The sequence below is a fragment of the Aegilops tauschii genome, chromosome 7 (genome assembly GCF_002575655.3).
Source record: "Aegilops tauschii subsp. strangulata cultivar AL8/78 chromosome 7, Aet v6.0, whole genome shotgun sequence".
NCBI classification, from domain to species: domain Eukaryota; kingdom Viridiplantae; phylum Streptophyta; class Magnoliopsida; order Poales; family Poaceae; genus Aegilops; species Aegilops tauschii.
The window spans coordinates 131,815,397-131,887,485 of record NC_053041.3 but is presented as its reverse complement, the minus strand read 5'-3'; the positions used below and the strand labels follow the sequence as shown (position 1 = coordinate 131,887,485).

The 72,089-nt window shown below is 45.3% G+C and overlaps 3 protein-coding genes across 3 annotated transcripts; 1 reads left to right on the top strand and 2 right to left on the bottom strand.

Annotated features, from left to right (window-relative positions):
• Positions 1–17,178: 17,178 nt before the first annotated feature.
• LOC109742109 (E3 ubiquitin-protein ligase RING1-like) lies at positions 17,179–18,859 on the top strand. Its single transcript, XM_020301186.4, has one exon. The coding sequence runs from the start codon at positions 17,786–17,788 to the stop codon at positions 18,746–18,748; it is 963 nt and encodes a 320-aa protein (XP_020156775.1). The 5' UTR covers positions 17,179–17,785; the 3' UTR covers positions 18,749–18,859.
• A 4,175-nt stretch (positions 18,860–23,034) lies between these two features.
• Positions 23,035–25,215, bottom strand: LOC109742100 (scopoletin glucosyltransferase-like). The gene has a single exon (XM_020301178.4). The coding sequence runs from the start codon at positions 24,774–24,776 to the stop codon at positions 23,283–23,285; it is 1,494 nt and encodes a 497-aa protein (XP_020156767.1). The 5' UTR covers positions 24,777–25,215; the 3' UTR covers positions 23,035–23,282.
• Positions 25,216–34,428: 9,213 nt separating this feature from the next.
• LOC109742139 (uncharacterized) lies at positions 34,429–35,626 on the bottom strand. Its single transcript, XM_020301218.4, has one exon. The coding sequence runs from the start codon at positions 35,404–35,406 to the stop codon at positions 34,699–34,701; it is 708 nt and encodes a 235-aa protein (XP_020156807.1). The 5' UTR covers positions 35,407–35,626; the 3' UTR covers positions 34,429–34,698.
• Positions 35,627–72,089: the final 36,463 nt, after the last annotated feature.

Below are 72,089 nucleotides of genomic sequence, written 5' to 3'. Positions count from 1 at the left end.
AGGCAATATTAAGTTCCAATTTCCCTTGAGGAAGGGTATGGAACACTTTCCTAGAACAAGAATTAAGCCACCTTATGAATCAATCATGAGGGCATCTTATGGATCTCGAACCAAAGATGACAAAACTTAGATCCTTGCTTTATGCCTAACTAAGGGCGTAAAATTATAGCGCTTGTTGGGAGGCAACCCAATGAATACAATTCATTTTTGCTTTTTGCTTTCTGTTTTTGTGTGTTTGCACAATTATGCTCCTGGTATGATTGTGTTTTTGTGTTTTAATTAGTGTTTGTGCCAAGTAAAGCCTATAGGATCTTCTTGGGTGATAGTTGTTTGATCTTGCTGAAAAACAGAAACTTAAGCTGTCACGAAAACAATTGTTAAAAATCACCAGAACATGATAAAATGCCAATTATTTTTGCATAAGATTAATATACAAATTACCCTGGTCGTCCTATTTTTTCAGAATTTTTGGAGTTACAGAAGTATTCGAAATAGTCAGATTGCTACAGACTATTCTGTTTTGACATATTCTGTTTTCTTTGTGTTGTGTGCTTATTTTGATGGCTCTATGGTTTTCTTTGATGAGTTTTTTCCATAGAAAAGTTGGAATACATTAGATATAATACAAAACAAAAATATGAATTGGTTTGATACAGTACTTATAGTAGTGGTTTGGTTTCTTATACTAACGGATCTCATGAAGGTTTTGTTGAGTTTTGTGTGATTGAAGTTTTCAAGTTTTGGGTAATCTTACGATGGATGAAGGAAGGATGGAAGAGCCTAAGCTTGGGGATGCCCCGGCATCCCAAGCTATTATCCAAAAATGAGCAACCAACTAAGAATGGGGATGCCCCCGAGTGGCATCCCCGCTTTCTTCCAACGACTATCGGTATTTTACTCGAAGCTATATTTTTATTCGTCACATGGTATGTGTTTTGCTTGGAGCATCTTGTATGATATGAGTCTTTTCTTGTTTTATTTTGTGTTTTAAGTCATCAATCCTTGCTGGACACACCTATTTGAGAGAGCCAAAATTATGTCATGACTTGTTAGAATTGCTCTCTATGCTTCATTTAAATTTTTATGAGCTATGGACTTGCTCTAGTGCTTCAGTTATATCTTTTTTAGCACGGTGTGCTTTAGTATTTTTAAGAAATGCTCTCTTGCTTCACTTAGATTTATTTGAGAGTTAGTAGGATTTTCAAGAAATTCTCTCTTGCTTCACTTAAATTATTTTGAGAGAAAGAAAAAGTATGCTCATGATCTTCACTTATATTTGTTTGAGCTTATGAAAAGCAACACATGAAAATTAGTCCCAAAGGGATAGATATCCCAGAAGGATATAATAAAAACTTTCATGAAGATCATTGGACAAAATAAACTTGGTTCTTAGTAATAGTTTTGAGATAAGATGATGTGATATGTGAGTTGTGTTGATGAGTAATTATGCTTTAGTAAGAATATTGGTGTTAAGGTTTGTGATTCCCTATGCAAGTACGAAAGTCAATAGTCATGCAATGAAATTATATCCTACTTGTGGTGCATTATTCGGTGTTAATTATGCTTAATGCTTGCTTATGAGATTATTCGTTTCTTGGTTGGTCGCTTCTCAATCTTTTGCTAGCCTTCATTTTGCACCAAGTATGATCTCTACTTGTGCATCCAAAATCCTTTAAACCAGTTTTGCCACATGAGTCCACTATATCTACCTATATGCGGTATTATTTTGCCGTTCTAAGCAAATTTGCATGTGCCATCTCTAATTTTCAAAATAAACTTCTCTTTTGTGTGTTTGTTTCGCTCGCGGAGCGGTGACGGGTGGCTAATATTTTCCATGCTGGATGTGTTATTCTCACGATGAGTGTTTATTCACTTGTCATTGCACGAGAGTAAGGCAAAGGTTTTAGGGATGCCCAGTCCCGAAATGCAAAAATGAATTTACTTTATGTTGTCAAATAATAAATTCCTTGGAAAGTGTTGGTATGGAGGGCAACCGTGGATACGGCTAGCCATGGAAAGTGAAAGTATGGTGGAAAAAGGAATAAACTTTATTTTCTGTTTGGGAACTGCCTATGGCATATCTAGCATGGAAAGTGTTGGGAACTCTAAGTAATTTTCATTGGTGGGATGGATACACCTCCCAAAATGTTTTTATCTCTAATTTTTCGCTTTGAGCTCTGGCACCTCTAAAAATCCCTACTTCTCTCTGCGAAGGGCCTTTCTTTTACTTTATGCAATTTTTTTTTGAATTTGAGTCTCCATCTTCTCTTACAAAAGCACCAACTAGGAGGCAATATAATCGTACTTAAGTATTGGGTGTAGCTAATATTCGAGTGTGTTTCATGAATGGATCAATGGATGAGCATGATGGGCTAGGGATAACTTATTTTAGCGTTGATATTTTGAAAGACATGGTTGCTTGTTGATATGCTTGAGTATCTAAATTATTATGTCAAAACTAGACTATTGCTTTGAATCACATAAAAGTCCAATTGTCCATGCTATAAAGAAAAGAATATGATATGACATGTTAGGCAACATTCCACATCAAAAATTCTGTTTTTATCACTTACCTACAAGAGGACGAGTAGGAGCTAAGCTTGGGGATGCTGATACGTCTCCAACGTATCTATAATTTTTGATTGTTCCATGCTGTTATATTATCAATCTTGGATGCTTTATAGTCATTTTATAGTCATTTTTTGGTACTAACCTATTGACATAGTGCCAAGTGCGCGTTGCTGTTTTCTGCATGTTTTTCACATCGCAGGAAATCAATATCAGACGGAGTCCAAATGCAACGAAACTTCACAGAGATTTTTTATGGACCAGAAGGAACGTAATGGGCCCTGGCTGCGCCTGGGGGTGCCCCAGGGAGGCACAACCCACCAGGGCGCGCCAGGAGGCCCAGGCGCGCCCTGGTGGGTTGTGCCCACCTCGGGTGCCCCCCGGACCGCCTCTTTGCTCTATAAATACCCGAATATTTCAGAAACCCTAGGGGAGTCGACGAAATATTCATCCAGCCGCCACAGAGTCCAGCACCACCAGATCCAATCTAGACACCATCTCGGATGGGGTTCACCACCTCCATTGGTGCCTCTCCGATGATGCGTGAGTAGTTCTTTGTAGACCTTAGGGTCCGTAGTTAGTAGCTAGATGGCTTCCTCTCTCTCGATGAATTCAATACAATGGTCTCTTGGAGATCCATATGATGTAACTCTTTTGTGGTGTGTTTGTTGGGATCTGATTAACTTGGAGTTTATGATCAGTTATATCTTTTTATATCCATGAAAGTTATTTGAGTTTCTTTGATCTCTTATATGCATGATTACTTATAGCCTCGTATTTATTCTCCGATATTTGGGTTTTGTTTGGCCAACTTGATCTATTTATCTTGCAATGGGAAGAGGTGCTTTGTAGTGGGTTCGATCTTACAGTGCTTGATCCCAGTGACAGAAAGGGAACCGACACGTATGTATCGTTGCTACTAAGGATAAAATGATGGGGTCTATCTCTACATAGATAGATCTTGTCTACATCATGTCATCATTCTTATTGCATTACTTTGTTTCTCCGTGAACTTAATACACTAGATGCATGCTGGATAGCAGTCGATGTGTGGAGTAATAGTAGTAGATGCAGGTAGGAGACGGTCTACTATTCTTTGACGTGATGCCTATATAATGGTCATTGCTTGGATATCGTCATATTTATTTGTAGTTCTATCAATTGCCCAACAGTAATTTGTTTACCCACCGTTTGCTATTTTACTCGAGAGAAGCCACTAGTGAAATCTATGGCCCCCGGATCTTCTTTCTCATATTTTGCCTTTGCGATCTACTTTTTCCTTGCATTTATTTTGAGATCTATTAAATCAAAAATACAAAAATACTTTGCTGCACTTTATTTTATTTGCGATCTATTTATTCAATCTATTACAACTTTCTCCCGTCCGCACGCCGTTTCTGGCGCCGTTACCCGAAAGGGATTGACAACCCCTTTAACACGTCGGGTTGCGAGGTGTTGTTATTTGTGTGCAGGGGCTGTTTACGTTGTGTTGCTTGGTTCTCCTACTGGTTCGATAACCTTGGTTTCATTTCTGAGGGAAATACCTACCGCCGCTGTGCTGCATCATCCCTTCCTCTTTGGGGAAATACCGACGTAGCTTCAAGCGACATCATGCCGTTCTGCGCAACGAGGAAAACACCATTGATCTGTCCAGTGAAGAAGATAGTGGTGATGAAGCTCTAGAGATGTTGATCAAGAGCAAGCAAGAGGCTGAGATTTTCAATGATCTGCCTCTCTTTGATGTTGATATTCTGAAAAACTTCATCGATGAATGGTTTGAGGACCAAAGCATCAGCATTGATGACCTGCAGCTGCCAGTGGACATCAGCGTCACCTTTCATGGAGCCATTGCAAATGAACTTGCACTGGCTCAGAGAATCGTTGAGCTCAAGAACAAGATTGATTATGAGAAGGCACATTTCAAGAAGAACGTTGAAAAGCTCAGTGTTGTTGATGTGCAAATCTTCAAAAAGATGTTGCATGATCTCAAGGCAGAATTCCACAAGAAGCGTGAAGAAGCCAAAGGCTCACGCGAGCACATGAAGTACTATGCTCAAAAGTGTGTGCAAGCACACAATGAAGCTGAAAGGAGAAAGGCTCTTGGGCGTCCTGGCATCGACCCCAAGATGACTGCCAAGAAAAAGAAGAAGTCTGCTGAAGCCATACCCGAAGCTCAACGGCAGGAACAACCAAGCATTGTCTTCCCTGCCAGCATGACTGGCTCAAAGCCAAAGGTCCCCTCAGCAGCTTCCCAGCTAAAAAAGACAAGGCAAGCCGAAGCCGAAGCCAGGAAGAGGAAGCTGAAGGACACCTCTGATGGTGCTCCCTCCAAAAAGAAATTGAAGACAAAGGCTTCAAAGTCTTCAAAGAAAGAGTGTGCTGCTGCGCCAGAGCCCCTCAACGTTGAACCAATCTCTGTTGCTCCCCCTGCCTCTACCAACCAAGAGCGTTGCCTGGTGATTCATGAGCCTGCTTCCATAGAGGCTCCTAAAAATGAAGAGATTCCAGCTGTTGACCCCAACGCAGTTGAAGACATTGGTCGTCAAGACAATGTGCATGATGATGAAGTCCTTCCTCAGCTTGAACCCCAATCGGTATCATGGCCTGCTCTCACGAGCAGTGAACTTATTAGCATTGGTCGTCCATTGACGCCAATTTCTCAAGATGACTCATGGGTTGAGCAGCAACAACAAGACACCCCTCTGCAAGACGAGACACCACGTGCTCCACCACCTCAAGTCACCACTCCGGTGCTTGACGATGACAACTACATGGAATAGACCACTCCCTCTCCAAAGGCGCCGCCAGCATTCCGCAGGCTTCGCAAAGGCCTCAGGTCTCCATGTCAAGCATTCTAGAAGAGGATGTGCAACACTACAGCTCAGTAGCATGTCAAGTGTTCCCTGAAGCCACCACTTCTGCGCCTGCCTCTGAGTCTGAAGCCAAATCTGCTGAAGACATTCCGGCTGCATCAACCAATAAAAGAAAAGAAGAAGAGAAAGGAGAAGAAAGAGAAGCCACACCCCCTGCCAATGATCCAGTCATTCTTGAGGAGAATGTGATCGTGCCCGACCCTCCTGTCATTGAACAGATGGAGGTTGAAAACACTGAGGCTGCCACAAACAACACTACTGAAGCCAATGACTCTGTCATGGCTGAAGACAATGCGAAGCCCGAAGACAATGCTGCCACTGACACCACTGTGCCACCAATCATCTCCAATGATGTTGTTCCTCCCCCAAGGCCTCATACCATGGAACATGCATTCAATCATGGTGGTGATCTTGTCACAGTCAAATGGCCAATCATGGTTCCACCCACTGCTCCCGGGCCGCAATATGATTATCATGTGGAGCAGAGGCCTCAGGTTCAGAAGCCAAAGCCTAGACTGCCAAGACTTACAAGTGCTGCAACAACACAGGGCTCTTTCAGCATGCTCAGCTTCAGAGAGCACAATACATTCTTTGACAACGCCAAGAACCCTTACACGAAGCCCAAGATCTCCCCTGGCAGGTTTTGGAGCCATCAGCAGCGAAGCTATTACTCATGCATATTTACAACCAGGACCGGATTTTTTCACATAAGCGTCTGGATTGTGATGCTATGGCTGGGCTGCCATGCCTTGAGGAAGCCCTTGACTACTTTAGGGACGTTGGGCTTCTGCCTTTTGTGACTGACAAGGAACACTGGAACGAAGAGCTTCCGCTGCAGTTCTATGCTACACTACACATTCGAGGCTACAACAGGGATCCGAAGACTTGGATCCTTGAGTGGATGACAGGAGAGATTCATCACGAAGCCAAAGCTCGGGATGTCATCAAGCTTACTTCCCTACCCACACCAGGTGACTTGTACGAACCTGGTTATCAGCTTCATCAGAACGAGCTGCAAAGCATTTTCCAGACGCTAGAGCCCAACATGAGCCTAATGCTGAGCATGATGAAGCCATTGCCCCAAGGCGCAGAATACCCAAAGGAATTCTTTGTGAAGGACCTTGAGTACTTGCCACGAACAGTGTACCATATTCTGAGGCATACTCTCTGGCCTATCAAAGGAAATTCTTCTGAAGCTAAACTTGAAGGCGACATGAAGACTTTGGTATTCTATATCATCAATGGCATCAGATTCAACACTCAGGATTTCTTCATCCGAGAACTTGCTGCTTCTGGAATTGATCTGTTTGGCCTGAAATTTTATGCTCCATGGGTGATGCACTTGATTAAGCTTCATTCAACCATTGACTATCAGCCTTCAGCGCGCAACCATATTGTCTTTCTGCCTGATGTTGATATGTCCATTGAAGCCATCTACCCCGAGCCAGCAAAGAAGCCACTCCACCTTCAGAATGCAGAAATCCAAAGCTTCACACAGCCTATTGAAGGGATTCATGTGCCAAATGCGGCAACCCCTGCTTATCCACTGGCTGGAAACTTGCGAGTGCCACACCATGCAAACACTAAAGCCACTGCTAGCACAATTGCTCAAAGGCCTCAGAAGCGTTCTCGTGTCCTCAACGATCGTGAGCTTCTGGTGTCTTTACATCAAAAGCAGGATAGGCATCATGACTAGCTGAAGCATCAGATGCAGAGTCTCTTGGTGGATGTTAATGGCATTCACAACTTGGCACCAATAACTCATTTTTTGCACATGAAGCCTGTCGGCGGTCCTGGAAGATCCTCACATTGCTCTGCCCTGAAGAAGATCTTCGCAAAGATGGCTTCACAGAGAGCTTCAAGTTTGACTCCAGGCCTCCACAAACTGCAAGCTGGCGTCGCACACCCTCTATTGAAGATTCTGAACATTCATCTTCGGCTGCAACTATTGTTGCGAGAGTCGTCGATGAAGAAGATGACGCCACTTCACCAACCTTGGCTGCACCGCACCACGATTCTGCATCAGGCCCGTCTGCACCACCAAACTCCAATGTCGTCCCTGCTCCATCTTCTTCCTTGGTCTTCAAATCCGTCAGCAGAGAAATGGCATCTTCATATCACAAGAAAAATCCCTCAAAGATTGCCTGAAGAAGTTTGGAATGCAAGACTGCAAAGGGTAAACGACGCCAATGCCAACCAAAGGCCAATTGGGCCCCGACGACAATGGTAAACAGTTCGGTCAAAAGGTATACCACTCCATGATTGGTTCTACTCTACTTATGTGCATCTAGGCCTGATATAATGCTTAGCGTTTGCATGTGTGCCCGATTCCAAGCGGCACCAAAGGAATCGCATCACTTAGCTGTGAAGCGGATTCTTAGATATTTGGCTTACACCCCAACACTAGGATTATCATATCCCAAGGGCTCAGAGTTTGATCTAGTTGGATTCTCAGATGCTGATTATGCTGGTGACAAGGTTGATCGCAAGTCCACATCAGGCACATGTCCCGTTCTTGGACGATCTCTTGTCTGTTGGTCTTCAAAGAAGCAGAACTGTGTATCAGTCTCCAGTGCTGAATCCGAATACATTGCTGGTGGATCTTGCTGTGCTCAGCTTTTATGGATGAAGAAAACTCTCAAGGACTATGGCATCCACCTGAAGCATGTGCCACTCTACTGCGACAATGAAAGCGCCATCAAGGTTGCCAACAATCCAGTTCAGCACTCGAAGACAAAGCACATTCAGATCCGCCATCACTTTCTCAGAGATCATGTCATGAAGGAAGACATTGATATCATTCACGTCAACACTAAAGAGCAATTGGCAGATATCTTCACAAAGCCCTTGGATGAGAAAAGGTTTTGCAAGTTGCGGTGTGAGCTAAATATCTTAGAATCCTCGAATGTCCTATGAATGGACAGACATTCTAACGCTTGTGCATGTTGATGACTTACATGTGCAACACACGAAGTAACGTATATCTCAATCTATGAAGACATACACTCTAAGTGTGAATACATTAACGTGGAATTTGACTTCGAAGCGCCACGATAATTGTGCGCCGTGTCTGAGTCTAATACTTCCTATACGGTGGGTAATACCACCACCAAACTTTTCTGAAGATTTTCATTTGGCGTCATGACTGCATAATCTTCACATTTGGTTTGTCTTCAACATTGATTTGTCCTCAAAGTTTATCTTCGCAATGTTGATTTGGTCCTTTTTGATATATATATATATATATATATATATATATATATATATATATATATATATATATGTATGTGTGTGTGTGTGTGTGTGTGTTGTCCTCTACAGCATTGACTTATAGCTATGTCTTCAAACTTGCCATTTTCTGAACTAAGTGAATGTGATCGGACGCTAACCCCTTCTGTGCTTCTTCCTCAATTCTGTCTATCTAGTCATATGCATTCTGTTGAAACGTGTCAAATGTCTTCACTGCATCCTTGTCAGTTGAAGATAAAGAGACACACATTTAAACCTGCTTTCAATGCTATATCTCTTTTGCCTGAATACCGGAGAAGCTGGAATGACCACCCGACAAACCAGGTGTGCGTGGGAACATGGAACAACTTTCAGTGAGTTGCATGCATGCCACGTGTCCATCAGATGTGAACCGCCAGGGGCACCTGCGTAATTGCGCTGTGCAGCCCTTTACCTTATAAATACTCATCCAGCGCGGTCATTATCTCCTCTTCCACCTCGCCAACTCACACAAACCCTAGCGCCACCGCTAGCTCGCGTCGACGCCGGAGACAAAGCGCTTAGCTGCGGCGAGCTCTTCGACGCCGTCCTCACGCCGGCCGCGGACCTCGTCTTCTCCGCCGCCGCCATAGGCGTCTTCCGCCGCCAAGTTAGGGCGCGGGAGATTGGACTGCTCGGCATCCGTTCCGCCTCGTCTAGCAGTTCGTCCGTAGTAAATAAATCTCACTTTCTACAGCTTTTTCGATCTGTCAAATCCATCCACTTCAACCAAAAGTGGTTTCTACACTTTCAAATCTGGATCTTTCTTTTTCTGAATCTCATATTCTGCAAAGCATGTTCACTTATGCTTCATAACTAGTTAGATTCCTCACTTTTACTTATTCATGGATTCGTACAAATTTGGAACCAACTCACTTTAAATAAGTGAATGTCTTCGCACTATGAGGTCAATGTCTTCAAACTAATTTATCTTCAAAATCTTCTGAGAATGCATATGACCTCTTTCCCTTCCCTCGCATCTCTAATGCTGTCACATGTACATGTCCATGGGAGAATCCCTAGGTTCTCATAGTCTGCATCCATTTGCAGAATTCTTACAGCATCATATTGACTCTCCTAAAGCCAGTTCTTGTTTGACAAGTAGATGAAAGCCTTTCACTGTTTTGAAGCCTCTCTGTCTAAATATTATGGCAACTGAAAAATCTGCAAGGAAGGGTGGCAGGCAGCACCGTGGAAACACTGCTCTGGATCTACCTCTCGATCTGTTTGAACTGTACAAGACAGATCCTGAGGAGAATTACAATCAGCGCAAGACCAGAATTCAGTGGATCCGAAGATATTGGGCTGAACAGTGGTTCAAGTACAATTTCGTCACTCCTGAATATGCTGAGAAGAATACTATCAAGCGCCCGTGGGGCAGTATTCTTTACAAGAATCTGCAACCCAAGTACAAGCCTGAAGCTATTGCCCAAGGCTTCTATCCTTGCAGGATCAGAGGACCTCAGCCAGAAAATGCCGACCCATCGTCTCTTCTATGGTGTCGTGACAACAATCTCTTCAAGCGCAACTTTCAGTTTGCAAAGGAGTCAGCTGCAAAGAACAGGAAGGATCTCGGACTCAACTTCAACCCTAGTCTGTCTGCTCCACGACAGGATGGCACACGTGAAGCCAATCCCAATGTCATCATCCCCTTCAATAGTTTCGATGGGCTCCTCTCTCATATTGCTGCTCAGAGGGCCACCGTGGAACAATCTACTGAGGATGCAGACTCTGAAGATGCACCTGCACCACCGAAGCAGAAGAAGAAGTCAAAAGCTTCAAAGCCCTCTGTTGCACCAAAAGCTTCGACTGTGAAGCCATTGAAGGCTACACCTCCTGAACCCAGTGTGCAGTCTGAAGACTTGTCTCGTGTCTCCAAGAAGACCAAGAAGCCCAAGAAGATTTCAGGGCATGACCTGACTCCTGCTGCCGTTCTGTGCAACGAGGAAAACACCATCGATCTATCCAGTGATGAAGCTCTAGAGATGTTGATCAAGAACAAGCAAGAGGCTGAGATCTTTAGTGATCTGCTTCTCTTTGATGTTGATATTCTGAACAACTTCATCGATGAATGGTTTGAGAACCAAAGCATCAGCATTGATGACCTACAGCTGCCAGTGGACATCAGCGTCACCTTTCATGGAGCCAATGCAAATGAACTTGCACTGGCTCAGAGAATTGTTGAGCTCAAGAACAAGATTGATTATGAGAAAACACATTTCAAGAAGAACGTTGAAAAGCTCAGTGTTGCTGATGTTCAAATCTTCAAAAAGATGTTGCATGATCTCAAGGCAGAATTCCACAAGAAGCGTGAAGAAGCCAAAGGCTCACGCGAGCGCATGAAGTACTATGCTCAGAAGTGTGTGCAAGCGCACAATGAAGCTGAAAAGAGAAAGGCTCTTGGGCGTCCTGGCATCGACCCCAAGATGGCTGCCAAGAAAAAGAAGAAGTCTACTGAAGCCATACCCGAAGCTCAACGACAGGAATAACCAAGCATTGTCTTCCCTGCCAGCATGACTGGCTCGAAGCCAAAGGTCCCCTCAGCAGCTTCCGAGCTGAAAAAGACAAGGCAAGCCGAAGCCGAAGCTAGGAAGAGCAAGCTCAAGGACACCTCTGATGGTGCTTCCTCCAAAAAGAAGTTGAAGACAAGGGCTTCAAAGTCTTCAAAGAAAGAGCGTGTTGTTGCCCCAGAGCCCCTCAATGTTGAACCAATCTCTGTTGGTCACCCTGCCTCTACCAACCAAGAGCGTCGCCTGGTGATTCATGAGCCTGCTTCCACAGAGGCTCCTGACAGTGAAGAGATTCTAGCTGTTGACCCCAATGCAGTTGAATACATTGGTCGTGAAGACAATGTACATGATGATGAAGTCCTTCCTCGGCTGGAACCCCAGTCGGTATCATTGCCTGCTCTCACGAGCAGTGAACTTATTAGCATTGGTCGTCCATTGACGCCAATTGCTCAAGATGACTCATGGGTTGAGCAGCAACAACAAGACACCCCTTTGCAAGACGAGACACCACGTACTCCGCCACCTCAAGTCACCACTCCGGTGCTTGATGATGACAACTACATGGAACAGACCACTCCCTCTCCAAAGGCGTCGCCGGCATTCCGCAGGCTTCGCAAAGGCCTCAGGCCTCAGGTCTCCATGTCAAGCATTCCAGAAGAGGATGTGCAACACCACAGCTCAGTAGCACGTCAAGTGTTCCCTGAAGCCACCCCTTCTGCATCTGCCTCTGAGTCTGAAGCCAAATGCGCTGAAGACATTCCGGCTGCCTCAGTCGATGAAAGAAAAGAAGAAGAGAAAGGAGAAGAAAGAGAAGCCACACCCCCTGCCAGTGATCCAATCATTCTTGAAGAGAATGTGATCATGCCCGACCCTCCTGTCATTGAACAGATGGAGGTTGAAAACCCTAAGGTTGCCACAAACAACACTACTGAAGCCAATGACACTGTCATGGCTGAAGAGATTGTGGAGCCCGAAGACAATGTTGCCACTGACACCACTGTGCCACCAATCATCTCCAATGATGATGTTCCTCCCCTAAGGCCTCATACCATGGAACATGCATTCAATCATGGTGGTGAGCTTGTCACAGTCAAATGGCCAATCATGGTTCCACCCACAGCTCCCGGGCCGCAGTATGATTATCATGTGGAGCAGAGGCCTCAGGTTCAGAAGCCAAAGCCTAGACTGCCAAGACTTCCAAGTGTTGCAACAACACAGGGCTCTTTCAGCATGCTCAACTTTAGAGAGCACAATACATTCTTTGACAGCGCCAAGAACCCTTACCCGAAGCCCAAGATCTCCTCTGACAGGTTTTGGAGTCATCAGCAGCGAAGCTATTACTCATGCATCTTATACAACCAGGACCGGATTTTTCCACATAAGTGTCTGTATTGTGATGCTATGGCTAGGCTACCATGCCTTGAGGAAGCCCTTGACTGCTTTAGGGACGTTGAAGCCTTTTGTGACTGACAAGGAACATTGGAACGAAGAGCTTCTGCTGCAGTTCTATGCTACACTACACATTCGAGCCTACAACAGGGATCCGAAGACTTGGATCCTTGAGTGGATGACAGGAGATATTCATCACGAAGCCAAGCTCGGGATGTCATCGAGCTTACTTTCCTGCCCACTGCAGGTGAGTTGTACGAACCTGGTTGTCAGCTTCATCAGAACGAGCTGCAAAGCATTTTCCAGAAGCCAGAGCCCAACATGAGACAAATGCTGAGCATGATGAAGCCATTGCCCCAAGACGCCGAATACCCAAAGGAATTCTTTGTGAAGGACCTTGAGTACTTGCCACGAATAGTGTACCATATTCTGAGGCGTACTCTCTGGCCTATCAAAGGAAATTCTTCTGAAGCTAAACTTGAAGGCGCCATGGAGACTTTGGTATTCTATATCACCAATGGCATCAGATTCACCATCGTCCGACAACTTGCTGCTTTTGGGATTGATCTGTTTGGCCTGAAATTTTATGCTCCATGGGTGATGCGCTTGATTAAGCTTCATTCAACCATTGACTATCAGCCTTCAGCGCGCAACCATATTGTCTTTCTGCCTGATGTTGATATGTCCATTGAAGCCATCTACCCCGAGCCAGCAAAGAAGCCACTCCACCTTCAGAATGCAGAATTCCAAAGCTTCACGCAGCCTATTGAAGGGATTCATGTGCCAAATGCTGCAACCCCTGCTTATCCTCTGGCTGGAAACTTGCGAGTGCCACACCGTGCAAACACTGAAGCCACTGCTAGCACAATTGCTCAAAGGCCTCAGAAGCGTTCTCGTGTCCTCAACGACTGTGAGCTTCTGGTGTCTTTACATCAAAAGCAGGATAGGCATCATGACTGGCTGAAGGGTCAGATGCATAGTCTCTTGGTGGATGTTAATCGCATTTGCAACTTGGCCACCAAAAACTCATTTATTGCACATGAAGCCTGTCGGCGGTCCTGGAAGAGCCTCACATTGCTCTGCCCTGAAGAAGATCTTTGCGAAGATGGCTTCACAGAGAGCTTCAAGTTTTACTCCAGGCCTCCACAAACTGCAAGCTGGCGTCGCACACCCTCTATTGAAGATTCTGAACATTCGTCTTCGGCTGCAACTGTTGTTGCGAGATTCGTCGATGAAGAAGACGACGCCACTTCACCAAGCTTGGCTGCACCGCACCACGATTCTGCGTCAGGCTCGTCTGCACCACCAAACTCCAATGTCGACCCTGCTCCATCTTCTACTCCAACTGGGAATGAGTAGATCCTCTATGTCTTCAAACCTTTTTGGTCATTACTGACGAAAGGGGGAGAAGCATATGAGGTTGATAGTCTTCAAGCGGGTCCATATGGGTGGTTGCATTATTTTTGCTAAGTTCTTACAACTCTCGTTTTGAAACTATTTGGCTTTTGAGTTGTAACACTTAAACTTGATGGTCGTCTGCTACTTTTGCTGCTACTTTGTGACGCGATGATAAATTCCGCATGAAGTCATTCCGCAGACGCCCATTTCTCATTATGCATGTCATTATCTTCGTTATTCTTATATATATGCATGAAGAATTGTCTTCGTATGTTGAAGAGGATCTCCAAAAAGTAAAACCTGCCATGTGCATTTGCATTCAAAAGCAAACTACTTATATGCACATCTTCAGGGAGAGCCTCCTGCAACATACGAAGATAATGTCTTAATCCTTAACTTTCACATACTTTTATCCCCGTTGAAAACTTCAACCAGTTTGTCACCAATCACCAAAAAGGGGGAGATTGTAAGTGCATCTAGTGCCACCCCTAGTTGGTTTTGGAGTATTGATGACAAACTTGGTTGAGGGACTAAGGTGTTTGTGAGAATTGCAGGATAACACAGATAGTAGCCCCTTATTGATTCGGCTTACCTACCAGAGATGACCCCTAAAAATGTGTGAAGACATTGAAGACAATGGTGGTTCGTGAAGACATTCACAATGAAGATTATGACATGTGAAGAAATTCACTTGAAGACTATGGAGTGCGAAGACATAGTTGTTTTGTAGTTTCCTTTTCTTCTTTGTTGAGTCATAGGAACCACCGTACTGTTAAGTGGGGTCCAAGTGAACAAAGTCAGAGTGACTGGTGTGATGCTCAACCAAAATCCTATCTCTTTGAGCGAAGACAATGAGAGCAAATGTTATCCAGAGCTAGATGAGTTAGCTTTGCTTGTAGCCCAAGTAAAGCTGCCGCGTGTGTTTGAAATCCGACCGTTGGACACGTGTCGGTTCCTTAGTGACCCAGGGTCATTTCAGACATATCAGGTCGGGTTGCCTCCTGGCTATAAATAGCCCACCCCCTACACCATAAATAGGTGGCTGCTCAGAGTTAGTGCACGGCTTTTGTCGTTTGAGAGCAACCCACCTCCGAATCATTTGAGAGAGAGAGAGAGAGATCCTTGCGAGGGCAAAGCCCAAAACACCCAGAGCCAAAGAGTGTTTGGCATCACTGAAGTCTTTCTGTCTGCATGACCTGAAGACTTGTTACACTTGAGGACTGTGAATCCTCCAGCCGGTTAGGCGTCGCGTTCTGAGCATCCAAGAGTCATTGTGGATCGCCGGTGAACGAAGTCTGTGAAGGTTTGGAAGTCTACCTTGAAGACTTACCAGAGTGATTCGACGAGGACTGGGTGTCCTTAGCTCAAGGGGAATAAGGTGAAGACGCGGTCTTCTGAGTTAAATCTCAGCCTCCCTAACCAGACGTACAGTTGTCACAGCAACTGGAACTGGTCTACCAAATCCCTGTCTTCACCAAGCAACTGGTTCCATCTCCCACTTCCCTTTACATTTCAGTTTGTCTTCATGAAGTCATTGCTTGCTTGTCTGATTTGATTGACTTCACTGTGTGAAGACTGTTTACTGTTTGGCTTCATTCTGCCTTCCATCCTGATCTTTGGCTTCATTCTGCCTTCCATCCTGATCCATACTACCTAGCTGCTGATAGCCTTCGTACTTTCACTACTTTGCTTACTTGACTTTGGTTTGTCTAGTGTAGTCTATCTTCCACTGCATATCAATAGGTTCATTTCTACTGTTTGTCTTCAAAGACCTCGTGTTTTGAAGACTTCCATAAAAATCGCCTATTCACCCCCCCTCCTCTAGTCGATAACTAGCACTTTCAGAACTACTCTTTTCTATATTATGCTGTAAGTACTTTATATTTAATTTGCGGCTTTGCTACTACAAAGAAGGTAAAGTTTATCTCTACCAATTTGTTCATTTTGATGTGAAATTCTGAAATCCTGTGGTAAAGTTAGTACAAAGTTGAGACCATTATTTTTGGACGGCGGGAGTATTATGTAATGTTTGTTGAAGCTAAGTAGGATTTAGGATTATTGGTTATTCCATGATGACATTCTGAACTACCAATCTCTTGCTTTTTCTGTTATTGTGTAGAGCAATGTTATCCATTAATATCCAGTGAACAAGTTTCTTCTTTTAACCATGCTCACAAATTCACAATGCTGATTGATGAACTCTATGCTCAATCAATACTAACCGGTTACTTGAAAAATTATATGCTCGGTTCAATTAGTTTCGTATACTTTATGTGCAAAATTTTGTATCTGTCTGAATTAACATTCAACTTATTCTGTAAGCTATTGAAAATTTTCTGATCCAAGTAATGTTCTTGTGAACATTGCATGTCCCTACCATTTTAAGAAAAAGATGGTAGCAAGTAATTCCTGGCAGAACTGAATTTCATCATTCATTTAGTAATTATTATCCTTCCAAAATTTTCTTCTTGGCCTTAACATGCTTCAGGTTTCAATATTGTTCCAAGCTCCAGTTACCCTTCGCGTTGTTCTCATGTTGATTCTGCGGACTTTCTAAATATAATTTTTTGTCTTATGATTCTTACCTGTAAACACTTTTTTGTGGATTTATGTTCTCGCATAGTTTTGCATATTCTGGAGTATATTTGACTTCTTTTACATGATATACTGATCAGTTAATATTTTTTTGGGAAATCATATCAATGCAAATTTGTATTCAAAGAATAACTAGCATATAAGATTTCTGAAATATTTCGTGGTCATGCATCACGCCCATGCCAGGAAGAAGAAATTCTCACTCTCTTCTTTTTCGAAATCTTCTTTACAGAACTCCTTTTGAACTCTTCTTTTTAAATCGGACTGGGAAGTATGCTTGCCAACATGATTTCTATAGTTGAAATCGGTCTCGGCTAGCTGTCTGGGCCTGTGAAGTGGACAATATGACACAAGTGTCAACGAGACTTTCTTGGTTGTGTAACCAATTTATGTTGTGAGGTGGATATATCGAGTGTTTTTGGCAAATATGTATTATTGATCCCCTTGCAGTTCATCTATTGAAATATTTTCATAAATCATGTACCGCTCAATGGGTGGAATATAAACTATTGTGCTCCTTCCTCGGATATTTCTCCCATACATTAAATATTTGCATCATTTTGTCAATCGTATGCAGATCACTGAACATACAGTTCATGGCCCATGGTGATTCAGTTTATTGGAAATAACTTGAGATAAAAGAGAACGCGCGTGTTTGCTTCTAGTCACCTTCTATACCCTAGTGTTTTGTTTCGACGGTGTCAAGAGATAGCTGACACCAAGAAATGCAAATTGTCTGAAATTTTAAAAGAAGTTACTATACATGAATTCAAAACTACTCCATATCAAACAATTTGATTCCTGCATTAATCGGAGCAAAGAACACTCTCGCACAGCACTTGTGTGTTGTAAAGTGCTACCGATTGCAACTGGTTGCCTTGTAGCCCGGGGTTGGCACGCAGTTAGCTTTTGCGCCGCCGGTTGCTCGCGGCTTGCAACTTGCAAGCATGACAAGGAAGTGAAGGTAAACGTGCGTCACTTGACATACCACCTCACAAGCCAGAACCGTATTCTGTATCCATCTTCCCGCGAACGCCATTCCTTCCCGCCAAGTCGTGCCATGCATCCACCATCACCCTACATGACCCCTGCCTCGATCACATCACATCCTCGTGGGTGCACGCAGCCTCTGTCGGCAGGCACAGCGGGGGAACCCGCGAGCGAGCTCTCCACCGGCCATCTGCCATGTCAGAGCCCGGCGCGAACGGCGCCCGTCGGCGGCAGCGCAGGAGGTGGCGCCTGTACTGGTGCTACGTGTGCCGCCGCGCGCTGCGCACGGTGTCGTCCCCGACCTCCGACGTCTTCTGCCCGCGCTGCCTCGGCCGCTTCCTCCACGAGATCGAACTCCCCGTGCCGCGCGAGCCCGTGCACGCGCCGACCGAGCGGCTCTTCCAGCCGCCGCCGTTGTTCCCGTACGAGGGCGCCCCCCGCCACTGGGTCATATACAGGGGCGAGGACGACGACGACGCGGCCGACACGCCAGGCCCACGTCTCCGCCGCGTCCCGTCCCCGCCGCCGGCCCCGGGAACGCACGGCGGCTTGGGCGGTGCCGATGCCGGTCCACCGGCAACCGGCATCGACCCGGCGGGGTTCTTCACCGGCCCCAACCTGAACGCGCTCATCGATGGTCTGACGCAGAACGACCGCCCCGGCCCGCCGCCCGCGCCGGCGTCGGCGATCGACTCGCTCCCCACGGTGCACGTCTCGCCGGAGCACATGGCGGACGGCTCGCAGTGCCCCGTGTGCAAGGATGAGTTCGAGCTCGGCGAGACCGCGCGCGAGCTGCCGTGCAAGCACGCCTACCACTCCGACTGCATCGTGCCGTGGCTCCGGCTCCACAACTCCTGCCCTGTCTGCCGGCAGGAGCTGCCAATGCCGGCCGGTGATGAATCTCCCGATGGCGCGGGCGCAGGCGACGGAGGCGAGGAGACGGTTCCGCCGTGGCAGCTGCTTGCCGGCTGGGGGCCACTGGCTTGGCTGCTAACGCTGGGGGAACCGGACGTGGGCGGCTGGGATAATGGATCTCGGCAGCGTGGGACGGAAGCCGACGCCGATGACACCGGCGGCAATGTCAGTCGTGGCGCCACGATTCTTCAGTCGTTTGTTCTCGTCGCTGCGTGCTTTTTCTTTGTCTCCTTTCTCGTTTGAGAAATGGCACATTGGAGACTGTCACGTGTGCATATCATTTATTCGGAAAAGAAAACCCAGGTTTCACGTGCACCACGCATGATCAGACAAAAAATTATGTACAGAGCTAAAGCTTCAGTGATTCAATTTCATGAACATGCTCCCATCGGTGCATATCATTATTCGGAACAGAAAACCCAAGGGGAGAAAGTAATCCATCTCCGATGCGAGCACTTACGGCCCTTAAATCGCACGCATACGTCGGACCCAATTGTCTGAACGTTGTAAGCCATTCAACTAGGTCATGTATTTGTCTGCAAACCAGCCCGCGTGTCCTTTTTTTCGCAAACCGGAAGTAAATCAAAGGCTTTGCGGGAGCCCGGGCATCCGCCACGTAGGGCCCGAACACCTCCCGCCCACCTACAATGTAGGCGGAGCCCACATTTTGACTGGTATGCATTGTCTCCGCGTCAAAACCCTTCCATTCTCCACCCTCTCCTTTCCGATCGTCGCCGCACTCCACCCCAATTCTCGTCCTTTTCGCTCCCGCCACCGCATGGACCCGCACAAAGAGTTGCGCGCAGGTGGAGGACCCAGAGAAGGTGGTCGCTCGGAAGATAACTCGGCGACATGACAAGCCCGCTGCCTCAAAAAGAAGGCAAAGGATGAGGCGGCCGCAAAAAGAAGGGTGACGGAGCTGGCGGGCGGGGTCGGGGTGTAGTTGCCAGGTGGGGCAGGGACGTGTGGCGCCGCCGCTGTACATGCACACGCCACACTGGCCGGAGCAATATCAGCCGCCCTACTTCTACGCCACTGAGCAGTTTGGGCGACAATAGCAGTCTCCAGCCTTCGCCGTAGGGTAGTGCAATATTGTGTCAACGCCAGCGTGGACCCGCTCCATTTTGTCGACTCGCCATCGCCTCAGCTTGTTCGATCACGGACATCTGGCGTGGATCAGCTCGGTGTCCGCTCTCTGTTCACCGGTAAGTCTCAACCGGGCGAGCCGTCGTGTGACATTGCGAAAATGCGGATGATGGAGATGATCCACAACGGATGTTGCTACGAGGATGGACAAGTGGATGATTCGGAGCCAGGGGTGCATGCCCAGCAGCCGGGTATGTACATCAAACTTGGCACGCGGCCGGGTACGTACACCCAACAACCGGACTCGCACACCGTGTAGCTATAGAAGGACAGCGATGATGACCTTGATTCGGTGGAATGGCCGACCGATCTAAAGAAGAGGGGTAGAGAAGACAGTTCCAAGATGAGGGAGGATAAACTGTTGTGTGATGCATGGTTGGCCACTAGCATCGATTCGATCCATGGCACGGAGAACATTTATTTTCAAGAACAAGCAACAACATGTTGCTTGTCATTTCCATTAAGAAGGGAAGAGTTTCAATACGGGAAAATTTTGTTTCTGCCACTCTAGAATTTGCCAAAAAATATTATGCCACTCTAGATTTTGACATCCCACTTTTGTCACTCTTCGCTTTTAACAGTTATCACAATTGCCATTCTGTGGCAAAAGCAATTTTTTTTTCATTTTTGCCACTCTACATTTTGTCAATTTTCTTATGCCACTCTACATTTTGACATTTCACTTTTGTCACTCTTAGCTTTTGACAATTATCACAATTGTCATTCCGTGGCAAAAGCAAAATAATTTTATTTTATTTTTGCCACTCTTAGCTTTTGACAATGTATCACAATTGCCACTCTGAAAATTTTGCTTTTGTCACAGTATGACAATTGTGATAATTGTCAAAAACTAAGAGTGAGAAAAGTGAAATGTCAAAATATAGAGTGGCATAAGGAAAATTGGCAAAATCTAGAGTGGCAAAAACAAAATTTTTCCTTTAATTACAAGGATTTTGTGGGCAACAACAAGCTCTTGAGCCCAACCGAAACCACACCCACATCCACAACACAATACATCTACTCCTCACACACGCCTGCCTTTAGTCTCCATGCCTTCTGCTATAGGTGTAGTTCCTCAACAGCCAGATTTACCACTGTCGGATGGAGGAAGACTTGTTGTCGAACACGCTTGTGTTGCATTTGAACCATAGTTTACGAAGACCCACGACCAAAATTGTTGCTAGATCTTTCAGCTCCACATGCTCTCTTAGCCCTTCCATAGCACACCACCAGTCCGGACCCTCGCATTCGAATCAGGAGTCAGCCTTTGCAGGCCAACATTCATTATGGGTTCCATGAGCATAAGAATTTCGAACCCTACCGCAACGAACTCATCCATGATCATGGGACAAAGCTTCTCAACCATTGATGATGCGTCATCCAAAAGGTTCATGAGCAAGTATTGCGACCATTTAAAACAACTCATCAGTCGGTGGCCAAGTGGTGCGTAAATCACCGAGCAAGTAAGTTGGTCTATGTGTTCTTCATTTGGCCGGATATGCAGCTTGTTGACTGTATATGCTCTATGTCTTTTGGTCGGATATTCAACTTGTTGGCTGGCTATGCTCCATGTGTGGATCATTTGGTCGGAGATGCACAATCTTGACATTATCCTTTTTATAGCCATCCAGTGCGTGCAACTTATTCTTGAAGGTGGAGAAGAAGAGCTTCGTCCTTATGCATTGTTGACTAAAGTTGAATGGGTAATCCAAGTGGCAAAATGGCATTGCCAATTCCATCAAGACCGTTGGCATCGGCAATGAGGAAAAAGCGGGTGATACAACTGACCCAACAAAAGAGCCGCCCAGGAAAGTTCAAAAAGTGTTCCACGGAAAGAAGTGTGACGAGGAGGAGATGAAGCGAGAAGGGGCGGCAGCCAAGATGATGGAGTGGTTCAACGCATTTTGAAGAAGGAGTCATATGTCAAGCGCTATGATGTGAAGTAGGAAAAGAAGGCAGAGTGATTTACGCTCTTGACGGCGGCTACTAAGAAGAAAATCAACATCTTGGCGAAGAAGACTGAAAAAATATTCATACATTTCAGAAAAATGTTCGTAAATTTGAAATAAAGTTTGCGAATTTTAGAAACTAGTCACAAACAAAACTTTTTGTTGAAATTTAAATATATGTGCGAATTTAACACCCATCCGAACGGGCCCCAACAACCCCACAGCCCTGACACACCAAAAGGTTTCAAATCCAGAGAACATAACATCTCCTGCACAAACTGTAGGAAAACAAATCCTTTATTATTGCTGAAGCAACCAACCGGAATCGTGGCCCATTCCGCACCGATCTCGTGTATTGTCGGAATGGTGGATCCAAGATTTATAGAGCGTGTATTACTTCAAAGACAAAATAAAAAAATTGACAGCCTAAACCTTAGTTTTTGCATGTATAATTAATTGCATACTAATCATATAATTTCTAATGGTATTTTTTTGCGATGAATTTCCAAAGGTATCTTCCACCTCTCTTTTTTGATTTGACATGGAAAACATCTCGCATCCTTTATTTGACTCTTTTTCTTTGTTTATATGGGACATTATCCCAAATGACATATGAACAAGTGTGGAAGTTATAACTGTAAATAAACCACGATCGAATCCATGGAAGCATTGGTTTATACATTCCTTTTAGTTTCGATTTTAGGGATAATTTTTTTTGCTATCTTCTTCCAGAACCACCTAAAGTTCCACCAAATCCAACTACTCCCCCGTTCTTAAATATAAGTCATTTTAGAGATTCCAATATGGACTACATACGAAGTAAATTGAGTGAACCTACACTCTAAAATATGTTTATATACATTCGTATGTAGTCCGTATTGAAATTTCTAAAAATAATTATATTTAGAAATGAAGGGAGCAAAAGAATAAAATAATTTTACTTTTTACTTAAATTAGTTTTTGTGTTCTTCGAATGGATCTCTTAATTTTTGAGAGGGTTGCTCAAACGCAGTATATAAGGCATACCCAGTAAAGCTTACAAGTTAACCAGATATGGAGATGGCGAGTAAAGTTGTTCTTTCCATTTTTATAGAATTTCAAGATTACAATGTATCTACGAAACAACAACAACGAAATAGTATACAAAGTCAACACCAATGATTAAATCGAATATAACTCATATTCCGGAAATCCAATTCGGCCCATCAAAAATATTTTTTGTAAATGTCAAAAAAGATTGAAAAAAATAGATGTGTTCATTGTCACTTCAAAATGCTACCTGCAAATTGTTAGAAGGAAAGCTTAAGTATACTCTGAAAAAAAAAACAAATCAAACGACAAATGTTACATTTATTTTTGTTTTTTTCACCGACTAAGGACCGTCATTTCGTATCGCATAAAAATTATCAAGCACGCTTGTTACATTAATAAGAACATCTATGAAAAAGAATTTTTAAATTTTATTCGCTATTTATTTTAAATTTACTATTCGCTTGGGAGCATGTGCACCCCAGAGCCAAAACGGCCCATTACAGTTTATTACAACAACACCAACAAATTACAGTTTATAACAACAACACCAACAAAGTTTCTCAACTTTGGCACAAAAGCAAACGACGGAAGACCGAAGACAAGAACTAAGCTGCCAAGCGAAGAATCCGACGTCTATCCTCCAACCACCCTTAAGTCCGTCGGCGAGCAATCAACTCCTCCATCAGCCGCCCAACATCGCCGTACGACGACCCGGCGTTGCCCACTGCCCTCCTAGCTTTGACACCGAGCTCCCTGGCCTTGCTCCGTATCGCCTCGCCCTCCTCGCCGTCGCCCATCACAGTCCCGATGGATTCAGTGACCACCTCGGCGCGGACCACGCCATGATGGGTCTCCATGAACGACGCGTAGTCGCAGGCGCCGACGCTGGCCCCGACCTGGAGCACCTCCACGACGAGCTTCTCGTTGAAGAACTGGTCGCCGAAGCGCGGCCACGTGACCATCGGCACGCCGGCGCTCACGGCCTCCAGCGTCGGGTTCCAGCCGCAGTGCGTCAAGAAGGCGCCGAGGGCCGGGTGGCTCAGGATGAGCGTTTGCGGCGCCCAGCCGCGGATGATGAAGCCGCGCCCGCCCGGCGGCGCGGTAAGCTCGGCGAAGCCTTCGGGCATCCACTCCGGTTGCGCATCGGTGTCGGCGTCTGCTCCTGCGCCTGCGTGGCTGATGACCCACACGAAGTTCTTCCCTGAGAGGTCGAGGCCGCGGGCGAGCTCGCGCAGCTCGGCCGGCGAGAAACTGGACAGCGTGCCGAAGGAGACGTACACCACCGAGCCGGCCGGTTTCGTGTCGAGCCACCGCAGGCAGCCGGCGCCGTCGGACGAGAGCTCGCTGGTGGCGCCTTTGGTCGCGCCCATATCTCCGCCTGCTGGTGCGACCGGCCCGACGAGCCATACGCGGCGGCCGAGCGCCGTGCGGTAGTGCTCGACGTAGTCCGGCTCCAGCTCGTGGAAGCTGTTGAACACCTCGCCGTAGCTCCTCTGGTCCTCGGCGTTCACGCGCTGGAAGAAGGCGAAACTCTCCGGCCTCTTGGAGGGGTCCACCATCTGGCTCCGTAACATGTCGACGCGGTGCGGCAGCCCCGGCAGGGAGACGACGGCGTCGGGGCAAGACGCCAGCGGGTTGTTGCGCAGCATGCTGTCGGTGCAGGCCCGCGCGAACATGCTGGTGCCGAGGAACGCCAGCCGCGGGACGCCGTGCTCCGCGGCAGCGTCGACGGACCACTGGAAGTGGCTGTCGGCGACGACGGCGTCAGGGCATTCGCCGGCAAAGAACTGCTCGAAGGGCTCGCGGAACTGCTGGATCGCGTGAAAGAACTTGTCGCGGTCGGCGTCGCCGCTAAGGCCCGTGGCGTTCTCGACGCCCGGCGGGAGCCCAACGTCAGGGAAGGGCACGACGGAGATCTCGATCGCCGACGGGGGCGGGGAATCCGGAGTTCCACGGCGAGCGTCGTTGGCACGGTCGACGGCCGGGCGGATGGTGGCAGCGTTGACCGGCGTGGTGAGGATTGTGCACTTCGCGCCGCGAGTCGCGAAGAGCGCCGCCATGTCAGCGATCGGGATGAGGTGGCCGGGAGCGGGAAACGGGAAGAAGAGGATGTGCAGCGGCCGCTGCTCATCATCGCCGGCCATGGCTGCGTGCCGGCCTACAGTAACCACAGATACACAGTTAACCACCACTCTCACCTGGCTGGCCGAGTGAGTCTTCGCCACGAGTTGAAATCGTCAAGCTTGTTCTGCATGTTGAGGTGCGAAATGAGACCATTATAGCAAGAGAAACCGTGGCCAGCAAGTAGCAATTAATTTAGTATAGTGTTAGTTTTAGCAACTAGCAATAAGTTATTGAGTTATATGGTTTATCGCTTTCTCTAGCCGACGAGGATGAGAAGGGATGAGAAGCCGGTCGGGAGGCCATTTCTGCTTTCTATATATGCGCACGACAGGGGGTAACCAACCATGGAATACTACACAGGAATGTAAAGTGTTCCCGGTGTATGCCATCATCACATGTTTTATTATTCTCCGAATGCCGTGAGTTGCAAGGTAGTTATGCATGTTATGTTTGGTTTGGGAATTAAGTGAAATAGATTGGTGTGATTACATTCCATATTCGAATTGGCCGGTCTCGATTGGTGTTTGGTTGGAGACAATAGGTGTATTCGAATGTTACATTCCATTGTTTGATTGAAGAGACAGAATGCAATATTCTCCTCATCTCTAGATAAGATTACTCTCACATGCATATGGGTAATTATAACTTTTTGTATGTTTAACAACAAATTATATGAGTTTTCAACAATATTTAAATTGTATTTGTGCCATAAATACCTTACAAATGCCTTCACAAGAATGAATAGTTTTCAACAACATTGAATTTCACAGTGACTTATAATCAACATATGACCTACTAACCCGTTGTCTATATAAAATTTATCGCAACAACTTCTTTGAAAACACATCACAAAGTATTAACGCCAGCAAAAAGATTCACCAATCTCAACACAGAGCACAAAGATCTAGCTCTAATCAAGCCGAGTACTAAGTATTTCAAGGAGAATGTCAAGCGAGAAAAAACCAATCGTTGATGCTTGCTACTACTGCTTGATGCCGCTGCTGCTTGCCGCCCCGGCCGCTCCCTACTTGCCATGCTACTTGCCGCTCCGGCAGTTACCTAATCATTGGTGGTGCCGCCCATGTGTGTCTACCACCTGCTAGGGATAAGGTAGACTAATCTTTCAATGAGATAGTATAAATTTTGTTGGAGAAGACTTTGATGACCCAACTACACGAATACTTGATGGCGTGCCTTAGCGGCCACTAAACCAACTCTAGTATGGTTATTGACGAGGTTGGAAACGCAATCAACCAGACCACAAAGATCAATCACTGCATACAACCGAGGAACAAGTAAAAATATGAGAAATGCAATCTGAATTACAGATGTAAATTAAAGTACTTGATTAGCATAGTGAGATTCCAATGTCGCATAGTGCAGGAGGTCTCGCCTACTCTCGTGCCTATGACAAAGAGTAGCAAACACCAAAATTTAATCAAACAAAACCCAAATCCGAACTCGCTGTCCTAATGGGAGTATTTAACGGGGGACAAAGGAGGAATTCAGCCAGAACAAGGAGGGGGTGTCAAATACACCTTAAGTCAGTATCCTCTCTAAAAACATACTCTAAAAACCGCATGTAACCTTTTACTCTAAAAATACATGGGCCTAGATCGCAGCTAATGCGACGCGACACTTATAATTGACTATGGATGAAACTATAAAGTATCTGATGACCCACATCTATAGAGGATCACGACAGTCTTCGAGGGAAGTATTTCAACCAAAATTTATTGATTCGACACAAGGGGAGCTAAAGAATATTTATAAGTCTTAGCAGTTGAGTTGTCAATTCAACCACACCTGGATATATAACTTGCTTGCAACAATTTATTAGTAGTATGGTAATATGATAGCAGCAGAAACAGTGACAGTTTTACCACGAGTTAACCACCACTCTTGGCTGACTGGCTGAGTGAGTCTTTACCACAAGTAGAAATCGCCAAGCTTGTGCTGCATATTTAGGTGTAAAATGAAGCCATTATAGCAAGAGAAAATGTGGCTAGCAAGTAGCAATTAACTTAGTATAGTGTTAATTTTCGTAACTTTAGCAACTAATAGTAAGTTATTACTTTATGGTGGTAGCTAGCTTTGTTCATATGGTATATCTCTTTCTCTAGCTGACGAGGATGAGAAGCCGGACGGACTATCGTTTTGGCTTTCTATATATGCACACGACACGGGGTAACCAACCATGGAGTACCACAGTGTAAAGTGTTCCCAGTGTATGCCATCATCACATGATTTATTATTCTCCGAATGTCGTGAGTTGAAAGAGAGTGATGCATATTTTCTAGGGGCCTTTTTAAGAAATAATTAACACTAGCATAAGGTGTGTTTGATTTGGGAATGAGTTAGAATAGAATATCATGATTTCATTCCATTAGAATTGGTCGGTTTCGATTTTGTTTGTTGGAGACAATAGGTGGATTGAAATAGTTACATTCCGATGTTTGGCTGAAGAGGTAGAACGCAATGGATTTGGTTCTCCTCATATCGTCATGAGATTACTCTGACATTCATATGGGTATATAACCTTTTGTATGTTTAACAACAAATTATGCGAGTTTTCAACAATATTTCAATTGTATTTGTAGCACAAATAACTTACAATTCCTTTCACAAGAATGAGTAGTTTTCAACAACATTGAATTTCACAGTGATTTATAATCAACATATAACCTGCTAACCCATTGTGTATGTAAAACAGTTCACAATGACTTACTTGAAAATAGATCACAAAGTGTTACAGCAAAATTTGTCACCAATCTCAACACAGAGCACAAAGATCTAGCTCTAATCAAGCTGAGTACTAACTATTTCAAGGAGAATGTCAAGCGAGAAAAAACCCGATCGTTGATGCTTTCTATTGCTGCTTGTTGTCGCCCCTACTTGCCACCCCGGACTCTCCCTACTTGTCATGCTACTTGTCGCTCCGGTCGTTACCTGCTCGCTGGGCGTGCCTGTCACCTGCTAGGGATAAGTTGGCCTGATCTTTTGATGAGATACTATAAATTTTGTTTGAGGAGACTTTGACGACCGAACTACAGGAATACACGACGTGTGCCTTAGCGGCCACTAAACTAACTCTAGTATGGTTATTGACGGTGTTGAAAACGCAATCAACCTGATCACAAAGATTAGTCATTGCATACAACCGAGGAACAAGAAAAATATGAGAAATTCAATCTAAATTGCGAATGTAAATTGAAGTACTTTATTAGCATAGTGGGATTCTGATGCCACATGGTGCAGGTGGTCTCGCCTACTCTCCTGTCTATGACAACGAGTAGAAAACACCAAAACTTAATGAAACAAAACTCAAATCCTAACTCCCCGCCCCTCGGGTGTTTAAGGAGGGACAAAGGGGGAATTTAGCCAGAACAAGGAGCGGGTACCAAATACAACCTTAAGTGAGTATCCTCTATAAACATACTCTAAAACTGCATGTAATCTTGTAGTTCAAAAATGCATGAGCTGGCCCAAAACTGAGGTGGCATGACACCTATAATTGACTATGAATGAAACTATAAAGTGTCTACTCGTAATTTTCGTCCATGTTCATCATATATCATCACAGTGTCGTTAAAGCCCTAAAATCATCACTTGAAGCTCCATCTTCGCTCTTTGTACGCTTGCTACCTTCTCTATTCTTGATCATACTCAAGTGAGTATCCCACTTGTCCGTGGTAGGCCCTTCATTCATAAGTAATACAAATATATCTGAGTTAGGCATCATGATCATATTCTCTAATATGTGAGTTGGCGTGTGCGAGCTCTAGTCATTGGCTCTTGTATCGTTGGAACACGAGTGTTGTAGTCACAACATCTGTAGGTGTAACTATAGTAGGGATGGCCTCACCATCCCCCTTTCATAGATTGAAGTCGTCAGCTCATCTTCTCCCAAGTACGGTTTCATATTTACTTAGATGCAACCAAACAAGATCTCCTAGTTCAAAAACAACACTCTTTCTACCCTTATCACCTGCAAGTTTGTGATTAACACTCATGAATGTTACGTTGTCTTTTCTCTTCTCATGCATCTTTAATATTAGTTTAGAATGATGTGTGACATCAAAACTAATCTTCTCCAAAGATGGAAGCGGCAAAACAAATCAATGGGTACATGGGGTATAATTTAGTGGTAGAATGTAGCGAACGGAGTAAATATTATTCCCATACTCTTTAAGTTTTTTTCTAAGACGACAGCCCCAAGCATAGTAGGTAATTTTCTATTGACTACTTCAATTGTCCACCAGTTTAGTGATGACATTAGTACTAACCAAGCATTTAGTCATCAACTTATCCCATAAAAATCTTCAAAAGTGACTAAGTGACGATGCGATCACCCTGTGGTATAGCTATGGAGGACAAAAGAGGCCCAACGACATTAGTGTAGCCCAAGCAGCAACTCAGTGTCGATCGACAATCCAGAGCGCATCACCACCTTGGGGGACAAGACATAGACTCCTCTTCGTATTAGGCTAGGAAACAAGTCTGTATATGGCATATATTAACCGACCATGGTTATTTACCAGACGTAGCATAGGACAACTCCTTGACCGACTCAAGACCTATAACCTTGCCTCAACTACGTACATATGTCCCGGCATAGACCCCCTGACGGGAACCTCATTCTAGCATGCATATGAGGCTTCAGCCTCTTTACGATCTTGCGAATGCCCCCTTGTAGACGCAAACCCTAGTTTCTCATACGAGGCTAGATCATCAATGTAGACAAGCAATAGTAGATTATTACCTCAATACAAATGCCTGAACATGGGTAAATCACCCTCGTGTGCACCATCCATATCTCGTAAGTTATGCTTGGATAGGTATTGACGGGAAAATACCAAGTCAGTTGGCGCGCCAGGTAGGGGTTGCGCGTGTCATGCATCATAGACATGTCTATAATATATATATTGCCGCATGCCATATTAATATCATAATGGCATAATTTTAGCATCATCATTTATCTTTTTTTGGACTAACCTATTAATTCAGTGCGAAGTATCAGTTGTTGTTTTTGGACTTTTGAAAACCAATTTTTCTGGAGACAAAAAAACAAAGAAAAATACATCAAGAAGATTTAAGAGAAAATGTAGCCGGAGGGCACCGGACCCACCAAGGACCCCTGTGGGCCCCTCATGGTAGGTCGGCGCTGCCTAGCCACTAGTCGCATGAAGGGGGCGCGTGTGCCCGAGAGGAGGCGCCTCCACCACCTCTCGTCACCCCTGCCTTTGTATTTGCCCAAAAATGTTGAACTTTTTATCGATGACTTTTTTCATTGATGCCACCTCTCTGTGTTCCATGGAGATCTAGTTTGGAGGCATGTTCCATTACTTGTTGGAGGGGGAATTCATCAAGGAGATCATCTACATCAACCTTGTTGACATCATGTCCATGTGGGAGTAGTCCTCCTTGGACTATAGGTTCATAACAGTAACTAGATGATAATTTCTCCCTTTTCCTTAATAAATGAATTCATGCACATTTTCTAAAATTGTGAATGTTTTTTGAAATTTGTTAATATTTATAGAATACCCGGACATTTTTCAAAAATCCATGAACATTTTTCTAATACACAAATAGTCCTGAATTTGTGGACATACTTTTATTTCGTGAGCATTTCAGGAAATTCATGAACATTTTTTTAATTCAAGAGATGTTTTTCACAAACTTTTTAAAAATTCTGCACATCTTTTTAATCCATGCACATTTAAAAAAAATGTTGAACTCATCATCATTTTTTACCATTATGAAAAATATTCAAATTTCATGAATATTTATATAATCAAAAATCTTGAATATTTGTTCAATTTTTTATTGAATATTATTTGAATTTTTTAAAAGAAAAAGGAAAAGGTGCCAAAAAAGAAAGGAAAGAGAAAAAACTACAATAAAGCAACCTGCACGCACACTAGGCTGGACTAAAGTCGCATGGGTGGGTGCGCATTTACCGCTCTGGTGGTGGCAGCCGCAGCAAGCATCCCTGCGCGTTTGCTCGGCCTCCATCGCCCTATGTGTGGATTAGAGATCCTAAAATCGATGTCAAACCCTATTCAATGCCTTAAGTGCCAGTTACAAGTGTTTTCGCACACCTGGCGCACACCCCCGCTTGACCTTGGGCTCGACCCACTAACTCTTTTTTTTCTCTTACGTCATACGTGGCGCGAGAAGCCAATCGCAATGGGGCGGCCCATCTAAGGTGGTTTGTAGCTGAGAAGCTCATCTTGGTTTTGAAAGCTTCCACACCGGTTTTGGGAAGCTTCTGAAAGCTTCCAACCATTTTTTTCTTGTTTTTTTTTGTATTTTTCAAGCGGTTTTATGTGTTTTACTTTTCAGCTTTTATTTCCTTTTATATCAAATGCGCAAACTTTTTTAAAAATTATGAACTTTTTTGCAAATTAGGTAATTTTTTATTTCACATATTTTCGTAAATATAGTGAACTTATTTAAATTCATGATTTTTTAGTAATTTATATTAACTTACTTTTAAAATTCATGAGTTTTTTTTGAATCCGCTAACATATTTTCCATATTTATGAACTTTTTAACATTCTTGATTCAAAAAAAATTCAAACTCATGAACTTTGTCATTTTCATGTTTTTTTCAGATTCACAAACTTTTCAAAACTTGTGAACTATTTTTGAGTTTTTTGAACTTTTTTGAAGAGTTTAACCGTCGACCATGCCACCCATCAACAGTTGACTCGTCAAGTGAACCATGCGAGACGCTCGCCCCTTTATCGGGCCGACCAACGAGCGGGCAACACGCGGTCACTCCTTCAACAAATAGCGGATAAGGCACCAAGTACGAGGGGCGACTATATATCACTTAGGGTATGTACAATGGTGATATCATAGGATGCCACATAGGATAAATGCTAAGGTGCAGGAGAGAGAAATCATAAGAAAATGCTTGTCTTATCTTATTTAAGAGAAGATATTTTAGCACAATATGTCTCACCATGCTTTTAGTAATAACTACTTATTAAAGATAAGGCTAAGATATAACCCCTTGTAGATATTCTTTTGTCATCACTAATTTACATGCAAAACTTAAGATACGACTGTCTTATTAACCATTGTACATGCCCTTAATGTGACGTGGAAAGAACACTCTCCTGCGGAACGCGGTGTCCATGGGCCAAGTGGTCCACAACGAGTTTGTAAAAGTTGCACTGCTTGTTTCCTTCCATACATGTAGTTACATTTTTTATTGTTGTGCTAGTTCTATGAAAATATTGATCGCGTATTAAAAAAATTCAGTTTTCTTTTTATTACCTTGAAAATGTATAAAAATGTTACTCATATATTTAAAAAATGCAAAATGTCTATGCAAAAAGCAATAATCGAATAAACAATATTTTAATAAGTCAGTTATCTCTTTAAAAAATGTGAAACATTAAAAAAAATATTCCTGGTGTATATGCAAAATATAGAACATGTATTAAGAAATAAACCTCAAAATATAAAATTTTAAAATTTGTTGATTGAGTATAAAAACAATATGTTAATCATATATTTATAAAACTTCAATTTTTATGAAAATATTCCTAATATATAAAATGTGCAGAAAAAAACTAATCATCAAATATATTTAAAAAATTATGAATCATGTATTTTAAAAATCTCAAACATGGATAAAAAAAGTTCTAATGTATAAAAATATACAATGTGCATGAAAAAATATTCATCAAATACAATATTTCAAAAAATGTTAAACATATACTGAAAAAATGTTGTTGAAATATACTGAAAATATACAATGTGTATGAAAGAAAAAGTAAACATAAAAACCAAATATTTTAAAAAGATAGTTATAATGTATTTGAAAATTTGAAGAAACATAGAAAATTTGAAGAAAATGGAATAAAACGAGAAACAAACAAAAAAAACTAAAGGAGAAACGTAAAATAAAAAACAGAAGAAAACATTTAAAAAGGGAAAGAACTGAAGAAAACGAAAGAGAAAACAAAAATGAAAAAAAAAGGAAAATGATGGAAAAAAATGAAAGCCAAATAGTGTAACCAATGGAAAAACGTTTTAGCGCTGAAAAAAATGCTTCAGGCGAGACCAAAGCTACACTTGCTATAAGCGAGATATAACTTTTACAAATTAGGAGCACTCGAAATCGATGGCTCACACATGTTTAACTTGATTTCCGTTGGGCTTCCAACTTACCTCTACGTGGAAGGACTTAGCCTAGCATAAACATGATTTTCATTCCCATTCTTGTTTGGTTATTAGTTTAGACCCAAATTTCCCATCTAGAAAACATCTTCCAAGTGTGTCATAGAATGAGCTTGTTTGGCTTGAAAGGAGTCAAAGCTATCACTTCCCGGAATCACTAGTTATGGGATTCCCCTTGTAATGGCCACTTTCACCTTTCCTTGGTACTGACAAATGGCACACTGCATGTGCATCATTTGTCGCAACCTGTGAGTTTTTTCTTTTTTCATATATTCATTTTTTCTAAACTTTTTATCTTTTACCTCTTCGACTGTGTGTTCAAATCATGAATCGGTTTCATCGTCAGATTTATCACGGTGATATCTTCGAAACTAGATCCCATGTTAATGTATTTCGACGATTCTTTTCATAAAAACGGAATAAAAGAACCGGAGAAAAGAAAAAATGACACAAAACAAAAAAAAGACTGAAAACCATGAAAGAAAATCAAAACTGAAACCAGAAATACGATTGTGCTTTTTCACTTTTTTAGAAAACACAACTATGCTTTCCTCTTTTGGGGGAGCACAGACTGTGCTTTTTTTTTGGGTGAAAGCACAGGCTGTGTTTTTTTCCCTTTTCGGAGAGGCTGTGCTTTTCATGAAAGGACATGTTGTGATTCTCGTGTAAGCACGGCTGTGGTTTTTTTTTTCAAAAGCATAGTTGTGCTTATCGTGAAAGCACAAACTATGTTTTTTACCGTTTCAGGAAAGCATAGTTGTGCTTCTAGTAGAAGTACGCAGAAAAAGCATTGCTTCCTAAAAAATAATTAAAATAGACAAAGAAATCTGCTATATCCTACTCCCTCCGTTCCTAAATATTTGTCTTTTTAGAGATTTCAAATGGACTACCACATACGGATGTATATAGACATATTTTAGAGTGTAGATTCACTCATTTTGCTCCATATGTAGTCATTTGTTGAAATCTCTAGAAAGACAAGATAAATATTTAGGAACGGAGGGAGTAGAAAAAATCAATCAAAGCCAGAAAGCCCAAAACCTGAAAAAACGCACAAATAAAACCAGAAAACGCGTGCCAAAAAACAAAGTTCCGAGGGTCATCCAGAGCACGAGACATTTGGCGCTCCAGGGGCCAGGGAAATGACCGCTGTGGTTGCCCCCAAAGGGGTATCCGTCAGCTAGTCGCTCTCATCACTTTCAGATGAGCGCAAGAAAGTCCTTGTGGGCTTGTGGCCTTGTTCAGCTCGATCCAGGCGACATCAAAGGTGAGTGATTAAATTGACACCCTCCTCCTATGTAGTGTCAAAAAGAATTAACCCCCTAAATGTCCTTGTGGCCAAGTCCAACTCCAAAGAAAGCTTCGAAAATCCGCACAAAATTTGTAGTGGTGCACTCTTCTGGATAAGCATGAAAATCTCACTGAAATCCCTTATCATTCGAAGTGAATAGTCCACTCCAGACACTCGCACAGTTAAAGAAATATATGCTTGCAATTGCAAAGCAGCCTTTTTAACATGGATGTTACAAGCAATTGAAGGGAGGTTAACTCCATGGAAGCTGCCTTAAAACATGTAGCTCCATGAGAGCTCCCCCCACAACGCTCAACTACCTTATTGTTGCTGTGTACAAAGAATCACATTAATTTATATGAAATCAAGTATAGTTATCACCATGCATGACCAGTTCTGGTCTTCGCCTGAGTTGTCAGTTTCTTCGGTGCTCCGGCTTGCCGGACTCCAGCTCAGTCCATTGAGAAGCTCCAGAGCGCAATGTCGCCTCCTTCCTCCCAGCTGCACTCGTCCTCCATCGCCATCGGCGCCGGAGCGAAGAACGCGCTGCTCGGGTCCATCATGGCGTACTCCATGCACTTGGGCGACTGGAAGAAGGCCTCGATTTCCGCGAGCGAGCACTGGCTGTAACCGTAACCCAGGAGGTCTACGCCGTCGAGGTCGGCGGCGCCACTGCTAGCCGTCTCCGGGGAGCTCACCGGCGAGGCATTGCTGGAGGAGCTGCAGTACTCCGGGGTGACGGCACCGGCGAAGTCGACGGCATTAGCGCTGGCGCTGTCATCGGCACCGGCGAAGTCGAACACATTAGCGCTGGCCCCGGCGGCGGCGGCGGCGGCGGCGACGCGCTGGATGGACTTGGGCGACATGGCGGCGGCGGGGAGGTCGAAGGGGAAGCGCACGGGGAAGTTGAGGTCGGCGGCAGCGGAGGCGCCCTTGAGGCAGAGCAGCGCGGCGTCGTAGGCGCGCGCGGCGGCCTCGGCCGTGGAGTGGGAGCCGAGCCATATTCGCGTCTTCTGCCCGGGCGCCCGGATCTCCGACACCCACGCGCCCCAGCTCCTCATCCGCACCCCCTTGTACGTCCTCATCTTGCCACCAAGCTGCTGCTGCTTGGCCGCCACGGCGCCATCGCCATTGCTCCCAGCTGCCGCAGTCTTCACCATTGCTACGCACGGCTAGCTTCTCGGCGAACCTCCTCTTAGCTCAGTCGGTTCCTCCGGTCGATGGTTTGGTTTGCGACGAAAGGCTTGTTGTTGAATGCTGATCTGTGTGCTGCGCTCACTGGTCTGGTGGATGCTCCGACGGGCTACTTCTACTTATAGGACACAAAGCCACAGCCCAAAACTGTGTGTGCCATGTCCATGGATTTGTTTACTGGTGGAACACAAGTAATGAACCATTACGTTCACATCACAGCGATACTCTGACAAAACAGTGGCATATACAATCCGCGGTCGTACATTTTGGCAATAATGCACATGGAGCAAATAATAGCATAAGAAAATCCAAGGGAGGAAGCATCCTGTGTGCTACTGCTACCATGTCTATTAAGGTAGTCGACGCTGCATCCTGTGTTAGCATAAAATAATAGTGCCTTGATTCGAGTGTGGCTTGCTCGGGCACGGCTCGCGCATACAGCTGTGGCATGCATGATGCACTCGTTGCCTGCCTGGCCAAACCGAGTGGAGACTGCGGAGTGCATCAAGTGTCAACCGCACCTACCTGTCTTGGAACATGTGCTAAGTACTTTCTGACGGGTGAAGTCTCTAAGCGGGCCATGGTAAACGCCGGCCCTGGGAGTTGTGTGAGATCGCAAGTTGCCGCCGGGCCACTGGTGATGTATGGACTTCCGTGACACTTTCACATGTGTCATGTTAGTCAGTTAGTACCAAACATGGAACAAAATGCAAAAGAAAAGTAGCACTGAACATGGTCTGGCACGTGCCGTCGGAGTAAAAATCCAGAGCTAGATTGTGTGAGTATCAAAGCGCAAGCTCCATGGACGTTGACATTAAGGCACTGTCAAATACTACCGGTACTGCGTTCTCTCCGACTTATGTGACCCTTTCACATGAGGCATGTTCGTCAATTAGAGTAGTGAGCATGTGGAGTTAAATTTACATAATCATCACACTCGTGTCACGATTAGCAGAAAATCATCACTGTACGATTCGTGGCAAGCTGCATCGGACCGAAATTCTGATGGTGGCAAAAAGCACTAAGCAAAAAAATGAGCTCGTTTTGACGTGGCAAATCGGCCGCGTGGCGAGTCGGAGACAGCGCAGGTGTAACGACTGTTCTGACCGACCCGGTCGGAAATTCCCCTAAAGGAAACAGTGGTCCTCACTCTCACTCCACTCACCCGCTCGCTCTCACTCCTCCCGCTCCCCTCGCACTCGCTCCCCTCTCTCCCCTCTGCGCCGCCACCGCTCAACCTCACTGTCGGGCCGCAATGGCTTCTAGGAGTGATCAGGAGGACACCAGCATGGACGTGGATTTGTGGGTATGTATTCTCCACTGGTTTCGGTGAGGATTAGGGTTAGGGTTTAGATATTAGGATTCGCACTGACATTTGAAATCCTCCCTTCTCTGCCTCTCCTCTGTGGCTAATGCTTCTTCTCAGTGCATGAGAATCATGATACCAACATTGATACTTCCTTCTGTGGGTCAGTAACTGATCCACAGATGAAATGCAAGCTTCACCGGTTTAAGGCCAAGAAATGTGTTGCATTCGATGGCATAAACAAAGGTAGAATATTCTATGTCTGTGCAAAGCAGGTAATTTTTAACTTACTTTGTAAATAAATCTGCTATGTAATTGAAATTGCTCTGCAATTGAATGTACTCTGGAGTTTAACTAGCTAACTATATCTTGTGCATTTTACTGAATCTTGTAGGTTGGTGTTAAGGAGTTTACTGAATTCATTTTAACTGAATGTTGGTAGTAGTTAACTGAACTTACTAGTTAAATAAATTTATAGTAGTTAAATGGATTTAGTAGTATTTAATTAAACTTACTAATGTTAACTGAATGTTACTAGTAGTTAACTGAATTTAGTACTGTTAACTAAATTTAGTACTGCTAACTAAATTTACTACTGCTAATTGAATTGTACATTATTTGCAGGGAGGTATTCACTATGGGGTGGTTGAGTGGGTTGATGGTCCCTGGCCTGTCATATTTCACGGGTGCATGACAAGACTGTGGGACATGTTTCATGAGCAAAACCATGGAAGGGTGATGGATAGACAAGTTTATGACAAAAAATATCCAAGCTGGAGAAGCAGAATGAGTTCATGTGCAAGCCATACAATGATCTGGTTGAAGAAGTTAACAAACTTTTTGATTGGCAAGATGAAAAGGTGCAACATATGAAACATGAGAATGCAATGAAGCATGCTGAAGATGTGAAGCAAAACCTTGCAGAGTTAGAGGAGCAGAGTAAGATGGAGCTGAAGATGGAGTAGATGAGGTTCGCTAAGGAGTAGAGGTGCATCCTTACTTCTCAGGCAGATATCATCAGAAAGACCAGGAAGGCCATGAAGGAGGTCAAGGAGGATAGAGATGTTCTTCGAGAGGAGAAGAAGAAGAAGCTTGAGAGTGTGATTGGTGAATTGCTGAAAGATGGGCATGGTAGCAAGGAGAAGCTTCAGAAAATCAAGTCCATCCTAGAGGAGTGAGGTGGTACCTTGGAGACTAATAAGTATATATATATATATATATATACATATATATATATATATATATATATATATATATATATATATACCATGAAACACCAAGAAGCTAATGATGTTGGTAGTATATTTTGTAAATCTACTGATCTTAATTGTAATGCATAATGTAAATAATGTGGTCAGTTGTTAGGCTAGCAAGCAATCATATGGGTCCTTGTTGTGATCCTTATTTTGATCCTTGTTATTCACCTTCATGTTATCTCTATTATGAACCACTTATATGAATTGTACTTCTTATGCCCAGTTATGCAACCTGATATACTTCATGTGCATGTCTGGGTCCTTGTTGGGATGTTTGTTTCGATTTATCTATCCCAGTTCTTGTACTAGTTCTATATGCATGTTATGATCCTTGTTGTGATCCAAATTATGCATGTTGTTATGATCCATCTTGGCAACAATATGAAAAATACTAGACTCCATAGATAGTCCACACAAACTAGGAACAAGCTTGCCAACTTTATGACCCAAACTAAAGCTCATACATAGTTCATATCATTGCAACACCAGAAATATCAAGTGCATACAACAACACAAATGTAGATACACTAGTGCAGAACCGAGCTTTAGTCCCGGTTCGTAATGGCCTTTAGTGCCGGTTCCGTAACCGGCACTAAAGGGTGGGGACTAAAGGTCCCCCCTTTAGTACTGGTTGAGCATGAACCGGCGCTAACGTGCCACCACGTGGCACGAGCCAGGCCCGGGTGCGTGTAGGACATTAGTACCGGTTGGTAATACCAACCGGTACTAAATGTTTGGGGGTGTTTTGGTTTTATTTTTTATTTTTCCTTTAATTTTGTGTTTCCAATTTAATTTGGTGATTGTTTACATTATAATGAGTTGTTAAATCATTAGGTGAAAGTACCGCAGATTAGTTTCGACTGGATGCATGTGGATCCTAGCTAGCTAAGTGATCAAGTATATGCCATATCCATATTATACTTGATCACTAATATGGATATGACATATACTTGATCACTTAGCTAGGATCCATCCAGTTGAAACTAATCTGCGGTTTCTTTCATAAATGATATAATAAGTCATCATCATCATCATATTAATATAAAAACTCTTGCATCATATCATCACCAACAACAGTATATACTAGCTAGCTAAAAATCATCATAGTCGTCATTACCACTATTTAATCATCATAGTCATTACCGCTATCTAATCACCACCAACAGTAGCTTAATGAAGAAACATTCACTTTACCAGAAGCAAAGATATCATCGAGTTCAACAGGGTCATGATATTATAAGCGTTCATAACACCACAAAAGCAAATCACTCTTTGAGATTAAGTTCAGGACGAAGAACACGGACATGAGAGGACAAGTACTAAGAGCATAAACTAGCTAAATCACTCCTGCTGCTCTCTCTCAGGTAAAATAGCATAGAACATGTATAGCTCTCCTGATTCATCATATTGGAGCATATGCAGATGAACCTGTCTCCTAATCGTGGGCTGCGCTTCTGATTGCTGCCCCCTAGTACTTCTCTGCAATCGTTAACAATTTTGCTCCAATCTTTCACTATTAAGCATTCATCGCTTTTAGAAATCCTGAATGCACTCATGTGCAATGTAGGATATCTTGGCCGTAAGCTAACCATTGACATGCGACCTTTAGTCTCGATCCGCTGAGGCACAACTGTCATCGGGAGTCCCTGTTGAAGAACATCATATAGTAATTAATATACTTAGCAATGAAAGTTTAGCTTCAAAAATAATGTATGCAAAAGATGCACTGAGGACAAATAGTAAAAATCTTACCATCTTTCCTAAATAGATGTGACCGTAGTTCAATACAATCACTATTGGTCGCACGTTTTGAGTACTAAGATTTTCAAATTCAGGAAAATAATTTCTCTTGACAGCATCAAGATCCTCAAGCCATGAAACATAATGACTTATCTCCTCGCAGTTTAGTTCAGCCCCAGGACAGTGGACGGTCCTGTCTACCAAGCGCCGGACATGTTTGCTTGAATGGAAATAAGCTTTCAATAGAAATTAGTTGTCAACTATTTTTGAATAAACAATATCGAAGACATAAATATGGTTGAGAAACTCACATAATGGTAGAACTGGAGGCGTCTGCACATCAACCCAGATGTCTCTATTACCTTCAATATCATCTTCCGGACGAATATCAAAGGTGATAACCATATCAGGCTCAAATGCATAAGCCTTGCATAGTGCTTGCCAAGTTTTGCATTCAAAATAGGTGTATGTGTCTGCATTGTATAATTTGACGTTGAAAGTATAACCATGCTCGGTCTTCAGGTAAACTCTCTTTACCTCCATAGTTTCCATAGCACTGAAACCTATCTTATCCAAGACAAAAATTCTTGCATGGCAGGGGATGCGCTAGTAGAATAGTGAAAATTTAAAATTATAAGTTGAAGCAAATGAAGCATAAGTCATGCTTAATTACGAAAAAAACTTGTCGTTGTGACTTACTGTATCCACTTCGAAGGTCTCATCCAGCTTGATGCTGAAGCGCCTATCATCAACAAGGAAATTTCTGTCGCACAGGTCGCGCTGATCTTCACAGTATTCGCACATAATGAAATCTTTTTCGTCGTCAGACGACATTTCCTATGTTCATATAGGTGAAACATTAAACACTTACTAGTTCTATTAATTCAACTAGTTCTATTAATTCAACAAATTCAACTAAGCATTTACTAAAAATAAACTAGTTCTATTAATTTTCTTACTAAAATAAAGTAGCTAGTTCTATATAGTAATATTTTAATTAGATCATCAAATCTCACATACCTAAATTTTCTTACTAAAAATAAACTAGTTCTATTAATTCAACTAAGAATTTACTAAAAATAAACTAGTTCTATTAATTTTCTTACTAAAATATATAAAGTAGCTATATATAGTAATATTTTAATTAGATCATCAAATCTCATATACCTAAATTTTCTTAGTAAAAATAAACTAGTTCTATTAATTCAACTAGTTCAACTAAGCATTTACTAAAAATAAACTAGTTATATTAATTCAACTAGTTCAAATAATCTCATATACCTAAATTTTCTTACTAAAAATAAACTAGTTCTATTAATTTTCTTACTAAAAATAGACTAGTTATATTAATTCAACTAGTTCAAATCTCATATACCTAATTCATCTAACATTAACATTCTAACATTCTTATCTACGTAATTCATCTAATTCGATCATCTAATTAACAATTTGACATGCATTAATCTAAACAACAGAAAACAGAAAATAAGTAAAAAAATATGTGTGTGTGTGTGTGTACGAGCGGGGGGCGGCGGCACGAGACTGCGGCGCGACGGGGACGGCGCGACGGGCGGCAGGCCGGGGGCGACGGCGCGAGACGGCGACGTACGGGGAGGCGGCGCGAGACGACGACGTATGGCCGGGGCGGGGGCGCGAGACGGCGACGACGGGCGGCGGGGGCGGCGAGGGCGAGACACAGCGCGCGATGGGCAACGGCGCGGCGGCGGTGGCGATGCCGCGCGAAGCAGTTGAAGAAGAAGTGGGGAGATGAAACTGAATTATTCGTAAGTGCTATATATATAGGAGGGGCCTTTAGTACCGGTTGGAGCCACCAACCTGTACTAAAGGCCAATTTTGGCCAGGCCAAGAGGCGGGAAGCGGCCACCTTTAGTACCGGTTCGTGGCTCCAACCGGTACTAAAGTCCACCCTTTAGTACCGGTTGGAGCTACGAACCGGTACTAAAGGGGCGCGCTGCGGTGCACAAAGTTTAGTCCCACCTCGCCGAGCGAAGGGCACCACACTGGTTTATAAACCCAGCTGCGGCTGCTGCTTCGAGCTCCTCTCTAAAGTAGGCTTCTGGGCCTAACTTTGGTGCGCTGCCCTGTGAGCCTGCCTGGCCTTATGGGCCTGCATATCCACGCCCAAGGCCGAGCAGGCCCACAGGGTAGCGCGCAAATATATTTTTTATATAGTATTTTCTTTTATTTATTTCGGAGTAGTTTTTTTTGCTGTATTTAGTTTCTTTGTGAATATTTTTGCTTTAGGTACAAAAAATTAAAAACTTTCTGTTAGTGCCAGTAGTTTTCAAATTTGAATAGTTTAAATTTTGTAGTAAATTTCAATTTCACGGTCATTTAGCTCTCTAAACAAATCGGTAAATGACTAAAAAATAGAAAATGATGTTAGAACGTGTTGAAAATTGATGACCTCGCTTTGAATGGTGCATATGGAACGCAAAAAAAGTCTGGAGTTCAAATAAGTTTAAAAAAAATGAAGTGTCCGTGTAACAGATGAGTTTTCGTCCGAAACCCTGATACTCCGAAAGAGATTGTCCAGTTTGTACACGAAGTGCGTCCAGTTTTTGCCGTAACCCTCTCTAATTTCTTGCACATGCTATGTGGGTGAAATGATGATACCATGCCAAGTTTCAACATTTTCAGAGTTCATTTTGTAGTGATTTTCAATTTCACGGTCATTTAGCTCTCTAAACAAATCGGTAAATGACTGAAAAATAGCAAATGATGTTAGAACGTGTTGAAAATTGATGACTTCACTTTGAATGGTGCATACGGAACGCAAAAAAAGTCTAGAGTTCAAATAAGTTTAAAGAAATGAAGTGCCCGTGTAACAGATGAGTTCTCGTCCGAAACCCTGATACTCCGAAGGAGATTGTCCAGTTTGTACACGAAGTGCGTCCAGTTTTTGTCGTAACACTCTCTAATTTCTTGCACATGCTATGTGGGTGAAATGATGATACCATGCCAAGTTTCAACATTTTCAGAGTTCATTTTGTAGTGATTTTCAATTTCACGGTCATTTAGCTCTCTAAACAAATCGGTAAATGACTGAAAAATAGCAAATGATGTCAGAACGTGTTGAAAATTGATGACTTCGCTTTGAATGGTGCATACGGAACGCAAAAAAGTCTGGAGTTCAAATAAGTTTAAAAAAATGAAGTGCCCGTGTAACAGATGAGTTCTCGTCCGAAACCCTAATACTCCGAAAAAGATTGTCCAGTTTGTACATGAAGTGCGTCCAGTTTTTGCCGTAACCCTCTCTAATTTCTTGCACATGCTATGTGGGTGAAATGATGATACCATGCCAAGTTTCAACATTTTCAGAGTTCATTTTGTAGTGATTTTCAATTTCACGGTCATTTAGCTCTCTAAACAAATCGGTAAATGACTGAAAAATAGCAAATGATGTCAGAACGTGTTGAAAATTGATGACTTTGCTTTGAATGGTGCATACGGAACGCAAAAAAAGTCTGGAGTTAAAATAAGTTTAAAAGAATGAAGTGCCCGTGTAACAGAGTTCTCGTCCGAAACCCTGATACTCTGAAAGAGATTGTCCAGTTTGTACATGAAGTGCGTCTAGTTTTTGCCATAACCCTCTCTACTTTCTTGCACATGCTATGTGGGTGAAATGATGATACCATGCCAAGTTTCAACATTTTCAGAGTTCATTTTATAGTGATTTTCAATTTCACGGTCATTTAGCTCTCTAAACAAATCGGTAAATGACTGGAAAATAGCAAATGATGTCAGAACGTGTTGAAAATTGATGACTTCGCTTTGAATGGTGCATACAGAACGCAAAAAAAGTCTGGAGTTCAAATAAGTTTAAAAAAATGAAGTGCCCGTGTACCAGATGCTAAGTCAGGAGAGAGGGAGGGGCGGCCGACGGGGGAGGACCGGCGCGGGGGAGTTGAGGGGGAGACCGAGTGAGTGGAGAGAGTGAGGGCGTAAACATGTAAAAATATACATAAAAAATACATCGATTATCAATGATCTTTTTGTGTACAATCTGAATTGTCAACATGAGTCCTCAACGGTTTAGAAACCAGTGAAGACTCATATTGCGACCACAAATTCTACACATAGAGTTCAATGAAGACCAAGTGCTTGTGATAGTTTGAAAAGTAACATATTTAAGGTGGTAAAAATCCTACTAGGGGAGCGAGGTGGGACTAAAAACAGCCTGCCACAACCTCTTTACTACCGGTTCATGCCACGAACCGGTACTAAAGGGGCTGGCCGGGCCCCAGCCTGACAACATCCAGCCACTGCCTCTTTAGTACCGGTTCGTGGCATGAACCGGTACTAAAGGTTCGCTCCGAACCGGTACTAAAGATCTCCTCCCGCCTAGCCGTTGGAACCGACACTAATGGACACATTAGTGCCGGCTCAAATTCAAACCGGGACTAATGTGTCTCACATTTGACCCTTTTTCTACTAGTGATAGGTAGCATAGTGCATACAACAATTCTAACAAATAGATAGGTATCATAGTGCTTACAACACCGGACAGAAATGTAGATAGGTAATGCATACAACAACACTAGAGTGGACTAAATCTCAGCCACTAAGCTTAATGACACAATCTTCATCCCAAATCCCCTTGATCTTCTTCAGCTTACCCTTGTGAATTTCCCCAAATTTAGTCAGGAAATGGCTATCTCCAGCTTCTCCTTCTCCTTTTTGGGCTCATCCCTCTCCTTAATCACCGCAAGCTTCTCATTGGTTAGTTGTTTCTTATCCTTCTTGTGGTCTTGGAGTTCAGTCTTTAGCTCATACATTCCTTCTTGAGTCCATAAATTTCCCTATCCTTCAACTCGTGCAGCTCAGTCCTCGGGTTCCTGATCACTTCTCCTTGCACTTTGTGAATCACCTTCAGGTCCACTATGACATACTACTTCTGGTCCAGCTGCTTCTCCAAGGCTTCACTATCCTCTGATATTATTATTTTATAATTTTTTTGATAGGTCTTCTGCACTTGTTGCTGTAGCATTTTGTTAACATCAGAAGCAAGGTTCTTGTACTGAAGCTTCACAATCTTAACCTGATCTTGAAGCTTAAGCACTACCTCTGCATGATCAACCCCTTCCTAGTTCTAGCAGCACAACAATCTTCATATTTTTTCCAAAGCTTCTAAAGAGCTTTTTTTCATAGCTTCAGGATACTCCATATCAACCCATTGAACATAGCCACAATTGCCAATCTGCAAATAAAAATAAGTTACTTAACCATAAGTGTTGAGGAACGCAGTAATTTCAAAAAAAAATCCTACGTACAGGCAAGATCCATCTAGGTGATGCATAGCAACGAGAGGGGAGAGTGTTGTCCACATACCCTCGTAGACCGAAAGCGGAAGCGTTATGACAACGCGGTTGATGTAGCCGTACGTCTTCATGATCCGACCGATCCTAGTACCGAAAGTACGGCACCTCCGCGATCTGCACATGTTCAGCTCGGTGACGTCCCACGAACTTTAGATCCAGTTAAGTGTCGAGGGAGAGCTTCGTCAGCACGACGGCGTGATGACGGTGATGATGAAGTTACCGACGCAGGGCTTTGGCTAACACTACAAAAAAATACACTTTCGTGATGATACGTGTTTGTCACAGTAGGTCGCGTTTTTTGTCATGCATGTACATCCATGACGATTTTATGACAGAATCAAGATAGTCATACCCGTGCTGTCGTAGAAGTGTTCCATGACATTACCAAAATTATCATCACGGAAGTGTCCACTTCCATGACGATAAATCGCGCGTCACAGAAGTGCTTTCGTCAAGCGTGACCGACACGTGGCATCCACCGTAACGGAACGCCGTTAAGCTATCGGGTCAGGTTTTGGATTCGATAACCCGTTAACAGCCCCGACCAATGGGAAATTTCCACGTGTAAAATTCTTATTGGCCGGACGAAACACGTGTCAGCTCGTCAGTGGGTCAGATAGGCGCCTATGATATGTCGACACGTGCCACGGCCCACCACTGGCCCATTTAGCTTACAAAGCCGGCCCGTTTGACTTGGTCAAAAGTTAACGGGTTGGCCCATGAAAAGCCTGTTAACGGTCTCTTCGCAAATAGCCCATTTTACGGCCCGTTAACTCACGGCCCGTTAGGCCCTAAAGGAAATCGGCCCAACAACGTCATGTGGGCCGTCGAATATAACACCAGCCCATTTCACTTTCGGCCCATGTATGGCCCACGACGTCTTTCGGCCCATATGAGGCCTTCGTATCTTTCGGCCCTTTACAGGCCCACGGTGACTCTAGCCCATAATGAACAGTAATTTTCTTTATACCCGTTAACGGCCCGTGATTTACATGGGCCGTTTCCAGCCCGTGTTAGCTTTCGGCCTATTGACGGCCCATACCTTCTTGGGCTCCTTTTCGGCCCTCGATTACTTCCGGCCCGTTACTGGCTTGTTCCCCTAATGGGCCAAATTCGGCCCATGGCAAGAGTCGGCCCGTTACTGGCCTGTTACCCTAATGGGCCAAATTCGGCCCATGGCAAGAGTCAGCCCGTTTCTGGCCTGTTAACCCGTTGCGCCGTTTCCAGCCCGTCCTATATTCTGGCCCATTAACGACCCGTTATGCCTGTGACAGAATTAAGACTTTACTGTCCTACGGCCTGTTAACGGCCTGTTACCGTGCTGGGCCGATACCAATTACGCCCGATTACGGCCCATGTAGACCAATTTATCTGATGGCCCGAGGCCCACCGATTACAGGCCCATTTATCGACGGCCCGTAGGAGACCCATGGATCCTACGGCCCGTATATGGCCCATGGTAGTTGCGGCCACTAGCAAACCAGGGAAAAAGAAGACTAGGAAATAAATAAGGCCGAAACTAACGCTAGGCTATTAAGGCGATTGCACAAATTACATCCACTCGACATCAAAGATCGCCACCAGTGCAAATATAGGGAACACCCTACACTATACAAAAATGGCTTGCTGTTTTCTTCAGCCGGTGGCTGCACGTTAAGAATAAATTTTGTATCGCACCAAAACAAATTACAACTATATAACAAAAGGAAGGTTAGCATAAAACTTAACAGTCTAGCAGATAAATGCACCACCAGAAGTTCAGAAGCTCAGTTCATTTGACCTGACTGTTACGTTTTCATGCTGTATTGTCCGATGGAGCACCATAACCCTCGCCTTCATTTCCCCTAGGCTCCTGAACAACATAGCAAATGTCTGATAGTCTGGTTTCAAAACCATGCATATCTTGACGACATTGAGCAATGTTTCTCCTTGTTTCACAAAGGGTCTCTGTTAGGGAATGGACTTGTGTCTGGAGCGCAGATACAACATTGCTTTGAGCTTGCATATCTTGATCATGAGGCAGTTTGGACGATATTGCCTTAACAACCAACCCAGTATTACGCAGGAACGTGCTTTTGGCACTGTTAGTGGACAGGTACTGACCCACTGCAGCAAGAGCTGACATTGCGGTTATAGTTGCCTCGCCACCTTCAGAAGGTGGCGGTTCCACCATTTTTTCCATAGCTCACTGAAAAGTTGAGGTTTTACATTAGTAGTACCAGAACAGAAGATATTAAGGAGGCAGCAAAACCAAACAAAATAGCTTTGGTCTATATACAGAACTTATTCTGGTGAACCCATGTAAAATATTAGTTGTATTTTATTGCAAAGTACATAATAAAACCAGGTTCCAAACATATGACCATGTACCATTGCTAATGTATTGTCTATTTCTTCACATTGTATTGAGGGCTAAGGATAAAGAGACGAAGTTTATAATACGGTAAGCATAGTATGACATCATTCATATCACAAAACAACTGAGAACAGACAAACAGGCAATTGTAACGTTGTGTGGGCAAGTCCAGCACGGAACTATATTACGGGTCAAGAACAAAGGAACATCACTCCTCTCTTTTAAACCTTGTAAGGTGCAATGATATGCTAAGACAATTGTGTATAAAATTGAAAAGAGTAATAGACATTGGCTGCAAACCATGCAGTTCAAGGCACAAGTCAGAGTAAGTAGTAGTTAAAAGGCATGAGGATTAAGGACTTACAACAGCGGCTTTGACTGGTGTAGTCATGCCCTTCTTCTTGCTGGTGTGACAGTCATTGAAGATTTCCACAACATTTGGTTCAGGTACTTTTTGGTCCTTGCGGGCTTTCCTCTGCATTTCGAACAAGTCAATATAGATCTGATAATATGGTACAGCGAAAAGAGTGAAACATCAGCTAATTACAAGAGCCTCGCAGTGTGCAATATAGCTACGAGATCCTGTCGTCTGTTGGAATTTCACTTTCGTACGGTTGGCCTTGTTCTTTGAATAGTTCACCTACAAGAAGATAGATTTGTGTGGCACATGCGTAAATAGGACTTCAACATGTGATCTGATCACATATATATAATGTACCTGATACTTCGGATCAGACCAGTGTTTAACAAGGCCCCTCCAGTCTTCATCCGATATATTTTTCCACTGGAGATGTTTGAAAAAGTTCACTGTTAGCCTTGCCTTCAAAGTGAGTTTTCCTCAAGTTATACCGATACTGTCGCAGAGCAGACTTGAAAACATGGGTGCAAGCTTGTCTGGTTGCATCATCTTGGCTATCCAACTTGAACCTCATCTGTTGAAAATTATGGGAGTCTCATTATCAGCAACCTAGAAAGTATGGGACAGAGCAAGACGATATTACTAGTTTCCATACATAACCATACTTACAGATAAATGGTCGAGGAAGGTGTTGAACTGGGTTTCGTCTTTGTCATTCCTGTACTGAATCCATGTTGGGAGGATACGTACATGACACCTAACGGCAACCGCTGCCTCTGATACTAACTTGGCTGACTCTGTAGCATCACGTGGCCTTTTTAAACCTGCCTCAAAACGGATCTCCATTCTTCCTCCTCTAGATTTAGTTAACCTATCGAGCATTATCCCTGATGTTTGTTTCCTCTTGCTCCTAGGTGCTAGTCCAACAACGAACATAGGAAGTGTTAGTGTACATCAAACTGTGAGACTACATATAAAGAAGCATGCAACTGTAACTTGACTCCAGCAACTACCTTCTTGCTGTTGAAGCTCACAAGGTTCATCTGATATTGCCAACTCGTCTTGTGTCAAGAGTGCTTGGGAAGTAGTGTCAGGTGGCAAGGGAGCTTGGGAACGTGCTGCTAGCTCAGTTGACGCACGAGTAAGTCGTGCAGCTGGTAGTACTGTGGTAGGTGTTGCAAGAACTAGGGCTGTCTCTGCTTGTTTGGTGGCAGCTATTTGTTTCTGTTTGGCTTTTTTTGCAACTCGTGTAGCATGGGATGCCGTGTTTGTAGAATTTTCCGCTGGACTTTGACCTTCTATTGCACCATCAGTACCAGCAGAATCTGCAGGATTCATCCGCTTCTCATTCCCTGCCATTCTGTGTTTCTTCCTCTTTCTCTGTGCCATGTTAAGTCAAGCCGACAAGAAAAACGAATAACAATTTAGTTCTTCAGAACAAATTGATGCGTGATGCAGACGAACTGAACTTTGATGTTAGACAACCACATGATAGGAGGATGTAATATGTATGAAAAATAGGACGGAAGAGATAACCAGAACTATGATGTGTAAACTAAGAAGAAGACATTTCACCAAATTAGAAGCAATGCAATGGAAGGTAGACACCATATGAAAGATGCTACAAATATCGCACTGCCAAGTTAACAGTGTCTCATCATAAATGGCGTTTAAACAAATGTGAAGCAGTACAAGAAATAAATCATATGCAAGATGCAAACAACATCACACTACCATGTTAGAGGTCTCTCGTCATTAGTGTCATTGCATATTCACAGCATTGCATATTCACAGCTTATGATGTGTAAACTAAGGAGAAGGCATTTCAACAAATTAGAAGCAATGAAAGCTAGACACCATATGAAAGATCCCACGAATATCACTCTACCAAGTTAAAACTGTCTCGTCATAAGTGCCATTTCAACAAATTAGTAGCACAAGCTAGAAAAGAATGTGAGATGTAACCTATATCACACTTCGAAGTCAAACGTGTCTTATGATAAGTGATTGTTGCAGGTTACACAACAGTAGTAATTTGATGTAAGAACATGGTGTGATAGACAGGTATTGTATGTTCTAGAAATAGGAACACGTGTCTTATTCAAGTATAATGTGTAAAGTAAGCAGATGGAATTCAACAAAATTAGAAGCAATACAAGCTAGACATCACACATAACATGTAACCACATATAACAGTGCCAAGTTAGAGGGAGCACCGGTGATGCTACACTAGGGGAGACGTGCTCATCAAAACACAGCTTTGTTGAGTGTCTATGCATGTGTTGTCTTGGAAATCATATTGGGGGTGTGGAGGAGTAGAAACTATAGAGGCCCTCCGTTCGGAAGGAGCACCTTTATCCGCTGCCTTGCTAACTTCCTTCCGCTTTATTGATTTTGAATTGTCAAGTAAAACCGACAAGAAAAAGCAATAAAATTCTCTCTTCAGAACTCATTCATGCATGATACTGACAATCACTACTTTGATGTAAGGCAAACACATGATACCAGGATGGAATATGTACGAAAAACAGGACGGCATGACATGTTCACATCTGTTTGTGTAAACTAAGCAGAAACCATTCCAGCAAATAAGAAGCAATGCAAGCTAGACACCACATGAAAGATGCAACCAATATGACTCTGCCAAGTTAAAAGCGTCCCATCATAAATGGAATTTCAACAAATTAGAAGCAGTGCGTGCTATAAATCATATGAAAGATGCAACTAATATCGCACTGCATATACTAAAGGTGTCTCGTCATGTTGATTGATGCGGGATACAAAAAAACAATAGTTTTATGTAAGGACATGCTTAATAGACAGATGTACTATGTACTAAATACAGGAAGGCATGTCACATTAACAGGTATAATGTATAAGCTAAGCAGACTAGCACATGCAGTTTAACCAGATTGGAAGAATTACAATCTAGACACCATATGCAACATGCAACCACATATCACGCTGCCAAGTTAGAGCAAGCACATGCGATGCTAGTGTAGGGGAAATGCTGTAATCAACTACAGAGCTACGTTCACTATCTTCATCTAGCATTTCTGTTTCTTGAGAATCATGTCGGGAGGCTGACGCTGCATTCTTTAAATGAGGAGTAGTCCCCTTGCCTGCCTGCCTCGTCATAAGTGATTGATGAGGGATACACAAGAACATTAGTTTGATGTAAGAACATGGTTAATACACAGATGTACTAGTATGTACCAAAAACACAAAGGTATGTCATATTCAAAGGTATAATGTGTAAGCTAAGCAGATGCAATTTAACCAAATTGGAAGCAATACAAGCTAGACATCCGGCTGGAGTGGTGAGCATGATCATCTAGGACCTGAGAGCCTGGTGGGAGGCGGGCTGCTTCGCCACCATCGCAGCTTTTTAGTTGGCTTCCAGGTGATGCCTATCTTTGCTAGGCTTGTCATTGGTTCGGCCAGTGCCCTGACTAGCTATTTGTCTTCTGGTGCTCACGGGATGGTGGTTCATGTAAAAAAATATCTTTCCTTATCTTACCGACTTCGGCCTTTCGAATACAAGCTAGACACCATATGGAACATGCAACCACATATGACACCGCTAAGTTAAAGCAAGCACCTGGGATGGTGGTTCATTGCAAGCGAGGTCATCAACTCCAGAGCTACGTTTACCGTCTCCATCTGCTGACACTGCACCCTTTATAGCGCTGTAACGTGTCTTGCCTACCCGCATACGAAGCTGGAGCGACTTCTCTCTTTTCTTTTTGGCTTCTCTCATGGCAGCAGAGTCTGAAATACCCTTGCATAAAAACACAATAGTGAGAGTAAGGGTGAAGTGTGTGCAGAACTAGTGCACTGTAAAAGTAGCAGATAGCACGTGGCTGAAAAATAAATGACAGGAGACATATGATAGCTCTACAACATTGCATGGCAAACAAAATTAGATTCTACTCCGTATGATTTTGTAATATATGAGCACAGGAAATGCAGGTACTCCTCCAGCACACCACCACATGTGGTCATATCTAAGATAACAGTCGACTGAAAATAAATAGGTCAGTCGATTTTTTTAATGAATCGTCCGATCTATAAGGAACGGGCAGATGGCCTTCGTCTACCTCCCGCCAGTCATTGTTGACGATCTTTCTCGAACCGCCAATGACCACCGGCCCAGACCCCTGCCTCCGCCGCCCGCCCTCCCATCGACCTCACACCACCGCCGTGCTTGGCAGCGCCCCCAGGCCATCCCTTTAATCCTGGCCGACCTCCAGATCGGGCGCTAGTAGCTCTAGGCCGCACACGCCCCTAAGATAAACACCAAGGCGCTGCTTCCCCAGTGTAATAGGCGTACTAGCGCCTGTTACACCGGGGAATGCTTCCGTTAATTGGGAATCAACTGGCCAGAAATTGAAATTCAGGGGGGCGACGGACCTCTAGCTAAGGTGAAATAGTATATGAGGCGAGTTACTAGGAACATCTAGTATCAAGAAGAAGCGGTCAACTAGTGTCTTCTGTGGGATGAATACCATGCAAGCAGAGACGTAAGATTTGCACGAATAAGGGAAGAGGAGCACCTTTTTCGGTTGCCGGTGTGGTCACCTCCACATGTCGCGCCGATCTTCTTCTTTTTACCGGGGAAACCGATGTTCTGGAGGGTGTAGGCTTGGACGAACCCATGGCCAAATTGTTGACTGTGTTGCCGTGGCCGTATGTCGGCGGAGGGGAAGCAGATCCGAGGCGGCGAAGGACGGCGTAGCAGGAACAGCTCCGGTGCAGTGGAGGGTGGCGAAGTTGGAGCGGCAGCGGTGAGGCGCATGACGGCGTGGTTGAACTGGCTCGGGTATGGACGGCTCGGCCTCGGCTTCAACTACTAGCCGTGGAGGGCGTTGCGCGGTTGAGGTTGCGGTGGACGATGACGTCGGGGTATCGGCTCCGGCGTGATGGAGGAGGGCGGCGGTTGATGGGTGGGATGGGGTGGCGGACGGAGGACGCCGGGGTTTCGCGGCTGGTGGAGAGGTAGTTTTGGCGCCCACGGAGTACGAATGGGGAATCAAACGGGTGGGGGGGAACCATGTTCCGGTCTGGGACGCGCTTGTTTTTGGCTTTTTTGAACAGAAGATGGGACACGCTTGTTTGAAATTTGGGGAAAGTACAAACTTTGCCCCCCTCTTAAATTTTGGACCTACTGCGGGTCGGGGGTAGGATGGTAATCCCAGGTGTCCCAAATAGTGGGCGGGAGCGATTTCGGCCACGCACATGTGTGCTTAGGCGGCCATTGTGTATGAATGTTTTTCGGATGCGGTTGCGTGGCGTCTAGATGAAGCTACAAACCTACCCCGGTTTAGACCTTTGGACGTCGGGCCGGTAGGTTTCACGGGTCGGAGTTATTAGAAAAGTAATTTCCTTGTACTACCAAACATTGGTCTCACGCGGTTTCGGGCGAGTAGAGGCTCTTTTGGCGCTTCGTTCAAATTTTTGAAACACAAGCATTCACGTTTAGAGTACTCTTGAACTATGAGGATTGACCTAAATAGACAACGTTATATTTGACCTTGTATGTTTGAAAACCTCATTAAATTATCTGCTTCTTTTTGAAATTTTGACACTTGAAAATCCTATAACTACGATTATTTTGGAATGGAGGAGCTAAATTTGAATATATTTTGTACACGAGTACATATGCTATTATGTACAAAATCAGAGCAAAGATTGGTGCCCCCATAATTTAGGTATGGTTTACAAATGCCATGATATCAAATTCAAATAATTGAATGGACTTCATGTTGAATTTGATTTTTTTAAACCACCTTAAGTTGAATTCAAATGTATGCTAGTTCATAGGTAGCTATTTATAATGTCCATTGTGTAACTTTCGTATGTATAATGTGCTTTACACACACAACATGAACTATACTCACGTTTATACTCGATTGCTAAAGCGATGCATTGTCTGGAGTTCAAAATACTAACTATGTGGATCAATTGTGTCGAATAATAACATAGACATGCTCAAATTCGATAGAATCTAGATATCTGATGGATCAATGACCGCTCCTTACGCGAATTGCAAATATCATGATCCCATCCTAATATTTGGATACAATTTATATCTTTAATCAATGTGTAGAGCAGTCTTTTACGTGTAGTTTCACTCTCCATCGATGGTCTCTCACACATGCTCACACACTCTCTCCCGAGGTGTCTTTCTCGCACACATGCTCTAGATATAACCCTCCCTCCCTCTCGTAACCATTTACAACTGTTTTCACTAACCTTTATCACAAGCACTCTTCCTCTCGCAAACATACACACGCACAATCCTCATCGACCCTTTCTATATACATGGACCTGCCTACGTGTCTCATGTACGCACATTATCTTTACGCCTGTCTCTCACGCATTGTCTCACACCTCTCTTCCTAATCGACGAGTACGATTCTAGCAGAGCATTCTGTAGGATGCCCCTTAAAGTTAGGTTGGATGAATAGTAATATCAGAGATAAAGGGGTTACCTTAGTCCGAGAACCTAGGGTTACAAATCCTAGCCGGCTTTGTCAGTGGACACAGAGTCCTTCACAATTCTGCTATATTTGTCTTGTACGACTAGTCATCCATGGGTCTTCCTAAATGCGTCACGGGCCGACCAATGTGGCGCAGGACGGAACCGAACGAAGGGCCTCACCTCGACCCACCGGACCTCACACAGTGACACACCCTCTGCCCCCACGTCTCATTATCTTCTCACACCCACACATACCAACACAAACACCACACACACAGAAAATTTCTCCTGGTGCCTCTATTCCCTCCCCCCTTGCATATACACACTCAAGGGAATGGAATCTCTTGTCGTGACGTCATATTCGTCTCTCTCTCTCTCTCTAGACCACTCTCATTTCTCATGCTATCTTTCCCACGCCCCCCCGTCGGCCCCTCTACCCATGCCTCTCTCGAATACGTAATACACACACATACCTCTCTAGGCCCCGCCAAATGCATCAACTACACATTCACACATGTTACATCACATACCCCATTGATCTAAAAAGCCCTCTCTTCACGTTTATTTCGCATACAACATTCCTTTTGAATAAAGTGTGGCCAAAAAATTCTTTTAGAGTTTCTACATATATACAACATTACAAAGTTATATGGAGGAGTACGAACGCTAATTTGCATTGCATGGTGCCCACAATGATATTTATTCCGCACTGTGAATTTGTATATTTTTATACTATATACAAAGTTAGTCATAATAAAGAGAAACGAAGAGCATCTCTCTCTCCATCGCATACCCCCCTGTACGCCCCTTTCACGTATGCACACAAAACTATCTCCAGGTCCTCTAAAAGTAAGCCCCCAGAAAATTCACGCATGTTTCATCTTTCTCTCGCGATATATGCAATGACGATCATTGTATTTGAAGCGAAAGCACGATACATACATTGGACTTCAGAATCCACTCATTACGGTCACCATTTACGTTTAGTGGTTATTATACAGTCACGGGCTCACCGTACAACTCTGTATTTGCTCATGACATGACTAGTTGACCAGTTAAACGCTCCACGTGGCACCTCTAGTGTTGCATCACATTATCTCACTACCATCATGCCCACCTGTCGATTTGTATCTACTCTACATCTACACTCTTATAAAATACATAAAATACACTCTTATAAAAAAACAGAGTTGGTGATGATGGTGTGCCTGCCATCCTGCAATATAGGCTGTCCGATTTATATCTGACGGATAGGAAAGAAACTATGGCAATTTTTGCAAAAAGGTACCCACACACCTCTCCACATTTGCAAATAAGGCCTTCCCTCGTTCATCCTTTTCTCTCACAAGATAAACAAGTCATACAAATGCATCTTGATGTTACGTGCAACGCACGGGCATCTTGCTAGTAAGAATGAAAACAAACGACAAAAAATATATTTGGACAGTGGTTCGAAGTCATGACCGCGGGCACAGCGGACAAGGTGGCCTTGTATTGGTATGCTGAGCCGTCTGTTTTAACACACAGGAGCTGGTGTGGTGATTATACACACACACACATGGACACGAACTGCATCCACGCAACACTCACACAAACACATGCACCCACGCACGCACGCAACACTCACACGTACACACGCAGCCACGCACGCACGCAACACTCACACGCACGCACGCAACACTCACACGCACACACGCACGCATGCATGCACACACCAGTACACCACACGACCAACACACATTCTCACGCTCAAGTGCTCAACCTACACGTGCATGCGCACACATCAGGCCCTGACAGACACATACACAACCAGGTGATTCCCGCGCACGGGTTGGATCCTTGTCGCGCCTGCGTAAATTTGTGTTTATCTGACCTTTTTCCTATGCGAACTGACAGGCAGGACCCACAAGGAACGTGGTCAATTTAACTAGTCAACATGGCGCCACACAGACTATTTGGCCGGTCAATAGAGTGCAATCCGATGCTGAACTGTGAGCAAGTGACCGTATAATCACCGCAAAATGTATATAGTGACCGTAATCAGCTTATTCTGAAGTTCGGTGACCGTATTACGCTTTTCTCTCTGTAGGCCCTCCAAAACTACATCTCTACACGTTCTCGCATGTTACATCTAACAACTATGCAATACAACACTACTACTACACTCTAACACAATAAATCATATGTGTTTTTAGTTTTACTAGATATCATATTGTTACTTATAATTATTCAGTTTGCATACATTAAAATTGCCTTTGAAATGTATGGCCAGTATCATCTACCGCACGGGAAAAATCCCGCCCTTTCCTGTTTAATCGGGTTTGTATCGATGGATCGTGCGAAACAGCAAAACTATAGTACTATACAGTACTACAAGTGACAGTTCACTGGGCCGTCGTGTCGTCTACTCCTCCGTCGTAAGAGTGGAGCACTCGCTTTCATAAATCTTCTAGTCCCTTTCGCCGACATGTGGGACATCAAGCTACCGGGTCCACGTGCCATACAGGAATACAGTGCAGAGCAGCCGGGGTGAAGCACCCCAATCATGGCGCCGGCGTAGTAATGAGCAATGAGGCATCAAATCACAAAGTTGCACCTTTCCCGCAGTTAAGTTGGAGGGACGAAGCAACCATCACATCATTTCACTCATTGTTGAATCCGCTTCTCCCTTATCTTCTTCAACTTAACCACGTGTTGCTTCTGCCGTTGTTCTGCCTCATGTGGGACGCGGATCGGCTTGGTAAAGCACTGACACGTGGGACCGCATGTTAGCAAACCGCCAGGACAACGTCCTCCGAAAATAAGAAGCCTAATCCTAGACTTACAAAGGGCTACGTAGCTGCTACGTATACTTTCCAACTAATCTATATATGCCCCCCCCCTGATTTTCAGGTGGGGTGGGCCTAATCCTCTCCTTTAATCCAATCAAATAGTCCCACATCACATCAGTTCGTAACTTTACGTAAACCATTACGTGGCTGTAGCATTGCTCAAATAAGAAACCTCGCCCGCCATCCGCGTGGCAAAATCACCTCCTTTTTACTAATCTTGATTCTATAATTTTTTAGATCAATATAATTGAGATTTGTATAGATAGCACACAGGAGCAAAACCAAGTGGTACGGTTAAGGGCATCCACAATGTGTAGCCAAATGTGAAAATAGCTTTTGGCATCGTGGGAACCATTGTGGACGGTGTTGCCAAAGCCAAAAAGATGGAACCGAAGCTCCCTGATTGATTGATTGAAGGAATAAAAAATGCAACGTCTCTCCTCTTTCTCCCATGCTTGGACGCATGTAGTACAGTATAGAGCACAGAGTCTACTCCCCTGTCCCTTCTATCACAAATCACAAAGTAGTGAGGCGTCAAATCACAAAAGCACGGACGAAGCAACCATCATTTCACTCTTCGCTGACTCCGCTTCTCCATCGTCTTCTTCGAGAAACCATCTCACCGCACTAGTACTCCTAGTAGTACTAGTAAAGGACTTCCTGGATGCAAATAAGGCGGTTGTCTCCTCTTGCAGGCGGCACTTGCGAACGACTTACCGTGGTCTCCCTCAATGGTGTTCTCCGTCGAACGCACTTCGCCAAACCACCCAAAACAAGATATCGTCGACGTCACCGCAATGGGGAAGGAAGTCAAATATAGTTACTACCTCCATTTTTTTGTACACAAGGCCAGTATATCAAAATTACAATTTGCAAAGGGCCACTAACACTAATCGAGGCAAAATTGATGGGGTTAGCAACCAAGGACATTAATATCCCCTGCATGCATGCGGAAGTGAGAGGTTGGTTTGCATGGCACTGCATTAATCAAGCGATGAGGAGTGAGATGGTTAGCTCTTTGGTCTTTGGAGAAAAAAATACGCATTAATTGACACGTGAAACGAGGATTTGTATCGATTAAATCCCGCGAAGGAAAACCCCGCCTTTCTTTTTTAACACTAGTACTCCTAGTACGTACGTACTTATCCTGTTTGGGTCTAGGCCTTGCATTGCCAAACTTTGCCACACATTTTTGCCAAGCTTGCCTAAAGGTTTCAAAATGAGAAGGAGGTACACTTGCGCACGGCTGTCGCGGTCGCACCGCACCCTCACACGGTCGCTCCTGCACGCCGCGGTCGCACCGCACCCTCACACAGTCGCTCCTGCACGCCGCAAACCCAACCAAGGGAACGCACCCTCACTGACACGTGCTGTCGCATGTGAACAAACCAAACTCAGCCATCCTATCGCTGACACATAATTTTCGTTCATAGAGTATGTTTATCCAACCGCATGTTGGGGAGTATCCGTACAGCCCGTGCGGTGGTCTGTTGGGGAAGAAGAAGAGGTGAGGAAGAAGGAAAGAAGGGTTAGGAGACGTAGGATATTCATCCAACCGCCTGAAATGGTAGACTGACCCAAGTCAGGCGACTTGCATAACAAATATATGTTTTTACACAGCAAAAGATCCATAAAAACAACAACGTAAAGGAAAACTATCACTGCTCGCGGAAAGAGACAGCCTCATCGTCTTTGGCTGCCGGCGCGAACCAGCCGTCGCTGCCGACGTGTGTCTCCGCACCGTGGTTGTCCTCGGCCTCCAGCTACTTGTTCAAGCGGAGCGTGCGGGCGCTCTGCACGGACGAGAGCACAGCCCGGTTCAAGTCGAGGACGTACGGTTCAGCCTGCAGGAGGGCCTCGATGGCAGCGGCATCTGCGCGCTCCGCGTCGAGTCGAGCCTCCGCCGCCCGGTTCAAGTCCAGGACGTCCGGTTCCGCCTGCGGGAGAGCGTCGATGAGAGCGGCATCCGCGCGCTCTGCGTCGAGTCGAGCCTCTGCCGCCCGGTCAACTCCAGGACGTCTGGTTCTGCCTACAGGAGGGCCTCGATGGCAGCGGCATCTGCGCGCTCCGCCTCAAGTTGAGCCTCCGCCGCCCGGTTCACATCCACGACATTCGGTTCCGCCTGCAGGAGAGCCTCGATGGCAGCGGCATGCGCGCGCTCCGCGTCGAGTTGAGCCTCTGCCTCCCGGTCCTCCTTTAGTATTGCCATGTTGAACCGCTGGTTCGCCTGCACCATGGGGGACTCGGACGTCGGCACGAAGTCGACGTCCATTGTCTCATACCCATCGAGGGCCTTCTGCGCCGCGACCTCCGCCATGAACATTGGATCAGCTTCCTCCTCCTCCTCGTAGCTTGGCTCCAGAGAACTTGGGGATTGGCCCGCCGCAAAGCGAGCTTGGGAACGGAGGTCTGTGGCGCCGACCGCCGCCGCGATTTCTGCGCGGCGCTCCGGCGTCAGCATCTTGTAGTAAGTGATCTTGCGGCGCACCATGGCTTTCCGGTGAACTAGGGGACGCTTGATGCGGGCTAGGGGATCGAAAGGTGGGGGAATGGGCTGGAGATTTGGTGTGGTTTTAGGGCAGTGGCTGGCGTAGGCCGAGCAGCGAAGGTTCTGGTGTGAATAGTGGTTTCGATGACGACCGGTCAATCGGTTTTGACTGTACATCGCTCTTGTCGCGTTCGCGTTGCAGCCCGGCACGCCGGACCCTCCATGTCGCTCACCGAATGGAACGCGCTTCGTCTTGCATTTTCGCTCGCTTGTGGGACCGCAGTTGAGAGCAAACCGACGTCCCTCCCCCTCCGCCGCTCGCGTCATTTATTTTACCACCACTCCCTCCGTTTTATGCGGAGTAAATAAAAACAGAGGGAGTATACTATGGATGAGGATCCCCTGACGTGGCCGAACCCATTGAGTAACTGACATGCGGGGCCTAGCAAGCATGGGGTCCGCCAGTAAGTGACCGAAAGGGAGGGTAAGGCAGGGATACCTACGTCAGAGGATCCACTTCCACTATACTACTTTGACCAAATGTTAGAGTAATAATATATGACATGCAACTTACACAAATGTTAGAGTAATAATATATGACATGCAACTTACACAAAGCATACAGGGTCTAATGCGTTTTTCGAGGCTAACTTTGACCAAATGTTAGAGTAATAATATATGACATGCAACTTACACAAAGCATACAGGGTCTAATGCGTTTTTCGAGGCTAACTTTGACCAAATGTTAGAGTAATAATATATGACATGCAACTTACACAAAGCATACGGTCAAATTCGTATGTGAAAGGAGTTTCCAATGATATAATTTTCACATTATACATCTCATGTACTATTAATCTTGTCAATAGTCAAATTGGAAACCATCTCGAGTACAAATCTAGGAGTACGTACGAATCTAACAATATTGATTGGGCCTTTTTGAATGTTGATACCTTTTTGATCAAAGTAGAGATACTTTGACTACACATAAAACTTATATATAAACTAGAAAGGATAGGGGGAGTATATTGTACATTCAAAAACGAAACGAACTTGAATACCCTTTATATATGATTTGCGGATGCTATGATCACCGGTTCAAATTTTTGAATCCGCCTTTGGTATCACGTGCCCCCACTCGTTCCCTCTCGATTTCATCTCGAGGTCCGGAGATCTATTGAAAGAGGACTAGGGTGGGTACATGCGAATGATACTCGGCAGAATGTTCAAATGAGGCATGCGGGAGGATGGACTCGACTGGAGGGCGACATGATCGATGGAGAAGAGGGTTGGAGAGGAATGAGAAATAAGCAAACGCCACATGATTATACTTGAACGGCTCAAATAAACAATAAGTTGTCTCGCTTGGCCTACATAGTGAAAGGCCTAATGCGCAACGCGGAGCACTGACGCTCGAATATGGCCGGGAAAACAGGGAAACCGACATGTGGGGCACACCCGTCGGGACGACGTAGCGCGCAGACTAGTCCAATGGAGGAGCTGGCCCACGACCTCCTCGCCACCGACAACCATTCATGTGGGTCGTTGGGGCCAACAACGGGGCGCAGCTCTAGCACCGCCTCTGGACACGGCGACCGCGGTGAGCGACACGCTCATATCATCGCTAGACACGGTCGGTTTCAGTGTGCCGAGGGTGGCGTTAGTGCTGTGGCACGACCAACGGTATGTTCGGTTTGTGCCCAAGGTTGCCCCATCAAAGCATTGGGTAGCCAAAATTTTGGTTGAGGTATTGGTTGCCCATGATTTGGCCGACATTGGCAAGAAAAGTGGACTAGAGTTGGCTAGAGTTCATTGGCATGCCAAAGAAATGGCAACCATCCAAACAAAGACCAATCTTTGGGTCATGACCAAAATTTTGGTTGAGGTATTGGTTGCCCATGATTTGGCCGACATTGGCAAGAAAAATGAACTAGAGTTGGCTAGAGTTCATTGGCATGCCAAAAAAATTGAACCATCCAAACAAAGACCAATCTTTGGGTCATGACAAAATTTTTGGTAAGGTGCACTTTGGCCACAATCCAAACACACCCCAACACCCGGCTCGTCGAGGATGCACGGGGCACCGCGACGCATCCTCGGAGTGGTGTAGCGCGGCCAACTACATCCTCTGGACCTGAGACCATGCCGGGTCGTCTTGCTTTTTCAATGACATGCGGGGATCACATGTGAGCAAAGGGCATCTCCAACGTTGCCACGACCGCAGCCGACTACCCTGGCACACCAAAACCCTCGTCCCTCGCGCCGTCGCACGGTGCGTTCCCAGCCGGCGCCAGCTGCCCGCATTCATGCCATCCGTTCGTATGTCATCGTTAAGAGGCTCGGTGCCTGGGGAACCAACTCCGGCGACTTAATGACGCACCCGGACGCTTGGCCTCACCGGAATGCGCCACTTAAAGCGGCAACGCCCAGCTAACCTCCACACCATAGCGCATCGTCCTCCTACCTGGCACCACATCCGCCATGACCGCAAGTGCGAACACTCTGCGGGAGAGCTTGTCTTCGGGGATGAAGCTCGAGGTCGCCGCCCTCGCTCAAGTCGCTTCTCGCGACTCAATAGCGGCGTAGCCGGACGCGACCGCACAAGCGGTGGCCACGCTGGCGGCCGACGACGGGAGCACCGTCAGCCACGCGTCCTACTTGCCGCCGTCCAACGTCCGGCACCGCCGAGGTCGGGGACTCCTCCGAGGATGAGTAGGGCATGGGAGGCGGCAGGGCATGGTGTGCCAACAGGCCAGTCCGTATCCCGTGTTCTACTCTTCCTTGCCGGAGACCGCACCTTCACTTCACGGGTCTTGAACCCCGCCCCCATACATAGAGATTGCAGATGGAGGACGTCGGTCGCCGCCGTAGAATAGGTTTAGGGTTGGGTTTCTTTTATTTTTCTGTCCTATAAAAGTTTGAAATGTAATGAAAATCTGCCGTGTTTGCATTAATCTCGGCCGGTGTATATGAACTTTCACAATAATATACATATTGTAGGAGTACTAGCAAGATGCCCGTGCGTTGCACGGAAGATCAAGATCTTGTGGGAGAAAAGGATGAACGAGGGAAAGCCTTATCTGCAAATGTGGAGAGGAGTGCGGGTAAATTGTCATAGTTTCCTTCCTATCCGTTAGATATAGATCGGACGGCCTATATTGCAGGATGACAGGCACACCATCATCACCAACTCTGCTTTTTATTGAACCGAGACAAATCTAACATGCGAAGTAAAATAAACACATAGGGTCTATACAGACACAAATTATCTTAGGCACTCCAATAGTACGTCCACTACACATTCACGCATTTCACATCTTTCTACATCTACGGGAACCTACAAAAGGGTTAACGTAAATTGCCTCTCTCTCTCCTCCCCTGATTTTCATAGTGGTGGGCCCCTCCCTCCCCCCAATCTACAATCAACAGCTCACACGTTTCACATTATGTTAATTACGTAACTGGGATTACGTAGGTGTAGCATTACTCGTCCTAAAAAACCCAACTAAGCCAACCTCCCAGCATATCGCGCGGGAAAAGACCTGGCCGCGCCGTTTTAGTCGGGATTACCGGATTACTAGTAGTAGTATCGATGGATCGCGCGAAGCAACAAATTTTTTTTAGGGGGCGAAGCACCTAGTTTAAAAGGAAAAAAGGCGGTACACTCACAACACTCCTGTCGCGGTCGCATTGCACCCCACACACGTTCGGTCCTGCACACGGCTCACGCAAACGGAACGCGCTTCGGCTTGCCTCTTCACTGACACGTGGGACTGCACTTGGAGAAACCGACCATGCGCCAAACTCCCCCCGCCCACCGCGCGAAAATCCTCCCCCCCCCCCACACCCAAAAATTCCCCCCAAATCCGATTCAACCGCCCTTCGGCCAACTAGCCAATAATATTGCCCAAACGCCCCACCCCCTGTCCCCCTCCACTCCATTTGCTCCGCCAAAGCCGCCCTCCTCGCCGCGCCGATACGTCGGTGCCGCGGTTCGGCGATCCTCTCGCTCCCACAGTACGCTCTCGTAGACTGCCGTCCTCTAGCCGCGCCGCCACCTCTGGCTACGTTCTTGTGGAGGTGCACGGCGGTCAGCGCCGCCACTGCTGGCGATGTTCATGTGCAGACGCACGGCGGTCAGCTTCTCCCACGGTGCGCGCATTCTAGAATGAGGCCCCGTTCATGTCAGTGTAGCGCTGAATGTTAGCTGATAGACGCTGTTAATCTCACTGTTTGCCGAAGTAGTTTACTGTCAATATGCTCTGCTTAAGAAGCTTCCTTGCCCTGTTCTGCACTCAATCTGCTTAGCTGAGATGGCATGCCAAGGCCGATTAGTTGTTAAAATATCCTGCCATATATTTATTGTGACGTATATTGCCATGGTCTAGTAGCCAATCTGTTAGGTGAAATAGCTCTACACCGTTTTATACTCGATCTTTGTTGCTGCGATGGCCTTAGATAGTTCGATGGCTGTGTGCTCGGCCTCATTGACAGCTGAAACAACCTGCCATAATTTGGTACTCAAATATGTTTGCTGAATTAGCTTTACATATATTTCGTTACTTAGATCTGCTCGTCCAAATATCTTGCCATAGCTTTAGACATCGACCTAGGTATTTTTTTTTGACTTCATAAAAAAGCATATATGTTTTTCCTGTAATATCTAGTAGAAGAACTAATTTGTATGTCTAACAGATGGACAGGACTTGGATAACTTCTGCTCGAAGATTCTCCGCTGCATATGTCGAGGGGGTTGAAAACTTCATGAACTTTATCAGAGCTGAGTACGGTGGTCCGAAATCAGATGTGCTCTGCCCGTGTAGCAGTTGTATGAATTCAGTTACAAGACCCCAGTCAACTGTGCAAAATCATCTACACTTGTATGGGATGTCAGTCACATATACTAGGTGGGTTCATCATGGTGAAGCTGTGAACGTCAATGTTATTGACTACGTGGAAGCAGCAGATCACCATCTTGATCTGCCTGATGCTCAGGTGGAAGAGGAGGAGGAGGTGGTGGTGGCGGAGCCAGTGAGTTTGACCAACATTGAAACAATGCTACGAAATGCTCGTGCATTCCGTGAACTTTCACCTGCAGAAGAAAAACGGTGGGCCCGCATGTTGGAACAATGCAACATTGCTGTCACCCCAGGAAATAAGCTGTCAGTATTCTCAGCTATGGTCACCTTTCTTCAGGTGAAGACATCTGAGCGGATGACCAACAAATCATTCGATGCGATGTTGGCTGCTTTCCGCAAATCTTTCCCAGATGCGTCTGAGCTGCCACACACCTATAGTAAAATGAAGAATTTCCTTCGTGCAGTTGGAATTGGATATGATATGATCCATGTTTGTAAGAATAATTGTGTTCTGTTCCGGAAGGATTATGCCAACTTAAGTGAATGCCTGAAATGCAATCATCAAGATGGAAAGATGGCGATGCTGTGAAGAGGATTCCTCATAATGTTCTGAGACATTTTCCAATTACACCAAGATTGTAGAGGTTGTTTCATGATGCTGAAACAAGAGAGGATGTACTGTGGCATTCTAGGAACCAGGAGTACAGAGATCAGAATGTAATGAGCCATCCATGTCATGGTAGTGAGTGGAAAAGCTTCAATGATAAACACAAAGAGTTTGCTGCTGACCCGAGAAACATTAGACTTGGCTTAGCTTCAGATGGATTTAACCCATTTGGCCACCAGAGCGCCACATATAGCATGTGGCCAGTGCTTGTTATCCCTTACAACATGCCTCCAAATGTCTGCACCAAAGAATCAAACTACATGATGGCCTTGCTCATCGCAGGTCCAAAAAGTCCTGGAAAGGATTTTTTGTTCATGGAGCCTCTTCTGGAGGAACTTCAACAGCTATGGAAGGGTGTTCTCACTCGAGACCTATATAGCAGCCCACCAGCTGATTTCTTTCTGCGTGCTGTTATAATTTGGTGCATCCATGATTATCCGGCTTTGGGCACTATGTCAGGGCGAACGACACATGGTTACAATGCATGTGTTCGCTGTGACAGGAATCCGCTGTCATACGCAATACTTAGCAAGATCTGTTACATTGGACACCGCCGTTTCCTTGCCAAGGACAAGCCGCATCCTAGAAAATACCAAAGACATGTGTTCAATGCAAAGCATGAAAACCGTGATGCGCCAAAGAGGCTCACCGCCGATGAGTTGCAAGTGGAATTAGAGAAGGTCAGGCATATTGCACCAGGAAACCATCCTGGTAATGGTAGTGGGAAAAGGAAGCGTGGCAGGGTAGAAGAGAGATTATTGTTTACCCGAAGGTCCACTTTGTGGGACTTGGAGTATTGGAAAGATTTGGATCTGCGGCATAATCTTGATGTGATGCACATTGAGAAATATATATGTGACAGCATTATCGGCACACTTCTTAATATTGAAGGCAAGACGAAAGATACCTTAAAATCTAGGATCGATTTGACACACCTGGGTATCAGAAAGGATTTGCAGGTGCAAGATGAAGGTAAACCACGGGATATGGCACCAGCTGTGTACGTCTTGGAGAAGGTAAAAAGAAAAGAATTCTGCGAGGTCCTGTCACGTGTGAGATTCCCACATGGATTTGCTTCCAACCCTGAAAGGAGAGTCAGTGCAGATGGAAACAAGGTACAAGGGTTGAAAACTCATGACTGCCACGTCCTACTTCAAAGGGTTTTACCTGTTATCCTTAGAGGATTGGGCCGCCCTGACTTATACAGAGCAGTTGCAGAGTTGGGACAATTCTTCAGGGAACTCTGCAGTAGGAATATCAGGATAGATGCTTTGGAGCGTCTTAGAGACAAGATACCAACTATCCTATGCGACCTTGAGAAGATATATCCTCCAGCCTTCTTTGATGTGATGGTGCATTTGGCTGTTCATCTACCTGATGAGGCACTACTTACAGGTCCAGTACAGTATGGCTGGATGTACCGTATTGAAAGGCGGCTAGGAACTTTCAAGGGCTATGTTAGGAACAGAGCTAGACCCGAGGGTTCCATTGCAGAGGCCTACATTGCTACAGAATCATTGTCATTCTGCTCAAAATACATTGAAACAACTGATCAGCTTAGCAAAGAGGTGGGTGAAGACAATCCCGGGCTCAATGTTTTCGATTATTCTATTCGAGTTACAGGGAAGAGTCGACAAGAGGACAAACCTAAAGATTTTGACAAAATGGTTTGGTATGTGTTGAATAACTGTCCTAAGATACTACCTTCACTACAGAAAAAAGACACATCCGTGACATTTTGGGCCGAACGATTTTTTTTCTGTCATACATATTACACTTCTATGACGATAATTGTGACAAAATCCGGTATCATCATAGATGTGGTGGGCTCCTACTTCTCTGACAAAAAATCATGACAGAAAATGGGCTTTTCGTCCTGGGCGGGCCGGAGATGCAGCTGCATGACATTCTTTGGGCCGTCCATGACGGAAAAAACCGTGGTAGAAGCGAGGGCGAGGAAAATTTCAGGGAGTTCCCGGTTATGGTGGGAGGTCGGGGGCCGAGCGATGCGCGTTTCTCTCGTACACGTACGCGCGTGTGTGCGAGGCGTTGGCTCTAACTGAACCCGAGCGAGGCGTTGGGCTCTAACTGAACCCGAGCGATTGCACTGCAGGCTATGCATTGCTGAACCCGAGCGATCGATCGATGGCTGTTAACTGAACCTGATCGAGCGATTCCTTCGCTACTGCTGCTAACTGAAGCCGATCGATGCTGCCTCTGGGATGAACAGTGAGTGTTGGGGGGGGTTGGATGAACAGTGAGCGGTGGCGTTGCCTCTGGATGAACAGGACCCCATGGTGTGGAGGAGGGCTGGATGAACAGTAGACGGTGGAGGGGTGCCCGTGGAGGGGTCGTTGAACAGGACCCCGTGGTGTGGAGGGCTGGAAGAACAGTAGACGGTGGAGGGGTGCCCGTGGAGGGGTGGTTGAACAGGACCCCGTGGTGTGGACGGCTGGATGAACAGTAGACGGTGGAGGGGTGCTCGTGGAGGCGTGCTTGAACAGTAGCCGGTGGAGTAGCGCGCGGTGGAGGCTGGATGAACAAGAGCCCGTGGAGGCTGGAGGAGGTCGACGGTGGAGATGAACAGTATCCCGTGGAGTCTCGTTTTGCGGTACGCCACACCCCTCGCGATGAACAGGACCCCCATTTCGACCGTAGGAGGTCCGTTTCGTTCGTTTTGCGGTACGCCACACCCCTCCCGATCAACAGGACCCCCGTTTCGGCCGTAGGAGGTCCGTTTCGTCCGTTCTGCGGTACGCCACACCCTCCCGATCAACAAGACCCCCGTTTCGACCGTAGGAGGTCCGTTTCGTCCATTTTGCGGTACGCCAGACTCCTCCCGATGAACAGGATCCCGTTTCGAACGTGGCCGGTCGAACACAAGGCTGTTTCCTCCGTTCTGCGGTACGCCAGGCCTCGTTTCCATCGCCTGTTCCGTCCAAGCCCTCCCGATGAACACGACCACGCATTCCGTTCTGACCCAGCCGGTTGGCTCCCACGCGTTCCGTTGCCTCCCGATGAACACGATGCATTCCGTTGCCTCCCCATGAACATGACGCATTCCATTGCCTCCCCATGAACACGACGACGCTGTTTCTCTGTTCCGACCCAGCCATGTCAACGAGCCCTCGCCGTACATATGCGCGAGTAGGCGTTCGAGACCCCGCCCGTATGTACACATATGTGGCCGTATTTTCTTTCTTGCACCCTGGCCGCTGTATGTACGTGTACATGCTACGTGCGCGCCTCTACTATGACACGTGCGCGCCTCTACATCCACCAGTATATATGTACATACATGTTCATGACCAGAATGACAACGCTACATACGCTTCGACCAGGTGGGTCCCGACTGTCAGGCACTTCCTTGCGTGCGAAGATGTAGCTGGTGGGTCCCAGCAGTCAGGGAGGCGAATCGTTTTGTTTTTTTTGCCCGGACGCACTTCCTTGCGTGCGAAGGTGTAGCTGGTGGGTCCCAGCAGTCAGGGGGGAAACGTTTTTTTCGCGAAATACGGTGGCCCGTCCGGTGGGTCCTCGCTGTCAGGTGGAGGAATAATTATTTTGCGCGTAATAAGGAGGCACTTCCTTGCTGCGGCCGTGGACCCAGCTGTCAGCGTCTCCACGCACAGTACTCTTCCGATGGAAGTCGGTCGTTGACCACATTAACCACGCCGCGCCGAGAGCACCACGGCGGTGGACGACGGCGAGGCCTAGGAAGGGGACGACACGGAGGCAGGGAAGACTTGGCAGTTGTTTCCCACGCGGAGGGGAGTACGACTGTACGAGGGTTTACTGGTTCGTCTGCCGTCGCCGGAGAATAACAGCAGGTGTGGGTGAGTAGAGGGATGGCTAGGCCAGCGATGGGAGTACGGTGGGGCGGTGAGGCCTACGCGGCAGCACAGCCGGCCGCGGGGAGGAGGGAGCAGGCAGTCCCGCCGGCGCTTGTTTGAGCGGCTGGAGCAGGAAGAGCAGAGATTGAAGAAGCACGACGGCCGTTGGATGGACATCCAACAGTCAGTGCTTGTGCGTCAACCTTTTTTTAGGAAAGCCTCAAATCTGTGGAAAACAGCATACAACCCATCTGCCATTATTTCTAATAATTTACAGCCCATTTGCTAATTCTTAAGGTTTTTTGGAGCCCATATTCTTTTTGTTAGAATTACAGCCCATATTGTGGCCACGGTTAAAAAATTATACAAAATTTTGCATATTTCAGTGCGGTCTGAACAGTTTTTAATCCCGAAATTTCGACTCACATTCAAACTGATTTAAAAAATAAATGTATATCAATATAAGATCCAACAAATTCTCCATGCATAAAAATTAATGTAATTTAAAATCTTGAAATGAAAAAAAGATATTTGAAACTAATTGCCGGTTTGATGTGTTTTAAAAATGTACAGCCCATTTCTCATTACTGATGGGCCATTTTCTCGGCCAGGCGAATGAAATCTCTCCTCGTCTTGAAAGATTTGCAGCCCAACAGGCCTGACAAAGCGACTTGGCAAATCACAAAAAAAACTGGGTTGTGGCCGTGGACCCAGCTGTCAGCCTCTCCACGTACAGTACTCTTTCGATGGAAGTCGTTCGTTGACCACGCCGCGCGGAGAGCACCACGGCGGTGGACGACGGCGAGGCCTAGGAAGGGGACTACGCGGAGCCGGGGAAGACGCGGCAGTGGAAGCCCGCGCGGAGAGGAGTACGAGGGTTCACTGGTTCGGTTGCGGTGTGAGGCTGCCGTCGCCGTAGGGCCTGGCCAGCGGTGGGAATAGTAGGGGACGGTGAGGCCTCTGCGGCAGCACAGCCGGCCACGGGAGGCAGGAGCATGCGGCATGACCGGCGCTGCTTTGGGCGGCTGGAGCAAGAAGACCAGAGGTTGAAGAAGCACTATGGCCGTTGGATGGACATCGTACGGTCACTGGAGCTAGAATCGTTCATATTGACTAAGTTGACAAAGCCCTTCGTCCCCGTCAACTTAGTAGCCCCACAAGTCAGCCTCCCACCAAGGTGGGTCCCAGCTAGCCGGGGGAGTATTCATTTTTTTTGTGCGTAATAAGGAGGCACTTCCGGTGGGTCCGAGCTGACAGCGGGCGGAACATTTTTTTCACGGAATACGGTGGCCCATCCGGTGGGTCCCAGCAGTCAGGGGAAACGATTTTTTTCACAAAATACTGGTGGCCCGTCCGGTGGGTCCTCGCTGTCAGGTGGAGGAATAATTATTTTCCGCGTAATAAGGAGGCACTTCCTTGCGGCTGCCGTGGACCCAGCTGTCAGCCTCTCCACGTACAGTACTCTTCTGATGGAAGTCGGTCGTTGACCACATTGACCACGCTGCGCCGAGAGCACCACGGCGGTGGACGACGGCGAGGCCTAGGAAGGGGACGACGCGGAGCCGGGCAAGACGCAGCAGTGGATGCCCACGCGGAGAGGAGTACGAGCATTCACTGGTTCGGCTGCGGTGTGAGGCTGCCGTCGCCGCAGAATAACAGGGGGTGTGGGTGAGTGGAGGGATGGCCTGGCCAGTGGTGGCAGTAGTATGGGGGCGGTGAGGCCTCCGCAGTAGCACAGCCGGCCACGGGAGGCAGGAGCAGGCGGCACGACCGGCGCTGCTTTGGGCAGCTAGAGCAAGAAGACCAGAGGTTGAAGAAGCACTATGGCCGTTGGATGGACATCATACGGTCACTGGAGTATTGACTAAGTTGACAAAGCCCTCCGTCCCCGTCAACTTAGTAGGCCCACAAGTCAGCCCAACAATATGGTGGGTCCCAGCTAGCAGGGGGTATTCATTTTTTTGGACGTAATAAGGATGCACTTCCTTGCATGCGAAGATATAGCTGGTGGGTCCGACCTGTCAGCGGGGGGAACGTTTTTTTCGCGAAATACAGATGCCCTTCCTGTGGGTCCTAGCTGTCAGGTGGAGGAATCATTATTTTGCGCGTAATAAGGAGGCATTTCCTTGCGTGCGGCCGTGGACCCAGCTGTCAGCCTGTCCACGTACAGTCCACTTCCGATGGATGTCGTTCATTGACCACGTTGACCAGGCCGCGCCGAGAGCACCAGGGCGGTGGACGACGGCGAGGCCTAGGAAGGGAACGACACGGAGCCAGGGAATACTCGGTAGTTGTTTCCCACGCGGAGGAGTATGAGGGTTTACTGGTTCGTCTGCTGTCGCCGGAGAATAACAGCATGTGTGGGTGAGTAGAGGGATGGCTAGGCCAGCGATGGGAGTACGATGGGGCCGTGAGGCCTGTGCGGCAGCATAGCCGGCCGCGGGAGGAGGGAGCAGGCAGTCCCGCCGGTGCTTGTTTGAGCGGCTGGAGCATGAAGAGCAGAGATTGAAGAAGCACGACAGCTGTTGGATGGGCATCCAACAGTCACTGCTCTCGTGTGTTGACTAAGTTGACAGGGCGTTGCGTGTGCGTCAACCTTTTTTTTATGAAAGCATACGCGTCAACCTGTAGTAGGCGCACAAGTCAGCCTCAAATCTGTGGAAAACATCATACAACCCATCTGCCATTATTTCTAATAATGTACAGCCCATTTGCTAATTCTTAAGAATTTTTTTGGAGCCCATCTTCTTTTTGTTAGCATTACACCCCATATTGTGGCCACGGTTAAAAAGTATACGAAATTTTGCATATTTCGGTGCGGTCAACTATTTTTAATCCAGAAATATCGATTCACATTCAAACTATTTTGAAAAATAATTTATATAAATATAAAATCCAAATAATTGTCCACGCATAAAAATCAATGGAATTTAAGATCTTGTAATGAAAAAAAAATGAAACTAATTCCCGGTTTGATGTGTTTTAAAAATCTACAACCCATTTCTGGGTAAACCGAATGAAACTCTCCTCGTCTTGAAAGATTTGCAGCCCAGCAGGGCCAATAAAGCAAGTAGGCCTTGTTTGGGTATTTCTTTTAAAAAAATAGAACTGGGCTAGCCATTTTCAGCAAGA

What these genes read in the sequence shown, in the direction of transcription:
- LOC109742100 (XM_020301178.4), bottom strand. Translation starts at nt 24,776, where the DNA reads ATGGCCGGCGATGATGAGCAGCGGCCGCTGCACATCCTCTTCTTCCCG.
- LOC109742109 (XM_020301186.4), top strand. Translation starts at nt 17,786, where the DNA reads ATGTCAGAGCCCGGCGCGAACGGCGCCCGTCGGCGGCAGCGCAGGAGG.
- LOC109742139 (XM_020301218.4), bottom strand. Translation starts at nt 35,406, where the DNA reads ATGGTGAAGACTGCGGCAGCTGGGAGCAATGGCGATGGCGCCGTGGCG.